The sequence below is a fragment of the Alnus glutinosa genome, chromosome 11 (genome assembly GCF_958979055.1).
Source record: "Alnus glutinosa chromosome 11, dhAlnGlut1.1, whole genome shotgun sequence".
Classification (NCBI taxonomy): Eukaryota; Viridiplantae; Streptophyta; class Magnoliopsida; order Fagales; family Betulaceae; genus Alnus; species Alnus glutinosa.
In genome coordinates this window covers 20,586,728-20,658,816 of record NC_084896.1, presented here as the reverse complement: position 1 = coordinate 20,658,816, position 72,089 = coordinate 20,586,728, and the positions used below count along the sequence as shown (strand labels likewise).

Genomic DNA, 72,089 nt, shown 5'->3' with positions numbered 1-72,089 from the left:
CTAGCGTCCGGAGGGTCTTCACTGTCATTCCTTTTCACATCCGTAAAGGAAACCCGGAATATTCTGGAACACTGGGTAGTGTCCGGATATGTTGCCACGTTGTCCGGACGTCTGGCAGAAACTTTTCAAATAGTGTCGACAAAAATCCAACTCCGTGTTGAACTCGGAGTAGCTTAACCTAGCGTCCAGACGGTGTTGCTTGGTCGTTCAGACGGCTGCAATGCTGAAGCTTCTAGACACTGAAGGGGCGACCGAACGCCTTCAATGGCCTGTCCGGTTGCACAAGAACCGATTGTTCTGATTTGGAAACTGTATGGAATCTTCATGGACATCTTCTAGAACCTTGTGACCAACCGTTTACATGAAATGAGATATTGTATAATCCTGTTAAAAAGCAACCATTTACATAAAGTGTTTTTGTCAACCAGAATGTTGCCAATATAAAATACTAACACTTATCAAGGACTGGCGCCCGGACGGTATTGCCCTGGAGTCCGGAAGGTTGCAAATTGTTTGCACGTGATTTCCTTATCAAGGACTGCGTCCGAATGGTGTTACCCTGTCGTCCGGAAGGATGCAAGCTATCTTCCCAATCCATGTCTGCAAAAGAAAACTGAAATCTTCTCGAACTCTGAAAAGCGTCCAGACATGTTGCCATGACGTCCGGACGAATGCAACCTTGAGCTGTTCAGAAGCTTCTCGACATTGATGGGCATCCAAACGCATGACTAGGCCGTCCGAACGGAAACTAAGGATCCAACTTTTGCTGAGTTGGAATTTGCACAGAATCTTCTTGGAACTCTAAAATAGCCTTCTTGAAACTTGTGACACTGAAACTTGTCATAATAATGCTTTTTCCATATTAGAGAGATAAATTCTAAATACATTGAAGATTTTGAAATATACGGCATCCTTGTTTAAAACAACAACATTACATAATAGTGATTTTGTCAATAGAATGAAGCCAATAAAACTAATAAGACACAATTAAATATACAAAATATTTTTCACATCACATATCTTTCCTTAATATTCTGCAAAAAAATTTCTACTCAGCTCTGTCCTTTCCTTGAAGAATATTCTGCAATATTCTTTCTTACTCGGCTCTTTTCTTTCTTAAATAAACCAATTAAGTTTTGACACGAAATTTGCCAATAATTAAAAACCAACAAACTCCAACTTTGGTAGTTCAGAGACACAACTAATTATAACAAAAGGCTCAAGTTAGGAACAAATAAAGCCCAACATAAACTGGCAATCTTTGAGTCTAATATGTTCTCTGAAACATGAACAAACAGTTAAACACATATAGATTTGAAGTAACAAACCTTAGATTGCCATAAAGATGGATTATTGAATACATTAGCATTCTGTGAATCAATCAAAGTAATTACTCCCCTAATCAGAGTAATTCACACACTCTCCCCCTTTTTGTCACAAAATGACAAAGGAAGACCAAATATAGTGGCTAATAATAAAAACAATGACCCATGCATGAAATGCAATACCATGAACATTAGAACGCATGATATGCAGCCTTGAATATTGCAAAACCAAGATCTAAGAAACTCTCCCTTTGGCCATTTTAGTACAAAAAGGATTACGATCCAGAAAGTAAATCACAGTTGTCCCAAAAAAAAAAAAAAAATAGTTCAAAGAGTCCCAAAAAAAAAAAAAAAGTTTATCAAATAAAATCAAGGAAGAAAAAGGGGCAGTTTAAATAAAAACTGACACACACAATAGCCGTAAAAAAAAAAAAAAAAAAAAAAAAAAAAAAAAAAAAAAACCTTTTTAAGGAAAAAATAGCAGAGGAAATTTTTTTCAATGTTGGCTTCGAAGCACGTATGTATGTAAAACTGATAATATAGTCAAATAGCAAATCAAAAATATGACAACATATAATTGAGAGTCAAGTAATCAACTAGCATAAATTTCCCTGCAGATAGAAATTTGAAACAATATACTCAACTGAATTTTCTAAACGAGAGAGAAAATCAATGTTAGATCAGTCAAAAGTCAAACTTTATCTTACTAGGGCCTAGCCACCCTCATCTGATACACTCGTCCTAAGATCCAGCACTTTTCCTTTACTTCCGTTAGTGGCCATCTATTTCCGTAGTGATTTGGTCACCGAATCTTTCTATACAGACAAGTTTAAGAACAGATTTTTCAGCACAATAAGCAGTGGATCTTTTTATTTATCCATATTTATTAAAATTTAAATGCATTTTGTCACTTGGTGCTGCAACCTACAAGGAATGCTAGAATTTATGGGTTTTAGGTTCAACTAGCAAGTTATTCAATTTGGCCATCTTTGCAAAAAAATTTCTCTCATCAAAATTTCTAGAAGCTAAAAATCAAAGAGTAAAAAAAAAAAAATGTACCTTACGAGAGCTTTGGATAGTGCATAATTTTTCATCGCATAAGAAAAGTAAGTGTCAAACACAAAGTTTCAATCATATATAAGCATATTATATCAAAGCACAATGAACTGAGATATCAGGTAAAAATACATGTGATATTGAAAAAGTTCACAAAGGAAAAAAAAAATTACTGCATCTTTCTCCGCAATTATTTTTTATTTTTATTTTTTTTTGTTGAAAAAAATAACATAAAAACAACAAGAAACATGCTATCAAAATATGTATACATAATTATAGCATGTGAGGTAAGTACAAACCCGTCCTCATAGAGAGAGGTTTGAAATTACCAAGATAGAAAAGCAGCCGTTAGACATGCTTTTTTTGTCATCCTTATAAAATACTTGTAAAATTTTTCTCAAGATAACAAAAGAAAATATGAGGATAAAACAACAGTTCCAATAATGAAAAGCACACACAAAAATATGATAGTGAATAATCAATGCAATGCATAGACCTTGACATGCTCTAGAATTAGGAACCACAATCCTAGGCATGCTCTGTACTCACCAACTAGGTGAGTCCACTACCCTTCAAGGGGTGAATGGTTCCATCCTTACCCATACCCTATTTACCTTTGGGTCATGGTCGGGAGCCATGTCCAATTCGTCCAACCTGACTAGGACACTCTTCATCATACTGACAAGCCCTTCAAAAATCTGATTTTCCTTGGACTTGTGAGGCTTCAACTTGAAACATTCGGCTTTGTTGTGGCTAGTCTTGCCACAATGATGACATGAGAGAGCAACCCTTTGGGGGTATTGCCACTTTTGCCGAATAAGCATGATCAGGCTTTGAAGATTTAGAGCCAGATTTACCTTTTGTTGGCTTTTGCTTCTTGATCCGTGGCTTCTGAGAGCGAATCTGAGGACATTGTGGCCTGATGTGTCTAATGATGCCACATTGATGGCAGGTAGGTAGGCTTCTTTTGTTTGAATGCTTGTTGACATGTTTTCCAGAAATTTTGTTAGCATTCTCACAAATAAGTATTCCCTTACCTTTTTGAGAAATATGTCTCTTATGCGAAGGGACATATTTAAACTTGGAAGGCTCTTCAATTTTACCTTTCCTGGGAGCATCCTGCTTATTCCAAGGTTTTTGGGATTTCAACAGATAACAATTTTATCTAATGTGACCAATAATCTCACAGTGATGATAAGTAGGAACAAACTTACCTTGAGTTTGTTTTTCTTGATGATCCTTGGATTCATGCTCCACACAGTTTTTTAAGCAAGAATTATCACAATTATCTAAACAAGTTGTATCTACTATCACAAGCTTAATAAACAGAGATTTTATTTCAAAATCAGAAGCATGTGAAGTAGAAGTACCCAAATCATCAACAATTATGTCAGGCTTGTTTGAAATATCTCTTTGAATACAAACATTCAAATTTTCACTAGAGAATTTTCTTAAAAGATCTTCAAATTCTTTTAATTTAATCTCAAGTGAATCAACAATGTTAAACAACATGGTATTATCAGATTTTAAAAAGTTAATCAAAGTATGTGATTCAAACAATTAAATGATTAAAAACTCTTTTTTCTTGTTTAACCTTTTTTAGGTCTTTATTGAAATTTTTAGAATTTTTACTCAATTTAAGAAAATCCTCAAAGAGCTCATTATCAGAATTCTCTTCAGATAGCTGAGAAGAATTCATGATAAAAGAAGTCAACAAAAATATGGATCACACTGATCAGGAAATCAATCCAAACACGAGTGTACCCGTTCTGATACCAATTGAAAATAAATAGACTCATAATTTAACGTGTGTGTGTGTGTGTGATCAATTGTGTAACAAAATATCTAAATGCGGAATTTAAAGAAAAGAGATATTTTGTTAACGAAGTGAAAACTTAATTAAGAGAAAAACCACTCTGGGGTAGCCAAACCCAAGATTTTGACTATTCAGAAGACAAGACTAGTAACAAAGCACGCGCACTCACATACCCGTTATGCAGTGGTCATACTGTGCACTTTGACGTGTACCTATATACGAACGTCTCCCAACCACGCCTCTTATCTGAAGGGGTCTTCAATGGAATCCTTTAGCTTAGGGCTCCTTCCTAAGCTAGATTTAGGTTGATCAAATCACACAAGAACCACCCTAAGAGAGCTAGCAAATATCACATTCTCTACCTAAATACCCTCTCTTATTACAATGGAGTTTATATGATACTCCTTACAAATACACAGCTTAGAAACCTCTATTTGTAGGCTTCAGATGTAATACCCCGTATTTTAAGATATTGAATAAAATATTGATGCAGGAGAAAATCAGACACAAGATTTGAAGATTATTTCATGAATAAGATAAGCCCGAGAATGGAAAGAATCGTACAAAATATTTGAATAATATATTTCATGGAAAGAATTGTACAAAATATTTGAAGAATATTTTTAGAATAATATATTTGATTTTCTGTATTTCGTTTTATTAGGGTTATTAGGGTTTTGCTATTTTTGGTAAAACCCTACTAAAGGTCGAATTTTTAGCTATAGTAACCCGGCTTGTGGGCGTTTTTCCGGGACGATTGATTATTGATATTTTTATTGAAATTCAGAGATTGTCTTTGTGCTTTGGGATAATTTCTTTGTTTTCTTCCTTGCAAATTGCCTATTGAATAGCCTACAGAATAATCACTATTCTGTCCATCTTCAATTAGAATCAAAGGTTTAGCACTTTCCTAAGATGAGTTCTTCATCTGTTTCGATGGCTGGTGGTCGTGGTGGTTGTTATGAGCGGCTTTCGAATGAGGAAGCTCCGCACCGTGATCGTAACGTTCAGGATGTGATGATTGAGGATTTACAAAGGCAAGTTACAGAGTTAACCTAGCGTCTAGTGGCGCAAAACATGGATATAAAATGCGATATTGACGATCGCAATTCAGATTCCAATTTCGAGAACTCGTATCACAATCTTGTTTTGGTTCGGGAACAGCGAGGTCGGGATGAAGAATTCCAAAAAGACGAGTTCGTTGATGATGAGTTCAAACATGGAGATGTTCATGATGATATTGAACATAAGGATGTTGAAGATCCTTCACAAGGATTTGTGGATTGGGATTCTCCACCAACTTATGATATCGATATTGAACATGAAAATCTTGTGAGAGATTCTTTGTCGTATGATCAAGAGAAAGAATCTGTAGTAGATTAGGTCTCTCCAATAATTTATGACGATATCTATCCTGACGAAGATGATTTATTGAATGAGGAAAGTTTTATGGTTGATGCAATAAAATTTATTGAAGAAAATAATGATTACCATGTGTTTGACGAAAGTCCACATAACGAAGGATTTCAGTTGAGTAATGAGGAAATTAGTTATGTTGATTTCATTGGGATTGAAAGACTTCTATCAAATTTACCTAGTAATAAGTTGGATGTTGGTTTCGGCGTGTTAGCTGACAATTTTAATTTTTGTGGTCAAGAAAGAATTATCAGAATTGATAATTCTTTGAAGACTTTTATGGAGCGTGAATTGGGGAAAACAAATAAAAGACGTGAGAAGATTGATTTATTTCAATTTAGTGTGAGGCTAGTCGCTATGATGGGTTGCAACTTGTTTCAAATTACTTTGGTATTGAGAAATACGGGATGGAATGAATTGGTCGGCCATCCAAAAGATCGAGGAAAAGAAGATTTGAATTCGATGACGAATTCTTTCCAACCCGGTGAGATTGATGCAGGAGAAAATCAGACACAAAATTTGAAGATTATTTCTTGAATAAGATCAGCTCGAGAATGGAAAGAATCGTACAAAATATTTGAAGAATATTTTTAGAATAATATATTTCATGGAAAGAATCGTACAAAGTATTTGAAGAATATTTTTAGAATAATATATTTTATTTTTTGTATTTTGTTTTATTAGGGTTAAGCTAATTTTGGTAAAACCCTACTAAAGGTCGAATTTTCAGCTATATTAACCAGGCTTGTGAGTGTTTTTCCGGGACAATTGATTATTGATATTTTTTTTGAAATTCAGAGATTGTCTCTACAGTGTAAAAATGCAATCGATCGACTTTCTGTAGAAATGCAGATGCTTGTCCGAATCAGCTGTCTCTTGATTTTTATCAAATTCTCATCATTTTTTTTGTGAGTCATGGCACACCTCGACATATTCTTGACCTTAGATGAGTTTTTGATCAATCTAAGTAGGGATGTAAATAAGCCAGTCCGTTCGACAGCCCGCTCGATACCCGCTCGGTTTAGCCCGATCCGAACTCGAGCTCGATACTGTAGAAACTTGATCGTTACTGTTGAAACCCGCTCGATTAGTAAGTGATACATACCCGACTCGCTCGACAAAACTCGATAGGGGCTCGCGAGCTCAACTCGTTTAAAGTTCGACCGGATCGCTCGCCCGACTCGTTAATTCAACTCGTTAGCTCGTTCATACTTACATATATATTAGTAAATAGTAAACATAGTATAATATATATAGTATTACATATTAATTATAATACTTTGATAACAATATTTAGTATGTTAAATTAACATATTAAGTTATTAATAGTTAGTATATAACAATATAACAATATTAAATAGTTAGCATATATATATAAACACATATATCACATCACACATGGTTAACAATAGTAATATATTATACTTATATTGTAGTTACTTAGTTATATAGAATATATTAGATTTACTATTTGTTCACATTATACATATACCATTGTTTATACTCTGTAGTTATATATAATAACATATTATTAATTTGTTACTTATAAACTATAGTTATATAATATATTTTATAATTTGCCTTATATACTTACATATTATATATTTATGTTATTAATAAATGCATAGAGGTTGTTCATAAACTTGGACTTGAATTCTGCTTTGATCACTCATTGAAAAATTTAATAGTTTACATCGAGCTCTAGTTGAGCCGAGCTTGTCCAATAACCCGGCTTGGCTCGAATGTCATTTTCAACGAACTCGAGCTTGAGCTCGAGCTCGCCCGAGTTTTAAACGAGCCAAGCTTGAACATGTAATTTATAGCTCGGCTCGAATTCGAGCTCGACTATTTAGGCTCGACTCATAAATGAGCCAGTCTTGAAATCTTGGAACTCGACTCGGCTCGGCTCGATTACATCCCTAAATCTAAGCCATTCATACCTCATCCTTCTAGAATATAATCATGAATATTCCTAAAAGATAAGAAATGTTATCTTTTGGAATATTTCCTTTACATTTGGCTTAAATCCGATCTTTGATGCTTGTTAGTATTGTCTTAATTCTCACCATTCATTTCTGTATAAAAAGAGTAGCTTTCCCACGTTCATGCATCTAGTTCTTGGGGAAACTCTCTCAAAATTCTCTCACAATTCTCAAATCCCTCTCTCGGCCATTCTCTCTTTCTTTTTTAGCTTTTCTTTCTCTGTTTTTGTAACAGAAAACAGAGCATGGAAGCTCTAATTCTTCCTCAATCTAGTAGCCTTTTTCCTTTATTTGTTGTGCATAAATAGAATCTAAAAGAAGAAATCAAAGAAGAAGAAGTTCTTCTTCTCTTTCGGGTCAATATCTTTGGTAAGTTTTCTCTTCTTCCTTTGATTTTCTATGTTTGCATCTTTTGCTTTCTTGGTTAAAGTCCTACAAGACAGAAGAGAAGTTCTTCTTCTCTCTTGTTCTGTGATTTTAGTAAAAGAAAGAGGAGCTCTTGTCATTTCATTCACTAACTCTCTCCCTTTGTATGCTCGGAGAAAGAAGAGAAGCAAGAAGGATCCTCCACATTTTGATTCTTTCTCTCCCTCAACATCCCTCCGGATTCTCTACAAGGAGAAGAGAAGAATCTCCTCTCTAATCTCTCGGATTGGCAGCCGTGGGTAAGCTCTCTCACTCTCTTTCGGTTGGTGTTAGAAAAGAAAAGAGAAGAATATGTGTTAAGATGAAGAAAAAGGAGATAAGTAGTAGAACGATGGAATAAGAAAAGAAAAGAATGTTTTAAGGATAAGAGAAGAAGAAGAAAAGATTAAGAGAAAAGGAATATTGTTTTTAGTAAGTTTTACAAAATCTCTCAAAAGATGTTTTGAGATATTTTACAAAATATCCCAGAAGATATTTAGAGATCTTTACAAAATATCCTAAAGATATTTTAGAAAGATTCCTGATTAGTTTTAAATCCTATATTGTTATAAGATTAATAGTTTTCTAACGTTTTAAAGTTATACTTTTAAATAGGACTTTTCATATGGCATAAAATATTTATAAATCATGCTGTGGTGATGCTCGCGGAAAAATGATATATTTTATAAAAAGCGTCGTTATGCCGCTCAAATGATTCTCAAAACTAGTAGGCATTTAATATACTAATTTTGCTATTTTGTTCAAGATTGTAAAAGTGTTTTTGAAACAATCTTTGTGTAAAAGAATAATTTTGGTGAAATGGTATTTTGGTAATTTTTATGAAAAATGGTATTTTTGTCATTATAATAAATATTGTTATAATGTCCGCATAAAATAGGTGGCATTATACTTTACTAATTTTATATGCCATTACTATGTCAAAATAGTAATAGGATTAAGAAATAAGAAATGAGAATAGGATTAAAACGTATTATTAGTGAATTATATTAATTCACTATTGTGTGCATTGAATTATATTGCAGTGTATTCTTGTGTGTTCGGTTTATGAAGTTAATGAAAGAGAAAAGAATGAAGAAGACAAAGAGAAGAAACGTTTTATTACTCTCACGAGTTGCATCTCTTTTAAAAGGGAAGCAAAAAAATTCTCTGTTTCGTGTGCTACAGCAAGGGTGAAGTTTTAGCCCTTTCTCTAGAAGTGTTTATCAACAATTGACTTTTGGAAGCAAAAGACAGTAATTATCTTTATACTTATTGATGGTGATGCTGGTGAACTTTTCTTTGATATGGTATTTACTGTTTTATTTATTTTGTTGTGCATGTGAACTTGCATATTTTACTGTTTTAATTAAACTGATTAATAAGCCACTGAAACCGTAGGATTTTAGTTACGCTAGAACTGTAGGATTCCAGTAAAAGAATAATAAACAAGCCACTGAAACAGTAGGATTTCAATTACGCTGGGACCGTAGGATTCCAGTAAAAAATTAATAAAACTTTATGAGATAACACTGGACCGTAGGCTCCAGGGGACCGTAGGATCCCAATCAACACGCTAATACGGACCATAAGATCCATCACGAGAGGAGTGTTTCAAAGATATATTTAAAACTCTGCATATAAAACTGTCATATCATCGCTTTATTATATATATATATATATTCAATACATGCCCGGAACATGAATTGCATATACATATAATCATAGAGTTATATTTCATTGTGTTGCATTTCATAAACAAATCAACATTCATTATATTATTGGAAACAACACTTAGGTATTTTTGTATTATTGTTTCTATCTGTATTATTTATTAATATAGGATTTGAAAATGAAAAGTATCAGGACTACTCGGATATTTAGATGGATTCGAGTGGTGGTTCTTGAGGCTAGCTTGCCTCTCCTGTTGTAGGATATTTATTATGGTATTACTAATACTTTATTACGTGTCGCTTGTGGTACGTATGTTATTATTTGAGATGTATTTATATTATCAGAACAAAGGTTATTATTTTATATATTGAGGTTATTCTGTTAGCTCTAATGTGTCATTTTAAAGAAAAATTATATTCTGCTGTCAATTTATACTCTAATGACGTCATTGTTGATATCATAACGATACGTGAAAATCGAAATTTTCAATTACGCCTTTTTATAAAAGGCAGGCCGTTACATTAGCAAAACCTAATACAATACAAAGGCGTAAAACACTAGGCGATGTCCGGACTAGACAGTGAACGTCCAGACTTGAAGCAGCAATCGACTTCTGAAATAGGGATTCTTTAGTAATCTTCAAAAAGTGCATCCGAACAGTGTAGCCCTAGCGTCCGGACGGTTGCTTGCGATCTTCATCGTTCGCAGCTACCACATTTGTAATGACCCACCCCAACGACACAATCTTGTTCGCTTTTGGCTCCCCCAAACCAGACTTCCCAAGAGGTCACCCATCCTGGTACTACTCCCGTAGAAGCATGCTTAACTGCGGAGTTCTGATAGGTTCATGGCCATCACGGCTTTAAAACGTGCTGTGTCAAGAAGGTGGGTTTATACATATAAGCGCATTCCCATTCCCAGGCGATGTGAGAGGTTGCTTCTTGGGACCCAGCGCCCCCACTGGCGACCCTCATGGGCTTGGCATGCTCCCCGCATCTCAGGCTGGGCAATGGCTCTCATACAATTTGTAACAACCCACCCCAACGACACAATATTGTCTACTTTTGGCTCCCCCAAACCAGACTTCTCAGGAGGTCACCCATCCTGGTACTACTCTCGTAGAAGCACGCTTAACTGTGGATTTCTGATAGGTTCATGGCCATCACGGTTTTAAAAAGCGTTGTGTCAAGAAGGGTGCATTTATATATATAAGCACATCCCCATTCCCAGGCGATGTGGGACGTCACAGTATTGCTTTTCGGACACTTTATCGAATAGGTGCTCTCGGGTCTAGATGTCCGCTGGGCTGTCCAGACACTGATGCAAACATGTACTTATTGACTTCTATGTCTGCTGAGCTGTTCGAACACTTCATCGAACACTGTAGGGCATCCAAATGCTTCCTCTAGCCGTCCGGACGATCACTAGGGAAAATCACTTTTGCTGAGCTGTAAAATCTTCCAAATGCTTTCCTTCTTCAGAAATTTCTTTTTCAGTGCCATACTGTGCAGATTACTTCCTTGTTGTGCCCTTTCCATCTTTGAATTAATTTTGCAATAATATCTAAAATCTTCTCAATTATAGTGTCCCTATTACGGAAATTCCTGATGGAATCTTTTTGTCAACAAAATAAGAACCATTTAGATACAATTAAATATGCAGAATATTTTCCACATCACATATCTTTCCTTAATATTTTGCAATATTTTCTCCACTCAGCTCTTTATTTTTGTTGAGGAATACTTTTCAATATTCTTTTTTACTTGGCTCTTTCCTTTCTTGAATAAACCAGTTAAGTTTTGACACCGAATTTGCCAACAATTAAAATCCAACACAGTCCATTAGCCTTTGACACATTCATTGAATCTAGACAACCTTAATGCTAGTCAACTACTAATAGAATACAGATAAGCTTCCATGCACCAGTCGTCTTCGAGCCTCACGTTAAGTCAAAGACTTCACTTCAGTCTCTTCAACTTCTGACCACACTTATCTGCTTCTTCCCAAAACGAGGCTTCATCGTTCCCAACGCTCATCTCTAAAACCTCCATAACATGGTGGATAGGAGGTATCAACCTATTCCACCTCTTTCTAACAAAAGGGTTAGAAGTGGGTGGAGTTTGCAAATTAAATGCGGTATCTATGATGGGTCGATCATGGAAGCTAACTCTCTTCCTTCCCCACTTCACAATTGCAACCTCCACCTCTACCCTTTCACAGAGTGGGTGATAGGGAGGATGTGTGGGATAGTGCCCTAGAACCTAAATGGTATTGTTGGACTATTTGATTATTAATGAATTTTTATTTTTATTTTATAAGATTAATAAGAACATTGGGCATTGCTTATTCATTTGTAATAGCAAACAACAATAGAATGATAAATCTTCTCAAACCAAGATTCTATCAAAGAATTGATCAAAATGGAGAGAAAAGATCAATGCTTCATATTGATAAATTAATCAAATTATATATTAGATTAAAAAAAAAAAAAAAAACCCATCTTATTAGGCTTATAGAGAGCCAAAATTCGAAACTGTAAATAATAATAATAATAATAAAAAGAAATAAAAACACTTTGCAATAAAAATAATACAAAATGATAACTTTCTCCTAGTAAATGCTAGAATTATGAAATTTTAATGAAATACAAAATTGTAGCCCTTTGAATAAGATTTCCAAAGTTACTAAGTTTGTCTCAATCTGATGTATGAATTAAAAGATATGATGTTTTAAGTAAAATAGGTCTTACCAAAAACGCGTAAAACTAGCATGCATCATTGATCGACCCCCGGTCCATTGTTGAACCACAATCGGACCATCTTTCCGCCATCGCCAAACCATCACCAGACGACATACAGGCCGCCACTAGACCACTGCCGGAACTCAAATTATTAGGTTAATTTTTAAATTTTTTATATTAATATTTTAATGTTGTGAATAAAAATTAATTTTTATAGGTTAATATGATTGAATGAAAATATAAAAATATTTGTGATTTTCCATACACACCAAACAACGAATAACATTTTACGCCGAAACAAACGAAGCCTTACATTCATTCCAAAGAAAGAGTTTGTAATTAAAGGAATTAAATAATTTTTCTATATATTGATATACCCAGTCGGGCAAAGAGATATACAAATATAAGAAATAGAGATCTCATAAATGTTTTTTGACGCAGTTTTCTGGTAGGTGACGTGTTATTTCGTAACTCGTCTAATTATTCGCTTTCTCTTCGTGATTTACGAAATAATAAATAACTATGTCAGGGGATGCCGACAATCACACTATGATGCCTAAGTTAGTAGGCAATTCTATGGAGTATTTAGTGTAATTTCAGAGAGACAAGAAGCTAAATGATACCTGGTGTTCTCTTGTATTTATAGAGGTTTTGATGCAGTTAGACTGCTATGAGGATCCTAGCTTTCTCGAGATTTGCAGTTGAGGGTGAGGTGATCTTGGGTGTACGGATCTTTCGGGATCCGTAACCCACTCGGGCGACTTCGGTCGTATAAGGCGAAGCGAGATATCTGTGATTCGTATCCCTTGTATCCCAGTCGGTTCTTGATAGTTTAATTTGCGTCTCTCAAGGGATTCCTTAAAATTTAATAAAATTAAAAAAAAAAAAAAATTGATGATCACAATTAATTCACAAAATATATACTTATAAATAAAAATTACTATATATATATATATATATATATATATATATATATATATATATATATATATATATATATACCGTGTTAGCTACAATTTCATGTCATTTTAGTATGAGAAGATAAACTTATTCTGCATCCCCTTCCTAGACCTAAGAAAAACATTTATCTTTTTTTGTTTTGTTTCTCGAACAAGTTGTCATTACTTATCGTGTCTTGCTTCAGTTTGTTGTCATTACATTTTAAGTTAACTCCTACAAAGCTCTCCTTTAATTTCTTGATAGTTTCTAAAAGAAGTTAAATTTTGTCACCATCATCTCGCATTAAAAGGTATGCTAGAGACAATCTGAAACGTATATTTTGCATAATATCACGAGAAAGGATGCTTATGTTTGTGTAGCTTAATCCTGATGTGGGTTCATGCTCTCAAAGTCTAAGTACTTTGATGTTTGCTGAGAGGGTTTCTGTGGTTCAGGTAGATGTCGAATGGAGCAGCAAAGAGGGTAAAGATGTTAGGGAATTAATGGAGCAGGTGCTTATCCAGCTATTGATTTATTTATTTAAATCATTTAGCGGCCCTTTATTAGAAGAAATTGTGATTGCAGTATTTTATATTTGTTTATTTTTAAGAAATTAAGTCCTATATGTTTCTTAATTCAATGTAGTATCTAATTGTTGATTATTACGTACGTTGGGAAGAGATGGCAATTCAACCCCAATATTTTTTTTTGTACATGGTTGCTGTTGGGGATAATCCCATTTGACCCTGCCCATCCCGGGAACTATGAGCCTCTGAGCCCACATCAACCTAATCGTGAATATGGGCCCGTAGCCCACTAGATACGAACACGCAAGAACAAATATCCAGGAGTCCCGAGAAGATATTGTCCCGGGACTAGAGTGACGGACCAGCGATCCATTATACGCGATCCCGGATATCTCGGAATCGCCCCCCATCCCTATAAATCTGGGATTGACACTAATCCCAAATTAATTTGTTGCTGTGAATCTCACTTAGAGATTATTAAGGAAAAAAACTCGGTTTTGAAGGTAGAGGGTTCCGAGTTAAGGCCTGACTCTCACGACGCTCCTAGGTCAAGGGAAAGAAAGAAGACGAACCCTAAAGCAACAAAGGTACTTATCACTCAGCCTATAAATAAGCATAGACCTTAGGTATGAAAACAAGACTGATACTATTGCAGTTAAGCATACTTTTCATAGACATACTGACTTAGGCATTAGAGGGAGAAACGCAGGCCAACCCCCGGCGTATTCTCTTGACTTTGTCTGTTTTGCAATGAACATGGGATGTGAAGAACATTGAAGGGGGAGCTGTCACATCATACAGGAAACTGTACCAACATCTCATTTTGTGGGAATGTTATTTAGAGAATGTTTGAATTGTGTTGGGAAATAGAGATTTTAAAATTAAAAAGGGTTTTTAGTAAAAACTTAATTTTGAAGGTTTTGCCAAAAATATATTTTGGCATTTTTTTAGAGTAATCATGTCAACTTTTTATTTATTAAAAGTATTTTTTAAGTTCTCTAAGGCAATCAATTAATATAATATATCATATTGTGTTATAAACGCTATTTGAAAAGCACCAGCGCTGCGGCGCATATGGCGGGGTATAGTCCTACAACTATGGAATAACGGTGATTTAGTGTTGTTTAGTCTAATGTCGCTTATACAAATAGTGTCATTTAGTATTCAAACGATACTAAATTTACGTTAGTGTCGTTTACTGTTCAAACAACACTAAACTTAAACTTATGTCCTTTAAACAGTGAATAACACTAAATTTAAGTTTAATGTCGTTTGAAAAAGCGAATGACACTAAATTTTTGTTTCATTTACTGTTAAAACGACACTAAATTTAAGTTTATCTTCGTTTGAAAAGGCAAACGACACTAAAATCCTTTGAAAAACTGAACCACACCCAAAATCCTCTCTTCTCTCCGCCCAACCTCACCTCCCATGCTCAAAAAGCTGCAGTATTTGGCTTTTGCAACTTGATTAGGTAAGGGAGGTCATATATTTCAATCTATTTTACATTATTTTTCTGGTGTAAGTTCTTGAAATCTTCTCATCTTGCTAATATTACAATACACGCAGCTTGTTATGGCGTAGTGATTCTGTAATTTAGGCCTGTCTTCTTTTGGTTCTTTTGGCGAATTGGGTGATGAAAATTTAGGCTGCAGTATGTTGCTCAAAGATCGATCAATATTTCCCCTACATTTTTCTTTTGGACCGGCCAGGCTTTTTAAGTTTTGAAATATTCTGTCGTCTAAAGTTTTGTAGAGGTGCCTTATTTGGTCTTTTTGTGTCCACTAGACTTTTATAGTTTTGAAATTTCCCTTTATTGAGATACACGTGTTAAATTTGTAAATAACAGAACACATGATCTTTTTGAGACATGACAGAAATTGCCTTCTGAATTTGGAAGATTCGAGGACCATTTTGCTGAGAAAATCGATCACGAAGATCATTCCACATTATTTCTGCTGAGTCAACAGAAATAACACTTGCTGTAATTTCTTTGGAAACAGAATTGATGATCCATGATAACACCATGTTGTTGCAACGAGTCCATGCAAAGAGGTCTGAATCAGAAAAATGAGGTTTCGGCAAAGTTCCATTGATGAATTGTAGCTTGTTCTTGGCAGTCAAAGCCATGAACATTGATCGGCTCCTAGTAATTGTCGCCAGTGAGTAATTGAGTGACTAAAATTGAGCCAGGGTTGTCCCCATGATAAAGATACAATGGATTGGAATCCATTGTAAAAGGAGTTGAATTGACAGAATTAGATTCCATGAATCAATATGAAATCAGATTATGAAAAAAAATGAAACAGAAGAATGAAATCAGAGATTTGGAAAACGGAAGAGAAGCTAGGGTTTATGTTTGCTCTGATACCATAACAGAAAAGAGAGCAGAGAGTATTTGGGATTGAAACTTTGTTAAATTTGCATTAAAAATATCAAGTGTTTTACAACTGTATATATACATTCTGCAGTAACAGAATAAGCTTGCAGAGAAAGCTAACTAACTATCACTAACTAGCTAAGGTAAACTAACTAGTTAAGTTAATTAACCAGCTAAGAAAAAAAAAGATCATGTGTTCTGTTATTTACAAATTTAACACGTGTATCTCAATACCCTTCATTATAGAAGAGAGGGATAATTACACTTAACCCCCATGATTTATCCACGGTGTGGCGATTTACCCCCCAATGTACCAAAATTGGTACATGACCCCCCCGAACTTGCCAACGTGTGGCAAAATCAACCTTCCGTCCAATCGACCGTTCGTTTGGACGGAAAATCAGTCACATGCAAGTCACGTGACCGTTTAAGACAGAGACCCTCCCCAGTCACGTGACTTGAACGTGACCGACTTTCCGTCCAAACGAACGGTCGATTGGACGGAAGGTTGATTTTGCCACACGTTGGCAAGTTCAGGGGGGTAATGTATCAATTTTGGTACATTGGGGGGTAAATCGCCACACCGTGGATAAATCAAGGGGGTTAAGTGTAATTATCCCTAGAAGAGAATTGCTACCTATAATGATTTGTGACAAGAGTAAATCAAGGAATCACATTTTTATCTAGTAATTATCCAATGATATTGACTTGACAATCTCAATCAACCCTTAGATTAGTCCTTAAAAAAAAATTGACATGTGTCATCTTTTTATTAACGTTGACGTGACACCTATCACAATCCGTCAAATATTTTAACAAAATTTAAGTGCATGAATAATGTTGTGAAATGGTCAGATATTGAAGAGTAAAGATAAGGACCTGCATATAAGAGTCGCCTTCAACAATAAAACAGCCAAGACTGTGAGAGAGAGAGAGAGAGATAGAGAGAAAGGAAGCTAAAGACCCTGCAAACCGAGCTGCGTGGGTGAAGACCCTGCAAGGGTAGGTGACTCAGTGACTTGACAATATGATCGATTATATGAAATACGTACTTTTGCGCAATTAAGCAAAGCTTGGCGTGCTCGTTGGTTTGGGAAACATGGAGAGTTGACTGCGAGTTGTCAAAATAAAAAGAAACTGACACAGATGAGTTGGTTACACCTATTCCTCCATCTTCCATTGAATTCGACCGTGGAAATTCACATCCAATTCATCAAAGGTATAGATATATATGTCTACCTACCTACGCAAATATTTATTTCTTTCAGCAGACAAAAATGTTTTGTTGTTTTCACACTACTCTCTTTTATATGGTAGGTAACATATATGAATATTATGTGACATAGGGTATCAAAAGTAACAATTGAAGATTTTTTTTTTCTTTGGATAGCTTTGAATTTGGCTTTAAGTGTTGTAAAAAAAACAAACTACAGAGCCTGTGTTGTAGTTGTTTTAAGGGTCTAGATTTAATTTTCAATGATTTCATAATTAAGAAAGAAAGAGAAAGTAAAATTAAATATGAACCCTTAAAATAATTATAGTATAAATAGTGTAGTTTTTTTGGAGCATGCACTTAAGCCAAATCAGCTAATGTTTACCATGTTAGTTTGAAGACGTATAATGGTTGGTTTTTCTCTTATGCTCCATTTGTTTCGATGTAAAATTTTTTCTGTCGTAAAATAATTTCAACGAAATAATTTTTCAAAAAAATTTATTTCCCTAAAAATATTTTTCGGCGTTTGGCTCATAAAAAAAATACTAATAGTGAAAAACCACCGGTGACAAGATTCCGTCACTAGCTAGATTCCGGCAACCGCCACCGGAATCCGGCCAGTGCCGGAATCTGCAAATTTCTGCAAGAATACGGAAAGTCCGGCCACCGTCGCCAGATTTCGGCAGACCAGATTATGGCCAAACTGGCCGAGATCGAACTAATATGTCCGGAATCCGGCCAATTTCGCCAGAATCTTGCTTAGTACGGCCGGATTCCGACAAAGGTGGCCAGAATCTAGCACAAATGGCCAGCTTCCAGTCAGTTTGACCGGAATTTGGCAAAGTACAGCCGTACTGGTTCAATTCCGGCCAGTTTGGCTGGAATTTGGTCTGCCGAAATCCCGCGACAATGGCCGGACGTCACCAGATTCCAGTTGAAATTTCCAGATTCCGGCACCGTCTGAATTCTAGCAGTGGTTGTCAAATTTGGGCGATGATCGCTGGAATCCAACCAATGCCGCCGGATTCCGGCAATCGGATACCAAAATTCGAGGACCTTTGGCAGTAGATTCGAGCTACCAACAAACTACAATGCCCGACATTGACAGATTCCCACAAACGTGTGTACAAGAATCAAATGTTTAAATCCAGAGAATGATTTACTGTTTTCAAAATCGTTAATCGTTTTCTAAAAATTAAAAAAGCGTTTACTGTTAAACTGAAAATGATTTTTTCTTGACCATCATTTTTTGTTGCACCAAATGCCAAAAAATATTTTATGCACAAACAAACGAAACATTAAATCCCCTTTGTTTTATAGAAGAGCATTAAACCCCATTTGTTTTAAACACAAACAAACTGAACTTATGTACACTTCTTGTTTTTTTTTTTTGACCTTCCCTTTTATGTCTAAATAAATGCATGATTAGCTGTTGAACTTTTCACAAATTAAATGGTAGCAATTTAATTCCTAGATAAAAATGGGTAAGAATTTCTGTTTAATTCCTTCAATTTTCTTTTTAATTGGTTATTTAGATCGACTAACATTGATTGTACAGTGAAACGATATTAAATTTAAGTTTAGTGTCGTTTGACCTCAAACACCTTAAATTAGAGTCATTTGAACAATAAACAACATTAATATGAAGTCCAAACCTATGATTAACGTTGTTTTCCAACGGACACAATTCAATCGAAACAAAATAAAGTGTCATTTTTTTACCCATAAACAACACTATTCAAGCTATATATACTATATAAACCTTTATTTTATTTTATTTGTTTTGCTTTGACTAATGTCATTTTTTTATGTTATAACAAAATGACGACACGATCGACTCTCTCTTGGTTAAATTTTTGGGTTAAACACCTTTTTAGTCCCTGAGTTTTAGAAACTTTATTTTTTAGTCCTTGAGTTTCAATTTGCATCACAGATGATACCTCAGTTTTGAGAAATGACCGAATAAGTACCTCGGTTAACTTCTCCGTCCAAAAACTAACAGACCGCCACGTGTCAACCTTAGAGGTTGACACGCGGCACTTTATAAAAAAAATTGAAAATTAAAAATCTTTAAAAATGAATTAAAAAAAATAATATTAAAAAAATTAAAAAAAATTTGAAAAAAAAAAAAAAAAAAAAAAGGGATGGCTGCAACCCCCCTTGGCAACCATGGGGGTGGCCGGCCACCCCCTTGGCTGGTCTGGGGTGGCCGGGGGGTGGTTCGACCACCTCTTGACAAATAAATAAAAAAATTCAAGATTGGTTTTGGCCCTTGAGGGTGGCCGAACCACCCCATACCGGCCAAGGAGGTGGCTCAGCCACCCCTTGTTTTTTTTTTGTTTTTCAATTTTTTTTTAAATATTATTATTTTTTAATTCATTTTTAATTTTTTTATATAGTGCCACGTGTCAACCTCTGAGGTTAACACGTGGCGGTCCGTTAGTTTTTGGACGGAGAAGTTAATCGAGGTACTTATTCGGTCATTTCTCAAAACTGAGGTATCATCTATGATGCAAATTGAAACTCAGGGACTAAAAAATAAAGTTTTTAAAATTCAGGGACTAGAGGAGTACTTAACCCTAAATTTTTTTCCCTGGGAGACACGTGCTGTAAAGACCAAGAAAATAAATAGGGCTTTTAGCAATTAATAAGTTATATTTATTAATTAGATGGGACCAATAGTACATTTTAAGTAACAATATTTATATTTTCAAAGTATAAATGAGTTAAGATAAAATAAGTGAATTAAAATAATAAAATATTTCTAATGGGTCTTTAGAAAATAATAATACATAATTAATCATATTAGTAGGATGTAGTTGGGTAAATAATTAACTACATTAATTAAAAATGTGGTTTAAAGATATGTGGGGTCAAATATTAATTATCAAAATATAAGACTTTTAAATTAGTGGGTCTTACCGTAATTTATATAAGCTAGAAGTTTTAAAAATAAAAGTACTCTCCCTTTGCCACATGTCACTTTATCTTTTATCTTTCTTTTCTTTTTTCTTTTTTCTTTCTTCCCTTTTTCCCTTTTGACCGAGTCTCCTCCCTCTCTCCTTTTTCTTTCCTTTTCTTTTTCTCCCTCTCCTCTCTGTCCCGCACAGCCCCCCCCCCCCCCCCCCCCCCCCCCCCCCTCCCCTGTTCAACGCACAGCCTCTTCTTTCTTCCACCTCTCTTCCTCTCGGCCGAATCCCTTTTCTTCCTCTCCCCGCGCACTGCCTTCCCTTCCCTTTCCTCTCAATTTCCTTTCCTCTCCTTCCCTTTCTCCCCGCACATACACCCATCCAGCCGAGAGATTGAGAGTGATGATGTCGTGTGAGAGAGATCGTGATGGTGAGGAAGAGCCGAAGGTCTAGGTCAGGAGAAACTCGAGGCTTGAGGGAGACCCAACGACCCATCGAACCTGAGAGAGAACTAAAGGAGGTTTGGACCGATTGGAGGCACGATCTCTGGCGAAATGAAGCGATTTCCGGCGAAAATCAGTGGGGATTTCTGGTGGTTTTCCGAGAAGCCTTTAAAGGTAATTTTCGTGAGATTTTGTAGTTCAATCCCCTGTTTTGTTGGCCGTGTGGTTTGATGGGATTTTGGTGGAAGGACCGAATGGGTTGTTAATGTTGGAAATTTATGGGTTGATTTTTGTGTAGTAACCGAATGGTTTATTGTTTGGATTTGTGAGTTTAGGGTTTTATGTGGCTAGACCGAATGATATTTTTCTTAGGGGTTTTGGTTTTTGGTGTTTATAGTTTGTGTTTAATGCTCTAAATAAGTTGTTAAATATTTGGTTAGATTTCTAGGAAGATATTCCTGTGATTGCCGAATTGGAGATGGATTTTGGGTCTTTGGTATTTGATTTATTTCCTCTGTTTTGGAAATTGAATGGTAGAATATATGAATGTGAATATTGATGTTTGGTGGATCCCAAATCTGGTTTTGGGAGTTTTAATTGAGTGATAAGGTTGGTTTGTGGTTAATTGCTAGAGAATGAGTGTAATGATTATAGATGTGAGTTGAGGCTTTGAAGGGTGTGTTGTGGTTGTTAAAATTCTGGTTGGGCTTGATGTTAACCGTGTGAATTTTTAGAGTATTTTTGATGGGCACATCGGGAGTGATTTATGATGTTGGTTATTTGGAGAGGAGTTTGAAATTAATGTATTTATACCCTTTGTGTAAATGACATATACAGTCGAAATAGTGAAGAGAATTTAAGTTGGAATTGTTTGTATAAATAGTCAAATGTGGATAAGTGCTTATGTTGGTGGTTGACAGAATGGTTTTGGAGGTCGTTTGGTGGATGTTTGATTGTGAGTTGAGATTGTTGGCTCTCTTATTGCCATATTGCCATAGCCGATTGGATGAGTATAGGATGTTGGTTTTGTAGAAGAATATTAGTAATGGGTAGCTAAGTTCGAGTAGGTATTTGGCTTACTTTGGATTTTGATGTTGTTTTGGTTGTCGACCAATATTAGAGATAGGGTGTGTATTATTATTAGAGAGATTAGGGGTTGGCTAACTATACTGGATTCTCCTTGATTAAAGTGTGGTTTATAGGGTGTCACATAGGGAGGACCGAAGGATGCTTAGATGATTAGTTGACTTAAGAATAAAGTACTTAATAAAATTATTTAAAATGATAATGTCATAGAAATATAATTTATGCAATGTAGCTTAAAGGCATTAGAAATCAATAGGTGGTATTTTTCAAAACACTTATTTAGGATATTAAGCTACTTGACAAAGTAATTTGATAATTAATGTGTTTATCTATGCATTGTTGAGTACCTAAGTGTACTAGGAAGTTGTGCTTAGCTTAATAGGCATTCTATACACGTATGTATATAGATTGAATACCCTTAGTTAACTTAGGGGGGATAAACAAGCTATAAGGTTAATCATAGTAGCTCATGGCTAATGCTTTGAGGTGAACTAAAGAAAGAGTCTAAAAGAATGAAAATGAAATAAGGATTATAGTATGGGCATCATAGTTCATGATAAAGGAGCTATTAAATTAGTCGGTTAAATAAGATGAGTTCCGTAATCTAAATTACCTAGATGGTTGGTAGCTAATATGAGTAAAGTGTTGAATATAATAGTACTTGTATTTAAATGATGAGAAACGAAATAAGTTTAAAACCTAAAGTCTGTGGTTAATATCAAGAGAGGACAACGATTTGAATAGAATGTTAAGAACTATAGGTTGCTCAGATAACCTTAAGTTTGTAAAAATAAGTTAGAAAATAATCAACAAACCATTTAAAGGATTATCGATGATAAAATGATGTAATAATTAATAGTAGGCAAATAAATAGTAAATGAATCTTAATGATAATAAGCAAAATAAAATATGGACCTAAGCCTAAATGATAACTTAATAATAGTTTAGGATACCTAACTAGTTTTAGAAGAGAATAAAGCGACGTATGAGCGCGGGTAGTTTAGGCGTCATAGAGTATGGAGTTCATAGCGTAGCCTAACGATACCAATGTTTGCAAGATAGTGTCCGGATTGGAGACTTCAATTGGTTCTCTAATATAGAGTTCGAGTCGGGAGTCCAATGCAGCCAAGGTGAGTATTCTACTCACTAAGAAAATATATTTTCGTATTTTATAGAAATGCAAATGATAGATGATTTTCTACTGAACCGACGATATGTTAACATGTATGCTTTGAATGTTTTAAATAGTTTCAATTATGTTGAAATATCAATGATGTTATGAAATGATGCATGAATGAAAGGTTTTGAATTGATTTAAAGTCTGAATATGTATTGCAGTTGGGATTTTAATTATGCAAAGAAAAATGATGAAAAATTTCATGTTGATTGGTTTAATGTATTTGAAGAAAGCGTGATTTGTAAAGAATAGGAGTATAGAGTTTGAATTGTAAAGCATAAAGCACGAACACATAATAAAGAAGAGAGCGTGAGGCTCATAATAAAGAAGAGAGCGTGAGGCTCATAATAATGAAGAGAGCGTGAGGCTCATAATAATGAAGAGAGCGTGAGGCTCATAATAAAGAAGAGAGCGTGAGGCTCATAATAAAGAAGAGAGCGTGAGGCTCATAATAACGAAGAGAGCGTGAGGCTCATAATGAACAAAAAGACTATCATGAGCATGTATAGCATTGTTTAAATTATGTGATGTTTTTATGAAAGTATATTGTAGTTTTGCTAGACGTATTAGTATGCATAAAAGTCTTGATAGAAAAAGAACTTATGTATATTGGTATCGGATTGTGTGATGTTTTTATGAAAGTATATTTATTGTAGTTTTGCTAGACGTATTAGTATGCATAAAAGTCTTGATAGAAAAAGAACTTAAGTATATTGGTATCGGATGGTTGCATGATTTAAATGCCATTGTGTTCTATAACGAATCTTTTACGTAGAATACTAGCTGCCCAGAGTATTTAAATGTTTTCTATTAGTCGGTGTTTGCTATATCAGCTATGAGGGTTTTTTCAAACAAAAGTTTATAAAATTGGTAGCTGTTATAGTGTACTAAAAATGAAAAGTTGGTTCTTTGCGAAAACTCAGTGAATAGTATACCTCTGAGGTCTTAGTGTATTTATTTATGCTAAGACGGTGGGCTCATAATTCCACCTATACGGATGTGGCAAACCCCCACAACCGTATAAATGATGTTTCTTTGGCTGCAGGCGTTCCGGTCGTAGTATATGGTGTTGTAGAATATACTGAGGATATTATGACTGAAGCTCAACGCGACGGTTGTAATGTGTTAGACCGCGGGATGTCTATTCCTTTAGGTATTTTGATTATGGCTTCAGGCGGGATGTCTATTCCTTTAGGTATTTTGATTATGGCTTCAGACGCTTGTGCCACATGATCTTTGTTAAGCCATTTATGTTATGTATTTAATTCGAGGAAAGATTTAATCATATAGTTATTTAATGGCTCTTTGTTGTAATTATTTATGATAGATGTATAAGATGTGATTTCCGCTATTAGATTATGTTTTCCGCTGCATAGTTGATAGACGTTATACTCTGATTTGCCAAGTACATATTATGGGGTATGTACATATGTTGGCTTTGCGACATATCGTCGTGCCACTGTGAAGATCCGTTTATATTTTAAGGGATTAATGATTATGTTGATGTTTTGTATAAAAAAAAAAAAAAAAAAAAAAAAAAAAAACGGGTCGTCACACGTGCTGATGCAGGTCTCCTCGTTATTTTATGTATGACTGATGGGAAAGGACTTATAAGGATGTTCCATAAATAATAAAATATATATATCAAAACGCTCGAAAGAAGTATTTTGGGAAACAAAATTCGAAACTGTAAATAATAATAATAATAATAATAATAATAATAATAATAATAATAATAAAAAGAAATAAAAACACTTTGCAATAAAAATAATACAAAATGATAACTTTCTCCTAGTAAACGCTAGAATTATGAAATTTTAATGAAATACAAAATTGTAGCCATTTGAATAAGATTTCCAAAGGTACTAAGTTTGTCTCAATCTGATGTATGGATTAGAAGATATGATGTTTTAAGTAAAATAGGTCTTACCAAATATGCGTAAACCTAGCATGCATCATTGATCGACCCCCAGACTACTGTTGAACCACGATCGGACCACCTTTCTGCCACCGCTAGACCATCACCAGACCACATACAGGCCGCCACTAGACTACTGCCGGAACTTAAATTATTAGGTTAATTTTTTAATTATTTTATATTAATACTTTAATGTTGTGAATAGAAATTGATTTTTATGGGTTAATATGTTTGAATGAAAATATAAAAAAAAAAAATTTTTGATTTTCCGTACTCACCAAACATTGGAAAATTTTTTCATTAAAAATTCTCTTTTCTGAAAACATTTTCTGATCTAAAACATTTTATGCCGAAACAAACGAAGCCTTGTATTCATTCCAAAGAAAGAGTTTGTAATTAAAGGAATTAAATAATTTTTCTATATATTGATATATCCAGTCAGGCAAAGAGATACACACATATAAGAAATAGAGATCGCATAAATGTTTTTTGATGCAGTTTTTCGGTAGGTGACGTGTTTTTTCATGATTCGTCTGATTATTCGCTTTCTCTTCGTGATTTGTGAAATAATAAATAATTGTGTTGGGGAATGTCGACAATCCCACTATGATGCCTAAGTTAGTAGGCAGTTCTAAGGAGTATTCTGTGTAATTTCAGAGAGACATGAAGCTAAATGATACCTGGTGTTCTCTTCTATTTATAGAGGTTTTGATATAGTTAGATTGCTCTTAAGATCCCAGCTTTCTCGGGATTTGCAGTTGAGGGTGAGGCGATATCGGGTGTACGGATTTTTCGAGATCCGTAACCCACTCGGGCGACTTCAGTCATATAAGGCGGAGGGAGATATCTGTGATTTGTATCCCTTGTATTTCGGTCGATTCCGCGATATCCGCGATCTTGAATATGGCTTCGTATCCAGGCAGGTTTGCCCAGTCGGGTGGGGCCGATGGCCCCAAAAAGATGTGACGGGCTTGTTCGACCAAAGGGAATGATAATTTCCTCAACAAATGTGATATGGATTCTAGGGCCAATGAATGGTGAACAATTGATAGGATAATGTGATAGATGTATAGTCATATGTATTAGAGTATATCAGGAGTTCAATAATCCAAATTACAGTTGAAGACTATCACCTAGTTACAGTTGAATATTGTAACCTAGCTATAGTTGAAATTTATCACTTAATCAGAATTGAAGACTATTAACTATCTCCTATAAATAGGAGTATGTTATATTCTAAACATTACTCAAAGAAATAAGAGTAAAATGTAGTCATTTGGGCCTTATCATGTGGACGTAGATCATAGACAGAACCACGTAATTCTTTGTGTCTAATTTTATATTTCTTTTTATATTCCGCATTATATTATCTTTCAATATGCCCTAACCGTCAAAACTTTTTCTGTGGAGATTTATGTCTTCTTCGAGATATCAAAGTTTAATTTGCGTCTCTTAAGGGATTCCATAAAATTTAATAATATATATATATATATATATATATATATATTTAGTAATTTTTATTTATAAGCATATATTTTGTGAATTAATTGTGATCATCAATTTTTTTATTTTATTAAATTTTATATATATATATATATATTTCGTGTTAGCTACAATTTCATGTCATTTTAGTATGACAAGATAAACTTATTCTCCATCCCCTTCCTTGACCTAAGAAAAACATTAATCTTTTTTAGTTTTGTTTCTCGGACAAGTTGTCATTACTTATCGTGTCTTGCTTCAGTTTGTTGTCATTACATTTTAAGTTAACTCCTACAAAGCTCTCCTTTAATTTCTTGATAGTTTCTAAAAGAAGTTAAATTTTGTCACCATCATCTCGCATTAAAAGGTATGCTAGAGACAATCTGAAACGTATATTTTGCATAATATCACGAGAAAGGATGCTTATGTTTGTGTAGCTTAATCCTGATGTGGGTTCATGCTCTCAAAGTCTAAGTACTTTGATGTTTGCTGAGAGGGTTTCTGTGGTTCAGGTAGATGTCGAATGGAGCAGCAAAGAGGGTAAAGATGTTAGGGAATTAATGGAGCAGGTGCTTATCCACCTATTGATTTATTTATTTAAATAATTTAGCGGCCCTTGATTAGAAGTAATTGTGATTGCGATATTTTATATTTGTTTATTTTTAAGAAATTAAGTCCTATATATTTCTTAATTCAATGTAGTATCTAATTGTAGATTATTACGTTGGGAAGAGATGGCAATTCAACCTTTTTTTTTTTTTTTTTTTTGTACATATATGTCGTTGGAGATAATCCCATTCGACCTGGCCCATTCCGGAAACTATGAGCCTCTGAGCTCACATTAGCCCAGTCATGAATACGGGCCCGTAGCCCACCAGATACGAACACGCAAGAACAAATATCTAGGAGTCCTGAGAAGATATTGTCCCGGGGCTAAGGCGACGAACCAGGGATCCATTATACGCGATCCCGGATATCTCGAAATCGCGCTCCATCCCTAGAAATTCGGGACTGACACTAATCCCAGATTAATTTGTTGCCGTGAATCTCACATAGAGATTATTAAGGAAAAACCTCGGTTTTGAAGGTAGAGGGTTCCGAGTTAAGGTCTAACTCTCATGGCGCTCCTAGGTCAAGGGAAAGAAAGAAGACGAACCCTAAAGCAACAAAAGTACTTATCACTCATCTAAATAACCTAGACCTCATGTATGAAAACAAGACTGATACTATTATAGTTAAGCATACTTTACATAGACATACTAACTTAGGCATCATAGAGAGGAATGCAGGCCAACCCCTGGCATGTTCTCTTGACTTTGTCTATTTTGCAATGAACGTGGGATGTGAAGAACATTAAAGGGCGAGTTGTCACATCATACCGAAAACTGTACCAACATCTCCTTTTGTGGGAATGTTATTTAGAGAATGTTTGAAATTGTGTTGGGAAATAGAGATTTTAAAGTTAAAAAGGGTTTTTAGTAAAAACTTAATTTTGTAGGTACGTTTTGCCAAAAATATATTTTGGCGTTTTTTTAGAGTAAAAAAGTAAAGAAATAAAAAATAAAAAAATAAAAACTTTTAGAGTTTTTTTATCAATTATGTTAGCCTTTTATTTGACACAACTTTTTATTTATTAAAAGTATTTTTTAAGTTCTCTAAGGCAATCAATTAATATAATATATCATATTATGTTATAGTGCTATTTGAAAAGCACCAGCGCTGCGGGGCATACGGCGGGGCATAGGCCTACAACTACAGAATAACAGTGATTTAGTGTCGTTTGGTCTAATGTCGATTGAACTAAATGTCATTTAGTCTTCAAACGACACCAAATTTACGTAAGTGTCGTTTACTGTTCAAACGACACTAAACTTAAAATTTATTGTCCTTTAAACAGTGAACAACACTAAATTTAAGTTTAATGTCATTTGAAAAAGTAAACGACACTAAATTTTTTGTTTCGTTTACTGTTCAAATGACACTAAATTTGAGTTTAGCTTCGTTTGAAAAAGCAAACGACACTAAAATTCTTTGCAAAACTGAACACACCCAAAATCCTCTCTTCTCTCAGCCCTGCCTCACCTCTCATGCTCAAAAGGCTGCAGTATTTGCTTTTGTAACTTGGTTAGCTAGGTAAGGGAGGTCATATATTTCAATCTATTTTACATTATTTTTCTAGTGTAAGTTCTTGAAATCTTCTCATCTTGCCAATATTACAATACACGCAGCTTGTTATGGAGTAGTGATTCTGTAATTTAGGCCTGTCTTTTTTTTGTTCTTTGGCGAATTGGGTGATGAAAATTTAGGCAGCAGTATGTTGCTCACAGATCGATCAATATTTCCCCTACATTTTTCTTTTGGACTGGCTAGGCTTTTTTAGTTTCGAAATATTCTCTCGTCGAAAGTTTAGTAGAGGTGCCTTATTTGGTCTTTTTGTGTCCAGTAGACTTTTTTAGTTCTGAAATTTCCCTTCGTTATAGAAGAGAATTGCTACCTATAATAATTTGTGACAAAGAGTAATGCAAAAAATCACAATTATATTAAACAATTATTTTATAATATTGACATGACAGTCTCAACTAACTTTTGAATTAATCCTTAAAAAAAATTGACACATGTCATCTTTTTAATGACGCTGATGTGACACTTAACACAATCCGTAAAATATTTTAATGAAATTTAATTACATGAATAATGCATGTTGTGAAATGGTCGGATATTGGAGAGTAAAGATAAGGACCTGCACATAAGAGTCGCCTTCAACAATTATACAGCCTAGACTGTGTGAGAGAGAGAGAGAGAGAGAGAGAGAGAGAGGAAGCTAATTAAAGACCCTGCAAACCGAGCTGCGGGGGTGAAGACCCTGCAAGGGTAGGTGACTCAGTGACTTGACAATATGATTATGATCTACCTACTTCGGTGCAAGCAAAGCTTGACATGCTCGTTGGTTTGGAAAAAATGGAGAGTTGACTGCGAGTTGTCAAATAAATGGAACTGACACAGATTAGTTGGTTACACCTATTCCTTCATCTTCCATTAAATTCGACCGTGGAAATTCACATCCAATTCATCAAAGGTATAGATATATATGTATACCTACCTACGCAAATATTTATTTCTTTTCAGCAGACAAAAATGTATTGTTGTTTTCACGCAATTCTCTTTTATATGGTAGGTAATATATATGAATATTATGTGACATAGAGTATCAAAAGTAACAATTTAAGAATATTTTTTTTCTTTAGATAGCCTTGAATTTGACTTAAGTGTTGTAGAAAAAAAAAAAACTGCAGTGCCTGTGTTGTAATTGTTTTAAGGGTTTAGATTTAATTTTCAATGATTTCATAATTAAGAAAGAAAGAGAAAGTACAATTAAATATGAACCCTTAAAATAATTATAGCATAAATGCTGTAGTTTTTTTTAGAGCATGCACCTAAGCCAAATCTACTAATGTTTGCCGTGTTAGTTTGAAGACGTATAATAGTTGGTTTTTCTTTTATGCTCTATTTGTTTCGATGTAAAATATTTTCCGTCATAAAATATTTTCAACGAAATAATTTTTCAAAAAGAATTATTTCTCTGAAAATATTTGTCGACGTTTGGCTCTTACAAAAAAATAACAACGGTGAAAAACCACCAGTGACAAGATTCCGTCACTAGCCGAATTCTGGCAACCGCCTTCGGAATCCAGCCAGTGCTGAAATCTAGAAATTTCTACAGGAATACGGCAACGTCCGGCCACCGTCACCAGATTTCAGCGAACCAGATTACGGCCAAACTGACCGGAATTGAACCAGTATGTCCGGAATCGGGCCAATTTCACTGGAATCTTACTTAATACGGCCAGATTCAGGCAAAGGTAGCCGGAATCCAGCACAAATTGCCAGCTTCTGGTTAGTTTGACTGGAATTTGGCACAATACAGTCGAATTCCGACCAATTTTGGTTAGAATTTGGTCTGCCGGAATTCCACGACAGTGGCCGAACGTCACCAGATTCCAGTTGAAATTTTCAGATTCTGGCACCAACCGAATTCTGGCAGTGGTTGTCAAATTTGGGCGATGGTCACTAGAATCCAACTAATGCCACCGAATTCCGGTAATCGGATATCAAAATTCGGGGACCTTCGGCAGTAGATTCAAACTACCAACAAACTACAATGCCTAACATTGACAGACTCCCACAAACGTGTGTGTAAGAATGAAATGTTTAAATCCAGAGAATGATTTACGGTTTTCAAAATCGTTAATCGTTTTCTATAAATTAAAAAGACATTTACAGTTAAATTGAAAATGATTTTCTCTTGACCATCATTTTTTATTTCACCAAATATCAAAAAATGTTTTACGCACAAACAAACGAAACATTAAACCCCCTTTATTTTATAGAAGAGCATTAAACCCTATTTGTTTTAAGCACAAACAAACTGAACTTATGTACACTTCCTGTTTTTTTTTTTACCTTTCCTTTTATGTCTAAATAAATGAATGATTAGCTGTTGAACTTTTCACAAATTAAATGGTAGCAATTTAATTCCTAGATAAAAATGGGTAAGAATTTCTGTTTAATTCCTTCAATTTTCTTTTTAATTGGTTATTTACATCGATTATTTATATCTTTTTTTTTGTGTGTACTCTTCACGAACAGGGACAACTGTTACCTTGCTTTGACTAATGTCATTTTTTTATGTTATAACAAGGTCATTTTTTTTTTGTGTACTAATTTTCACAAAAAATGCCGACACGATCGACTCTCCCTTAGTTAAATTATTTTTTCCCTGGAAGACACGTGCTGATGCATACTTGTGCCGACATTATGAGGATGTTCCATCAATAATAAAATATACATATCAAAACGCTCGAAAGAAGTATTTTGGGAGACAAAATCCAATGGTATCATGCATACTTGTGCCGACATTATTACACGGAAACATATAATCTAAAAGTCGAGACCAGAGCATGATTTTAACATACAACCATGAAAAAGAGACATCCGGCCAACTGATGAAATGAGTTTGCAGACTACTTTAACGGCCGATGTTAATGGATGACAAAGACATCGTGGCCGGCGCCGAATCCGTGCTTTCTAGACGGACGTCGACAGGTACATTGTAGTTGGCAACAGGCATATTCTTGGGAAGATTTGGTAATGGTGCATCAAAATTGAGAACCTGTATGGCTTGCCTTATGGATGGCCTCAGACTCTGATCCGGGTGGGCGCACCAAAGTCCAACAATCATCATACACTCCATCTCTCTCGTGTCAAACTCTAACAATTTACTGTCAACTGCTTCGTGAAGCCTTTCACTTCCATATGCCTCCCAAACCCAGCCAGCAATTGGAACGTGTGGCCCCTCGTATTCAGCTTCCGTTGATCTTCTTCCGCATGCTATTTCCAGCACCACTACACCGAAGCTGAACACATCTGATCCCTATTACAATATAAAATTAAGTTTAATTTTTTAAAATAAGTGATAATTAATTTAACATTAATGTATTAAAGCACAAATCTTGAGTATCAATTCTGTTTCCTTCATTCAATCACCTCTTATCTCAATTAATAAATCGTTTTGAAACTGCATTTTTAAAAATTACGATTTGAAAATTCAGAAAATCTGCTTTTTTAAATTGAAGGTAAGAGAGTTGTTTTTTGAAAACGCAGAATCTTAAAGGCTAATTTACAATTTTAAAGGCTAAACTGAGATTTTGCTAAACGCTTAACTATGTTCTTAAAAATTACTTTTTCAAATCGCACATTTTAAAACCGTTATTTTAAATTGTACTTTTTGAAATCACAAATTCAAACGGACCCTTTTACTTGTTAGGCTACACTTATGCCATGATCACAACTAATTTTTATTACTATGTCATCAAATTGTATATCAATTGTAAAAGAGTACAATCATCTATTCTCATAAGTTTAAGCTGTTAAAATAAGTGGTACGTACCTTGGTGGCCTTGCCGGTGCTTGCATATTCTGGTGCTATGTAACCCCATGTTCCAGCTAGCCCTGTTGTCTTCACGCCAGCCTCCTCATCCATCAACCTCGCTAGACCAAAGTCCCCAAGCTTGGCATTGAAATCTGAATCCAACATTATGTTGCTAGATTTGATATCCCTATGCACCACATATTGTCCAGATTCTTCGTGCAGATAAAGCAATGCAGAGGCAAGACCAAGGGCTATCTTATACCTAACTTCCCAATTAAGAAGCGTTCTACCTCCAAAAAGGTGAAAATCAAGGCTACCATTAGGCATAAACTCATAGACAAGAAGGAGAGCACCCTTTTCATGGCACCAACCAATGAGTTGTACCATGTTTTTATGTCTCAATACACTAATGATTTTTATCTCTGTTGTGTACGCCTTCTTTCCCTGATCGGACGGTCTAGAAACCTTTTTCACTGCGACAAACTGCTGCAGATCACTCAAGAAACCTTTGTAAACCCCTCCAAAACCTCCTTCACCAAGTTTGCCTTCTTCTCCAAAGTCGTTTGTGGCACGAACAAGCTCATCATAAGAGAACCTCTTAGGTCCTGTATGTTCAATCTCTCGTTCCATGGGATCAACATTCTTTACACCCTCTTTTCCCTTTCCTCTAGTCCTTTTTCTCCAAACGAACACCAACACCAACACTATTCCACAGGCTAAAAACAACCCACCAATTACACAAGCGACAATTAATCCAGCACTAAAAGAAGTACTACTAGGACTGTCCGGAGTCTCTGGAGCTGGACTGTCCGGAGTCTCTGGAACTGGTAATAACTCCGTTGTAAATTCCCATGTAAGGATTTCATGCGTCTCAAAGTAATAGGCTGATCCCGCCGCAAAGCCAATGGATACCCATTCCGGCAAAAATGCTGTCAGGTTAACATGATGTGAAAGGCTGGCAAATGGGTCGTCAGGGAAAGACCAGTATACGCTTAAATCATTGGCTTTAGAATTGTAACGGATTATTGCATCTACTCTTATTCCATTTTTCATACTTCGGTTCAAATTTCGTGTCGATTCTGATTTGATGGAATTGATGTTGATACCGACATGTTGATCGCTTTCATCCCATTCATTCTTAAAGGTGTCGAACTCGACAGCAACTAATTCTTTTCTTAGTGTGCTATTTTCACACTGGCTAAAAAGTGCAAGGCATCCTCCAGAAGCATAATCCGGGAGGAGAGAACCATTGGGTGCAAGGAAAAAGGCGAGCCCATCTTGACCTGGTGAAGTAATAGTTGATATTTTAAATGAAAATTGAGTGGTGAAGTCCGTGGAATTACCTGTAATCGGGTCATAAAGATGAAGCTGTTCAAAATATACAGCACGGCCGGCTGCGGTATTGTTATGGCGGTCACTGGTGAGGGATAGAGCTCCATTTTGGATGGCGGCAGTGCCATTGATTATCAGCATGCTGCTGTTGGCAAAATTAGGGTACTTGAATGATAGAGCATGATGCAAAGGAAGATGGAAGAGTAAGCAACAAGGAACCAGTGAGAGAAACCAAAGAGTTGTAAGGTTGCTGAGATCCATATTGGGAATGGGAAGGGAACGCATGCAATGGCAGTTTTGGAGGTTTAAAGGGACGCTAAAAAAATTGATGTGAAGAAATGTGAGTCAAACACGACATATATAAAGTAGTTGCTGCTTAATTGCTAGGAAAGTTCGTCTGGTTTAGGAAACATATGAACTTTTCAAAGGCATGCTAAATTTTTTCTAGTTTCAAAGGCCTTGGATATTATATTAATGATCGATGGCCTAACATTGGGACCACCTCTTTTGTAATTTTTGGAATCTTCAAAGGGTGTGTGCCGAAGTTCGTTTTATTTACTGTTGAAGTGCAGCTTGGATGTTTGTTTTGTCAACAGTCACATGTTCTAGCTATCTGCCCTCACAATATGAGAAAAGTAGGATCATACCAATTTGTAAAGGTTTGTTCTTAAGATACAAAACGTTCTCCACTAATGACTTACACCTTGAATCAAACTTAAAAGCTCCTATAAATTTATTCAATTGAAGTTCATTTTGCTACTCAACAAGTTTCCTGCACTTCTAGTTTGCCTACCACTTTCAATGAAAGATAAATGTAAGGGAATGCTCCCCATTTTTGAGTTCTCCCCCACCCCCATCTCCCCCCCCCCCCCCCCTTTCTCAATACCCAAAAAATAAATTAAAGTAAAAAAAAATAAAAGAATTTAAATTTGTTACAAAGAATAATTTTCAGTATGATTACAAGGTTCAAATTAAATTTTATCGCATCTAATAATGTATATTTTAACTACAATATTGTCACGTTATCTAAAATTTTTAAAAAATATAGCACTTTTAAAATCTAATATGAACCATAAATAATTCTTCAGAGGACTTATTCCATATTATTAAGGGTCGCATGCTTGCATTCATTTGCCATATATGTTGAAACCGTGTCAAATACCCATAGCATTTAAACTTTCCTTTACAATAAAATAAAGTAAAAAATTAAGAGAAGAAAATCAAAAATTAATGTGAAAGTTTACTTGACTTGCCCCAATAAACAAGAGCAATTCCTCTATGCCCTATTGCTAGCTACATCATAGGCAAATACTTTCCACCACATTTCAAATTATTCAGATCCTACAATTTTTTGTTTCTTTTTTTTTAAAAAAAAAAATACAAAATGAACCCCATTATGAAGGTGAACTAATTTCACTTGCAAAGTAAGTTTACTTGAACTATTTTAGTTACTGTTCTTCCTTAGATAATTAACCGTGCGTACAGTATTTCAAACTTGGTGCACCGTACCAATTCAAATTTCAGAATACATAGTTCGTGAGTCTCCAAAAACAAAATATTCTACCAAATTGTTTTTCATGTGAACAACTTAGACCAGGGGATATGGGAGGATAGCTACACCTCAGAATGTCAAGTCAATTATAATTATAGCCATTATATGAGGTTGTGATCGATCATAAAAGCTGTGAGGAATTTCCGTGCACATATCCGACCAAGAAAAGTCGACTTTGAGAAATAAAGGAGTTGTGACATTTGTTATAAATCCAAGAAAGATTTGGAAGTTTATCCCAATGCAAAGAATCCATGCTTCAACTCTTTTTCAGTTAAGCAAATTGCGTGTACGTTAAGTTCCACGTGAACCTAATTATACGCTATTTAGAAAAAAAACATGTAAATTGCGTGTTAATTATATATACTTTAGAAATTAAGCAATACGACTCTTTCTCTCTCATAGAAAGAAATACTTTCATGTAAATCTTGATCCACGAAGTATGATATTTTTACGTATTAATCTACACACACATATATATATATATATATATAGATGATCTTTCGTCACTATAAAACATAATTCCTAATCACTTTACACATATTACAAGGTGGTTTTCTAACTAGCTTTAGGATTTTTGTTTTTTTTAAGAAAAAAAAAAAAAAAAATTTGAAATTGTCACATAAACAAAAATGGTCAGAAATTTTATCTTGGGGTGACAATGTATTATATCTCATTAATCTAATGGCGGTCATGATTCTCCATTAATCACAACTCCACTTCATATAATTGCGGACTTACCCGATCCCTAAGACTATTTCTAAAGGAACACTTACTAGATCCAAATGTATAGTTGTAGTGCTTGTTGTGTTAGGCTTTATAAATGCTGCTAACTATACTTTTTCTTTTTCTCATGTGAGACTATCTTCATTTAATACTCTTTAATACTTTTTTTTTAAAACATTCTAAAAACACAAAATAAAATATATATACATATTAATTTTAAAAATACTTTAACAATCCCCACCATTTTCAAAAACAAAACACATTTTGACTATTATAGAGAAAATCATGCATAAATGAAGGTGTCTTGAACCTTTACTTGGTAATAATATGCCAGAGCTAATTAGAATACCATGGTAGACAAGCTTTGAACCAGCTATTCTGTTTGACTAGCCGGACACATCTCATACATGCTTTTTCTTCTCTTTAGGTACGTAGTTCTAGAAGCCGACACGTGGATTGGCTTTGTGTCAATATCGTAGTTTCATTAGCGTTCTAGAGACAAAAACTTACTCTCATAGAAGGCAGCACCACCTCCGACACTCATATAGGTAGACTTATCAGAAGTGCTCTATAACTGATACACTTGAACAAAAATATGTTATAAGCCTATTAAGTGCAAAAAAACACAACCCCCACTGTTATATGCACCATAACCTTGAGAAGGTTTATTAGTTTAAAAATTAATACAATATAAGGTGCTTGCGATCATAATATATAGTGTATTTTAGCTCATTAAACTCAAGATCTTGATAATTCAAGTGTTGAGTTGAGTTTGCATTATTGGTGATCTAAAAGCTTTAATCCAATCTCCTTTGATGTTTTCCACACCAAATCCCTTCAAGGTCTTTAGTCAATGAATTTGTCAAATTTTGAAAAGACCTCACAAAAAATAAATTGTAATTACTCCATCAGTGAGTAATTGCCTTACATAACTATGCCTTAAACCAATATGCCTTGATTTGCCATTATAAATATGATTATAAGCCCGTGACAGTGTTGCCTGACTATCACAATGTAAAGAAACAGGAGGTATAGGTTTTGGCCACAAAGGAATTTTCATTAATAAATTTCTTAACCATTCCGCTTCTTTGCTACAAGAAACCAATTCCACAAACTCTGCCGCCATGGTAGAATCTATAATAAGGGTCTGTTTCTTAGAACCCAATGAGATAGCTCATCCACCAAGGGTGAATATCCACCCACTGGTTGATTTGTGATCATTGTTATCTGTGATCCAACTAGCGATCGTATATCCTTCTAATACTATAGGATATCTGTTGTACCATATTCCATAATTAATAGTTTTCTTTAAATATTTAAAAATCATTTGTACAACAATCCAATGAATATGACTAGGGTTACTAGTATATCTACTTATTTTACCAACTGCATATGCAATATCAGGTCTAATACATGTCATTGCATAAATCAAGCAACAAATAACTCTAGCAAATTCTAATTAGTCTATAGCTCTACCAATATTAGAATATAGTTCATGTTAGCATCAAAAGGTATAGTCATAGATTTACAATCAAACTGATTAAACTTTTTAAAAACTTTTTCAATATAATGTGACTAAGTAAGAATCAAACCTCCATTATTTCTAATAATTTTAATACCAAGAATCACATTAGCAACACCCAAATCTTTCATGTCAAAATTAGAAGACAAAAAACTCTTAGTATTAATAATGCTATTAACAAAATACCAAAACAACCTCACTTATCTGGGATTCCTACCACAGCTGGGAACCCCTTGTAAGTACTTGCTAATTGACATAATGCATGAGATTAATACAAAAATATAAATTTATATTAAATGTCTTCAACTTATTGATATGGCTTTAAAGTTGAAACGATATCATATTTGCCAAAATCAAAGCATAGGTATTTGCTGCCCATATTGTCAGTAGTGGCAGAATGAGAAATTCATCTTTAGAGGAGGTAAAACTAAAAGAATGATAAATATAAATCAAAATAAAAATGAATTTAATCTCAATATTTCAAGAATTCTTGACAAGTATACTGAAAATTTTAAGAAATCTCAAGATATAAATCTAGATTTCAAGAATGTTTGGTTTATTGAGTATGCAATATCAACCCTCGTGAGAGTAACATACTGGAGGGCTCCAAAGATGTGTCTGTATTTAGTACGATTAAACAGAATTTCACCATCAAATTCTTATAGGTTTCACCATCTTATCATTAGTACATAGAATTGATGTGAACTTATTTTCATAAAATTCTGCACCTCTAGATTCTATAACAGTATTTACATCAACAAAAAGATTAGGTTCAACAACTAAGAACCTGTAACCTTTACTATGTTGTGTAAAACCCAAGAAAATGCACTCAATAGGTTTTTGTCCCAATTTCCTGATTTTTGGCTCAGGTAATTAATCTGACAATAGCCCTACGCCCCACACCTTAAAATAACTAAGGTTGGGTTTTCTTTTCTTCCATAATTCGTATGGAGTAATCTTGGATTTCTTTTGAGGTACTCTGTTAAATATATAATACACAAAAAGTATAGCTTATCCCCAAAAACTTTTATTTAGTCCAGAATTACAAAGCAAGGCATTTATCATTTGAACTAAAGTTCTGTTTTTTCTTTCTACAACTCCATTTTGTTGTAGAGTATATGCAATGGGTGTTTCATGAATAATGCCTACAGATTCACAATATAAAGGAAAATAATATTCTCTTTCTCTATCGGATTAAAGGCATTTAATTCTAACATCACACTCATTTTCCACTTATGTTTTGTAAACTTTAAAATTTTTTAAAATTTCATCTTCTGAAAACATAAGATAAACATAACAATATTTTGAAAAATCATCAATGAAAGTTACAAAATACGTTTTGTTTCCTCTTCTAGGATTATTATGCATATTACAAATATCATTATGTACAAGTTGTAAAAAAATAAAAGATCTCTCATTTTGTGGAAAAGGTTTTCTGGTAATCTTTGTTTGCATGCAAATTCTAGATTTATCAAACATATCATTTATAGATTTAGGAATCAAAATTAAAACAATCATATTATGCATTCTTCTAGTATTAACATGGCCTAATATATTATGCCATAAAGAAATTGACTCAACCAAGTAAGCAGAATTATTAACTTTATTAATAAGGTTCAACTTAAACATCCCTTAAAACATATAACTCTTCCCGAAAAAAGTACCTCCTTTGGCCCACAAATTGACATGACTCAAAGACTGGCTTAAATTCAAATTTATTATGAAGACCTCGAGACACAAGGTTCTTCCTAATTTCTAGTACAAAATACACATTAGTTAAAAGCAGAATTTTTCCAAAAGTGAATTTAAGATTCAGTGTTCCTTTTCCTTTGACAACATCAGTGGAAGAATTCTCTATAAAGAGAACACATTCATCCTCCACTGTTTCAAAGGTATTAAAGAGACTCATATCCTTGCATATGTGCTTTGTTGTACATGAGTCAATCCACCATGAACCATCTTCCTCGAGCATAAAGACCTCGGAAATCACTGCCACAAACTCTTTCGAGTCAGAAGCTTGCTGTTTCTTTTTTCAGAAAACGACAATCTTTCTTAAAGTGGCCTCGCTTGCCACAATGGTAGTAACCACCCTTATTTTTCTTCTCATGATTCTAGTTTAGCTTTTAGTTCTTAAAGTTCTTCCTCTACTTCTGATTAGGCTTTTTTGGATTGGAAGGGCTGCTTTGAAGAAGTCCCTTCTTCCACCATATGCACTTTCGAGGACAAAATTCCTTGCTTTTCATTTTCTTTGATTTTCAATTCTTTCTCAATCTAAAAGTGTTGGCTTAACTGATCAACGTTTATCTCATCCTTTTTGTGTTTCAAAATCTTTCTCTATTATTTCTAGGAGGGAGGAAGTTTGTCAATGATAGATGAGATAGCAATTTTCTCATCCCTTTTCATGTTATGCTGCCCAAATTGACTCAAAATATGCATAATTTCATTAAATTGTTCAACAATAAGTCTAGCATCAACCATTCTGTAATTCATAAATTTAGAGGCCAAGAACTTTTTATTTGTAGCATCTTTTAAAAGATACTTATCCTCGAGTGCAACTCAGACATCTTTGGCCGTTGATTTGCTTTGGTAGATGTCAAACAGAGAATCCACCATAGCATTGTAAATGCATGTAGTCATCCTCATTTCATCCATGCTCAAGTATTAGCAATCGTCTTATTCTCATGTGCTACAGGTTTGGGAGTTGTAAGCACATAAGCCACCCTTAGTCCAGCAATGAGGAAATTCATCTTGTTCTGCCATCTTTTGAACGAGGATCCATCAAACCTTTCGAGTTTGATGGATTTAGCAGCAAATTCTTTCAAAAATTGTGGTGCCATTGAAGTAAAATATAATTTCTTAAGATTATTAGATAAAAGTAAAAGAAAGCAATAAAACGAAATGTTCCTAAGGTGCATTACATTGTAGCGTTCCTTAAGAAATTATTTGCCCCACCAAAAATGGTATGCAAAAGGTTACAGCAAATATTTCTCCAGGATATAAAGGAGCCTAGAATCCTTTGTTTGTTTAATTGCATTTTGCATAAATGAAAAATAATTCAGAATACTCTCAGATTTTCTATTATAGTACGAGACAAAGACTTGAAATTTAAATACCTAAGGTATCAGAAAAAAGAACAGAAGGTGATAGAAAAATTGTTATCTTTTTAATAATTGGACAATAGTTACTTCTGTATTGTGTTGAATAGCAATTATTTATTAACTGGTAATCCAATCGTCCGTAACTTCTAAAGTAACAGTCATAAACTGCTATTTTAACATACACTTAATTCTAACCATCAGATCAAATAACAATCAATGATTATTCAATGATTATTTAATAATAATCATTAGATAGTTATTATTTAATTTCAATCATTAGATCAAATGTGATTTGACCTTACAATTTACTTTAGTGATGGTCTAATAAATTCAACCACTGGATCTACTTAAGAAGTATCCTATAGTTTAGATCAAACCACTAAATCAAATGATCATGACCGTCCAAAATTGAATGGTCATGAGTAGATCGTTCTAAGCTTCGATGCTTTGTGCCAAATGCGTCATCAAGGCGCCACTAGCGCTGTTATGCCCACTGCCACACGCGCACGCGTGTGCGTCTAGTGCTTCGCACCGTACTAAAGTATATACATAAGTGCATACGTACACCCAAACATTACTTTAAATTCTTAAATTGTATTTGACCTTATAAATGCCAACTACATTTTCTCTTTTTCTCATGTGTGACTATCTTAATTTAATGCTCTTTAATACATTCATTTTAAAACATTTTCAAAACACAAAATAAATAAATAAATAAATTATGGTATATATTATGGTATAAATAAACATTTTCAAAACATTCAGTATATATACATATATATTGAAAATGCTTTAACATGGTAAAGTGCCATGGATGTACGTTTGTTTTATCATTAGACTCAACACAGTCACATGTTCTACGTACGTATCTGCCTTCATAATATGAGAAAAGTAGGATCATACCAATTTGTATAGGTTTGTTCTTAAGATCGATGCATACTTTCTCGACTAATTACATCTTCAATCAAAGTTAATTAAATTCATTCAAGAAGTTCATTTTCCTGCTCAATGACTTTCCTCGATCTAATACTAGTCTGTCTACCACTTTTAATAAAAGATAAATGCAAGGGACTGGTCCCCATTTTTAAGTTCTCCCCAACCTCTCTCCAATTTATGTATTGATTTATTTTGATGACAAAGTGGTTGTTGTATTTTAATAATTAATAATTAACGATTTTCATAAATTTATTTGTTACAAAATTTATTAAGGAAATGTTAAAGCCATACCTCACCCCACTAAGCTAAAGTGGTAGTTCACAAGATCAATCCTTCGATTTTTATTTTTTTTAGCATTGGTTATTATTATTTGTGATCTAGTTTTATGGCTATATGTCGATGTTGTCAATATATATACAAGTATTGAGAATTAGTGGTAACTTTGCGGGTTATTTAGATAATAAATAATGCTCTGTTTGTTTCGACGTAAAATATTTTTCGGCGTTTGGCTTGTACGAAAAAATCACCAACGGCGAAAAATCACCGATGATGAGATTTCGTCACTGGCCAGCAAGATTCGATCCACTTTCACCGGATTCTGGTGATGAAGGCCGGAATCCGGCAACAATGACGAAATTCTGACCATTTTCATCGAATTCTGGGTTGGCCAGATTCCTACCACCTTCTCCGGAATCTGGCCATTTGTGTCGGATTCCAGCCAAACTGGCAAGAATCTAGCATAGTACAGTCAAATTCCGGCAAATTGGCCAGATCCCGACCCTACTAGCTGGATTCCGGCTATATTGGCCAGATTCCGGCAAAGGTGGCCAAAATCTAGGTTGGCCAAATTCCCACGAAGGTAGATAGAATCTGCCATTTGTGTCAGGTTTCAGCCAAATCCGCTCGAATCTGGATTGGCCAAACTGGCCAAAATCTGACACTATATTGCGGGATTTCGGCAAACTGGTCATATTCCGGCCGTACTGGCCAGATTCCAGCCAATTTTGTCGGAATCTAGTCACCGAAATCCGACGACGGTGTCGGACGTCGCCAGATTCCAGCGAACCAATGCCAAATTTCTGCACCGGCCGAATTTCGACCTGTTTTATAAGAATCCGGTTGTAGTTGCTGGCATTGGAATTTGGCGATCGGATACCAAATTTATGGACCTCGGCGGTAGATTCGGACTACCAACAAAGTCTAATGCCCAGCTGTAATAGATTCTCACAAACGTGCTTGCAAGAATGAAGAGTTTAAATCTAAAAAATAATTTACAGTTTTTAAAACCATAAATCGTTTTTTAAAAATAAAGGAGGCTTTTACGGTCAAATTGAAAATGATTTCAGTTTATCATCATTTTTTATTGCACCAAATACAAAAAAATAAATAAAATATTTTACACCCAAATAAATAGCTCTAACATAAGTTCGGGAACGTTACCGTAATACATTACATGTTATTACCATTAATAAACCCCTGGGTGTAAGTTCTCCAGTTCTTAAGGTTGACCATCATTGATTTATAATTGCAAGAATTACATTCGAAGTCTTCTTCTTGATTATTGATATAATTAATAAAAGTTTAGAACATAAAATAATTTATTCTTATGGACAAAATCAAGTATGTGTTGGAAATAAAAGAATGTTTACAAATCAACTCCTAGAAAGTGTAAATGATGAATCATCGTGTCGGACTGTGGTTATGGATGTGAAAACTTAAGTCTCCTTTGAGTTGGGAAAAAAAAAAAAAAAAATAGAAGGCAGAAAAAGTAAATGATCTTATGAGGCTGTGATAATGAAAGCAGTGAGGAATTTCCATGCACATGTCCACTTTCTAGAGTAGTGCATGACCAAGAATTAATAAATCCAAGAAATGTCGCGATCGACTTAATTGGAGAAATAAGGGAGATGTAACATTTGCAATAAATCCAAGAAAGAAGTCCAGTTCATCATACACTTTTGTCAAACTTGAATAATTACGGACTTATTCCCTAAGACTAATTCTAAAGGATCGGACGACGTACCCGAGTTGATTTGCTAGGTCATAAGCCAACATTATACATAATTGAGAATTTTCTTATCAAAATATTTAATACAATTCTCATAGTATGACAGGTGGCAATGTTAGACTTTGCCAAATGATATGATGGGGGTATTAGATGGTTGTTAATGTAGCTTTAGGGTTCACCGTAAATAATCATTTATGGAGAAATGATATTCATTGAATAGTAATAAAAAATGATTTATATAAAATAAAGTAAAAGGAAGTTTAAAATTTTTGTATGAAAAAGTAAAAAAGTTTTATTTTGTAGTTAGATTTTTTTTATTTGAATGGTAATAAAAAAAAATTATTAATGCAATATAAAAAGTGAAAAAAATTAAAATATTTTGATGTTGATTTTTTTTTTTTTTTTAATGAGAAGTGAAATGAAAAAAAAAGAAAAGAAAGGGAAAATGGTTACCAAATAGGCCGGCAGGGTTTGCAAATCCTTTTGAGTTTTGAATAACAAACAGCTTTTCTCAAAAAAAAAAATAAAATATATATATATATATATTCTTGAAAAGGTTTATCAAACAAACACTACTCTAGATCTTTTCTAGTTTGACCGGGTTATTACATGTGTCGATCTCTGTCTACAACTTTTTGAAAACTGTGTTCTTAAGACATCAATTCCCTAATTTTGATGCAAAATTTAGAAGTGGAGTTAATATAAAGTAATAATTTGGATTGTACCTCCTTTTGGTTGGTTTGTTTAGATAATTATATGTCACAATAGTCTATTCTCTTTCATATTCTCTATATTTGAATATAGTGCATCTCTAAATAGATAGTGGATAAGAGTTTTTGGTTGTTTGGATTTTGCCGTTTTGTTTGTGTTGTTTAGATTCCTTGTTGATGATTCATGTTCGATTATTGGTAATACTTTCCTTGCACCAATTATCACTTAACTGTGATTGTTGCTTTTACTGCTTGGAGCTGCCTAATGACCTTTAGAGAGGTCTTGGTACATCCTTTTTAGATTTATTGCCTACTGTTCGTGTTCTTATTTATATTGCCCTTTTCGGTTTGAGTTTTATATTGTCGCCGTTTTGTTTTTCTTTTTCTCTTGTTTCAATTTTGAATTAAAATAAAAATAAAAATTATGATCTACCCCAAGTCATATGGAAGTGCGCATGTACATTATTCATTATTTAAGTCAATATCAAAGTCCTTGCATTGTTCATCCCCAACTCCCAAAAGTGCCTGATCAGCTTCACAGCCCACTATATATGATGCTTCTAAAGTAGTTATCGATCATGGCGCTATCAAACCATCTGTCCATCACGCTGATTTAATCTCATCCCCTCATTTCAACATCTTGTATGTATTTTTCATCTACAATTAAGGGTCCAGGCGCACGTGGTAATGCCATATATATTAGGATACTGTTCGCTAATTACCAGATTCACCATGCTATCTAATGTGCCCTAGTCTGAGGGTCCCAACCTCGATCTTATCCCAAACAGCCTTTGTAACTTTCAGCAGCGGACTTGCACCTTATCCCCACAGTATTCTTTGCCCGATGCCATATATGCCATTGCCTTTGGATTTTATACGTTCTATCATTAATGTGAAAGAACACCAGTGCTCGCTCCAGTACGTGCCACGTACCCCAGTTGCAGTTCGGTCGAATCTGGTCAAAATGCACATCATCCATCACCAGTTAGTCAGGGCCCATAGCGTACCCATTAAAGGGATAAAATATCATCAACCATATATATATTCATTCAATTTCGGAAACAGAAAAGACAAATTAATGTCGAATTAAAATATCATGATTCTTAAAACACCCACTAGTCGTCTCTTTTGTTACTTTGTGAAAATTAAAACAATATTGTATGTTTGCAGCATTTCATAATATGAACCTAAGATACGCTAATTAAATTAAAACAATATCGTCAACAAGTCTGAGATCGAGTATAACGTGCATCTTGGATAAGATACGTTTAACATTTATATGCTAATAATATTAAATAAAGCAAATATTAAATTCACACCATAAACTGTCAGCGGACTGTCAACACATTCAATGAAAATTGTGCTCAAATCCAGGACCTAGCTGTTCAAGGCATTTTACAGATTTGCTGTTTCTTTGTTCTTTTGTGCGCGCAGTCATTATTCGTTGAAGTTTCTGAGATGATTTGCCGTAAGCCCTTTATCAAATGGTTTAATCAAGGCATTTTGCAGATTTGCTGCACATCTTGCATGAGCCACACATCTCTTTCATTCTCTACAGATATAACTAGAAGAGGTTAAAAAACAAAAAAGGAACACCGTATTGACAAGGTATTGAAGGCATAGCCGTAGATTTCTTATCTGGAAAATTTCACTTATCATTTTTTATTTTTTATTATTTTTGTAGTTATATCCATAAACTTTAAAAAATGTCAATATAGTGTATCTATTTTTTAATTTTTCTTTAATTTCATTCATCTGTTAGAATTTTTCATTAAATCCTAACGGATGGCTGTCAAAATTCCTAAAATACCCATCCCTTTGTTTAGGAGAAAAAAAAGGAAAAAATTACAATGATTTAAGTATTTGTTAGGATTTAATAGAATTTACAAAAATACCCATGCCTAAATCTTTGAAAAAAATAAAAAAAATATATACATATTTTCCGCTGCGAGATTTATTGTCTCTGATATAGTAGTAATGTCACGTGGTTGAATAGAAATACCACTTACACGTTTTGTAAAAGACAGCGCGTTACACAGTACAACTGGCCGGATTCCGGCCATACTGGCCAGATTCCGGCAAGTTTGAGTACAATCTGAGTTGGCCAGATTCCGGCAAAGGTGGCGGAAATCTGGCCATTTGTGCCAGATTTCGGCCAATCTGGCCAGAATTTGGCACAATACAGCTGGATTAAAACAAACTGACTGAATTCCGACCAGTTTCACCAGAATCTAGTAATCGGAATGCGGCGATGGTGATAGACGTCGTCGGATTCCGGCGGACTAGTGCCAAATTTAAGCACCGGCCGGATTCTGGCAATCGGATACCAAAATTCGTGGACTTTCGACAGTAGATTCAGGCTACCAACAAACTCCAATGCTCAGCGGTGGCGGATTCCCACAAATGTGCTTGCAAGAATGAAGAGTTTAAATGCAGAAAACGATTTACGGTTTTTAAAATTGTAAATCGTTTTTCCAAAATTAAATAGGCTTTTACAGTCAAACTAATAATAATTTCTGTTGACCATCATTTTTCGATTGCACAAAGTATCAAAAAATACATAAAATATTTTCGAAAAAATATTTTACACCCAAACCAATGGAGCATAAGTTCGGGGACGTTATGGTGATACGTACCTTACAGGTATTTTTTTTTCTTCTAAATAATACCTTAAATGTTATTACCATAAATAAACCCCTGGGTGTAAGTTCTTCATTTCTCAAAATCCTACAAGCGTACACCAAATGGTCGTTCATTAAATCTCTCTTTAACCATCCGTTCGCTCTTGTCTCAAATCTCTCCCACTCGATCTCTTGCTCTTAGGTATGGTTTGATGTACATCCAAGAGACATATTCTTAATCGAGACATTTACTTAATCTAGAATTTATTTATAATTGCAAGAATTGCATTTCAAGTCTTCTTCTTGATTATTGATATAATTAATAAAAGTTTAGAACATAAATTATTTATTCTTATGGACAAGAAGTACTATGTGTTGGAAAGAATGTTTACAAATCAACTCCTAGAAAGTGCAAAGGATTAATCATCATATATATCGGACTGTGGTTAATTAAGGATGTGAAAACAAAGTCTCCTTTGTGTTGAAAATAAAATAAAATAAAAAATTAGAAAGTAGAAAAATGAAATGCTATTATATATGACGCGTTATATTTTATATGAGGCTGTGAGCCTGTGATAATGAAAGCAGTAAGAAATTTCCATGCATATGTCCACTTTCTAGAGTACTGCATGACAAAGAATTAATTAAATCCAAGAAAAGCCGTTTCTAAGAAATAAAGGAGATGTAACTTTTGCTATAAACCCAAGAAAGGTTTGGAAGATTATCTCAATGGAAAGAATCTACGCTTCATGTTCAATTCCTTATGAACCTAATTATAAGCTATTTGAAAAAAAAAATGAAAATTGGGTGTTAATTATATATACCTTAGAAAGGAATATTTAATTTTCATGTATATCTTGATTGACTAAGCATGATTGTAACGTATTAATCTAATGGCGGTCATGATGCTCCATTAATCACACGTCCACATCAAAACTCACTTTTGTCAAACTTGAATAATTGCGGACTTACTCAGAAACTTGCTCGATCCAAATGTATATCTAATATTGTTAGCTTACCCGAGTCGACTTTGAAAGGTCATAAGTCAATACTATATATTGTTGAGAATTTTCTCATCAAAATATTAATTGGGGATAATTGTACCATTCATCTTTGAAGTTGACGTAAATTACAAATCACCTTTTGTGGTTCAAAAAGTTCATGGAGGGTCCTTGTAGTAAACTATAATTACAAATCAGTACTTGAACATGTTTTCCATCCGCCAAGTTAACTGATTCCGTTAGTCAGCCACGTCATATCCAAATGAAAACCGACACGTCTCTATTACAATAAAAAAATATAAAATCTAATTAAAATATAAATAAATAAAACAAAAATATTTGTTTTTAAAAAAAAATTAAAAAAAGAAAAAAGAAAATACTGAAGGGTGGGCAGCCACTCTGATGCAAGGGGATCTGAGTCAGACGATGCTGAGCTGTCAGATTGCACATTAATGGCGCTGAATTACCTGGAGCAAGCAAATCAGGGCAAAATTGGCAAGAAATCATAATCTGACCTAATTGAGGCAATTTTCGGGTGCGCTGCAGTATTTTGGTCATAACTTTGGCTACGAGTATCCGATTCCCGCATATGATCCCAATTCAGAAAGCTCTCTTCGGGGCGCACGTCGTGGCCACCGAGCTACTCTCGGTGCGCCTTGTTTCGAGCCCAAAATCCGCTGTTTTCCTTTCCAAAACCCTAATTTTAGATATTTTTTACCATTTATGGTAATTTTTTGTTTATTGCATGTTTATGAGGTGATTCTGAGCCCGATTTGGGCCAGATTTTTGGCAGACTACTTATTTTATTCCGTATTTCGTTTTATTAGGGTTTTCGGGATTTTGCTATTTTTGGTAAAATTCTGCTAAAGACCGAATTTTCAGCTATATAAGCATGGCTTGTGGGCGCTTTCCAACAGTTGTTAATTATTGATAATTTTATCAAATTCAGAGTTTCTCTGTTTTCTTTGGGGTAATTTTCCTGTTTTCTTCCTTACAAATTGCTTGTTGATTAGCCTACAGAATAATCTCTATTCTGTCTGGCGTCACACTCCTTTGGGGGTGGTGCGCCGACCACCTCTGGGGTATTATAGATTTCTAAATTTAATTTTTAAATTATTTGAAATTTTATTATTTTTTTAATTGAAAATATGACACGTGTCAATGGTATTATAAAAATATTTCGACAAATGGGGTCTTTTTGACACTTTTTGGTAGTTTGGGGGCCATAGTGCTAGGGTTGGTAGTTTAAAGGGCTACGTAACAAACGACTGGCAGTTTGGGGCCGAGGCTTAAATGTAGTTTTTCCATTAAAATTGATATTTTTTAAAATTTGAGGTCATGATTACAAAAGTGATATAAGATCAAAAGTTGTAAGTAAAGTTTTTCCAAATTAAATATAATAAAGGCACACGACTACTTGTACTTATTTGCTAGTGAGAGTCTTGCTCCCATCCTTTAATTTGCTTCCACGTTTGGTATGTAACACATTCTTGATCTGTACGTATTTGAATATAGTGCATCTTTGAATATAGGATAGCTACTACTGGACAACATACTTTGTGTACTTTACACGCTTAACCAGATTAATTATTTAAGTCAATATCAAAGTCCTTGGATTATTCATCATGGGGTCTTTAACACTCCCTCTCATCCCCAACTCCCAAAAGTCTCTCACAATTCACACGTACCTAAAAGGTTTTTTTTTTTTTTTTTGTTATTATTATTATTTACGGATTGTAATTTAGAAAAAAAAAACAAAAAAAATTTACTTCATATCCAACCTTTTCTAAATTGTAAAACAAATTAGAATATGATAAATTATTTGCATATAATAAATTTACAATAACCGCATGGTGTTACTCTGATCCCCCAAACAACCCCTGGATATTATCTTGTGTTTATGGTCCCTCTTAATTTCAATAAGAACAATTGAATTATTTAGCTTCAATTGGTTCTGATTATTCTAGGCCTTGGTTATGTATTGGAGACTTTAATAGAATTCTGGACCAATCTGAAAAATTTGGGGGTTGGCCTTATGCTTGTTCTTCAAATGATCCGTTTCGTGATTTTCTGAATTCACATGGGTTGGTTGATCTTGGTTTCTCTGGTTCTCCTTTCACTTGGTCAAATCACGGACATGGTCGCCATCTTATTAGAGAAAGACTGATCGTGGTGTTGCTTCCACTCAATGGATTCACCTATTCCCTTCATTCTCAGTTCGGCATCTCCCAGCTCAAGCTTTAGATCATAATTCCCTGCTTCTTAATACTACCACTATCAACTCCCATCTTCCTAAACCTTTTCGGTTTGAGGAATTTTAGACTAAAAATCCATCTTGTACTGAGGTTATAGCATCTGCTTGGAACCCGAATATAGTGGGAAGCTCTTCATTTATTCTTGCACAGAAACTGAAATCTACTAAAGTTGCACTTGAGGTCTAGAATTCTATTTATTTTGGGAATATTCAACAACGGATCCATACCTTGTTATGTCAACTTGATGTTATTCAGAGATCCCAGGCCCCTCTTAATAACTCCACTGAGGAATGGACTATCAAAAAAACTCTGGATGATCTTTATCTCCTGGAAGATATTCTTTGGAAGAATAAATATAGAGAAACTTGGCTCACCTATAAGGATCTTAACACTAGATTTTTCCATGTCTCTACTATTATCAAAAGAAGAAGAACTTCCATTGATTTTCTCAAATTGCCCTCGGGAGCATGGATTACTGACTGGACTGATGTTGGGAACTGCTTCTCCTCTCATTTTACCTCCCTCTTTACCACCTCAAATCCACCCTGTATTGATGAATTTTTATCCCTATTTGAGAACTCCATTTCCTCTTATGAAAATGTTATTTTTTGTACCATTCCTTCTGAATTGGAAATCTTTAATGTCCTTTCCAGTATTGGATCTACAAAATCTCTTGGCCCATATGGATTTACAGCTTTGTTTTACAAGAAATATTGGAGTATTATTAAAGATGTTGTTCTTTGCAGTGTTTGGGATTTCTTCTCGAAAAATCTTCTCCTTAAGGAACAAAACCATACTTTCATAGCTTTGGTTCCCAAACAATTAGGACCCTCTTCTGTTAACCACTTTAGACCTATTAGCCTCTGCAACATTATCTATAAAATCATTTCTAAAATTATGGCTAATAGATATAAACTTCTCTTACATCATTTCATCTCCCCTCTCCAATCTGCTTTTGTCCCTTCTAGAAATATCCAAGACAACTCCATTCTTACTCATGAACTTCTCCACACTTTGAAGAAAAAAAAGGGAAAAGGTGGCCTTATGGCTATCAAAATAGACATGGAAAAAGCTTTTGACCGTATGGAATGGAACTTTCTATTTGCCATCTTAGCTAAGTTGGGTTTCCACCCCACATGGATCAACTGGATCCGTATCTGCATCACTTCACCATCATTCTCCATCCTCATCAATGGTAGTCCCTATGGTCACTTCACTTCGGCCCGTAGTCTTCGGCAAGGTGATCCCTTATCTCCATTCCTATTTTTTTTTATGAACTAAAGTGTTCTCCAGGCTTCTTCAAAGGCAATTCTCTCTTGGTCTTCTCAAAGGTATAAAAATGGCTCGGACTTGTCTCCCCATTACTCATCTTTTGTTTGCAAATAACCTTCTCATATTTGGCAAAGCTACCTCTTCTGAAGCATCTATTATCAAAGATTTCCTTGATTCTTATTGTAAATGGTCTGGACAAGCTATAAATATTGACAAATCTTCGATACTGTTCAGTAAAAATACTACAACTTCGCCCATCAACAGTATCAAAAGCATTCTTCCTTTTAAAGCTACTTTAGCAAAAGCTAAATATCTGGGACTTCCATTTTTCATTGGGAAATCAGAAAAAAAAAAAAAAAAAAAAAAAAAAAAAAAAAAAGGCTTTCCAAGATATCTTGACAAGAATGCTCGAAAAAATTGAAGGTTGGTGAGCCAAAACTTTATCTCAAGCTGGTAGGACTGTACTCATCAAAGCTATTGCTTCTTCTATTCCTTCATATACAATGAGTATCTTCCTTCTCCCTAAATCTCTTTGTACAGCTTTGGATAAATCTTTCAAAGATTTTTGGTGGGGATTTCCTAAAGAAAAATCTCAAAATCTTTCACTCAAATCTTGGCGCTCTATTTGCATTCCTCGTCATCTTGGAGGCTTGGGTATTCGCAATATGTATGATGTCAATCTAGCTCTGGTTACAAAACTTGGATGGAAGGTTTTTTCCAATCTTGATTGTCTCTGGGTTAATCAGCTTCGGGAGAAATATATTTATTATGGAACCTTCTTATCTTCACCAGTGGTGTCAAATGCTTCTTGGTTATGGAAAGATATTCTTCATTGCAAATCACACCTCACAGAGCCCTTGCAAACTTAATTTCCAATGCACAATAAAAAAATAAATAAATAAAAATAAATAAATAAAATAAAAAAGGAGGAAAAAAGGATTTCATCAAAGTTTACGGGAGAGAGTAAAAAGCAAATTCTATAGTAGTATTACAAACAAAGAAGTTCTAACAATGACAAAAAGTTTGCTCATGTTGCTTTGAGCACCATTCTCCGGTGATGTAACATTGCAAAGCCGCAAACCATTTACTTCTCCACATAAATATTTGTTGATCGAGAACTCGTCAAAGTAAGGCATGAGAGAGCGAGAGATATTTGAAAGAAGTGAACTGATCGGTTCTCTTAAATAACGACTATTAGTGGATAGGCACATTGGAGAGTCTTTTTAGTGAGCTCATTATAAAACATGTTGAGACACCACACAACCCAAAAGCTTAAACCTAAAGGTTTGGGCCCAACAATGCTATATAAACCACTCAATCTTCTTACATCTCAATAATGAAGGAACACCTCACAAGTGCACTCAACAACGACCGTGTTTGAGTGTCCATGAAAGTGTGAAATAGGGGTCCCTTAAATGTAAATATGAAAATCAAGTTTGACTGTTCGAGGTTTAGTCTCAAACTAACGTCTCAAACAGTCAAACGTGATTATTAGCCCCATCTTATTTAATAAATATAATTTATTAATGTTAAACTCCTTATTTACTTTTTTTTATAGTTACACTTCTAGTGGGAAATAAGGAGTGGGAAACAACATCTAGTGGTCGTCCAGCATGGGCATAATTTTTATTTTTTTAAATTTTTTCCAGCTTCTCTGCCTGCTGTGTCACAACGTGTGCGCTCGAGCTCAATGTGCACTCGCTCGCCTTTGTTTCTACGCTTGAGCTCAATGTGCTCGTCCTGTGCGCATGATGTGCGCTGATGCGCTAGAGCCTTCTTGTTGTGCGCTCGAGCCCTTTGAGATGCGCTCAAGCGTTTTGCCTTGCAAATTGCTAGATTTGCTTTTGCTCGATTTGAAGCTTTAAACCAAAGGATTTAATCATGTTTTTCTTTAGATACCTAAGAATGCTAAAATTAAAAAAAAAAAACACAAAACACAAAACATTATATCACAATGAAACTAAGAAGCTAACTTATGCGAGTTAAGGGGCTTGAATGTGCAACATCCAACGATTATCACAACATCTTTTTGTAACGTCCCGCTTTTACAAAAAGCGTAAGTGAAATTTTTTGATTTTTCACATGACATTACTAACTCATCAGAGTTAAATATTGGCAGCGGAATATATATAAATATAATACAGAAGTAACACTTCAGAGCTTCTACTGAAATACCTCAAGATAGATATAAGTAAGTAAGTCATCATAGTCATACAAAGCTAGTAGTCATGCCTCACAAGGCCCATATAGTAATACACACCAAGATAACTGGAGCACAAATAACAGCATAAATATAAATATTGTCTATAGGACTAAGTTAGCGAACTACATCATGGTAGTTCCCAAAAAGGGAGGTGGTCTCGCCTCAAAAACTAATATCAGGAACCATCTAAGAGTCTGGATAGTCCTGATATTCTTCTTCTTCATATCCTGTATTATCACACAATACGGAGAGGAAAACAACAACACAAAATACTAAAGTGAGTCCGTTGTTTTCAATATTGATATGATTACTGATTTATTTAAGTAAATGCAACACAATGCAATAATATAAAGTAATGACAGTTTTATATGCACAGTTTTATTATAAAATGAATCATGAGCTTCTTGCATTCGATGTTATAGAGACGTAACTCTAACGCATAGATTTAAGGAAACGTAATTCCATTTAATAGAGTCTAAGAGACGTAACTCCTGACTAACGTGTTATAGGAGACGTAAGTCCCGCTTATCGAGTTATAGGAGACGTAACTCCCGTTTAGCGAGTTCTAAGGAGACGTCACTCCTCTAACAATTTATTATCTTTTTGGCACAGGAAGACGTCACTCCCTGTTCCGTAGCCAGACGTAACTCCCTACTTTGTTGTTTATTAATATTTTTGGCTCAGGCAGACGTCACTCCCTGATCCGTTGGCAGACGTCACTCCCAACTTTGTTATAATTAATTCATTAATTAAAATAACAAAATATGCAAAATCTACATGCACAAACAATTAAATAAAACAGAAACCACAACATTATAGAAATTCAGCTTCACCCTCAGTAAGTAATAAATACTTACAGTTCTTTCTTTGCTTCAGAAAAATGTTCACATAAATATTAGCTGCAGTATAATTTAATACCAATAATAGTGAATTAGTACAATTCACTTATAAACTCATATTAACACTATTTTTATTTTTAACCTTTTAAACTTTAACATAATTGCTAAAATCATTTAAACATAATAACAACATATAAAAAAATGGTTTAATTATAATGCCACATATTCCATATGGGCAATATAACAACATTTATAAATAATGACCAAAATACCCTTTTGCATTTTTAAAATACTTATGAACACAAGAATCGTTTTACCAACACTTTTAATCATAAAAGCTATATATTTATATAACATAACCAATTCCAATTGAGCTGAGTAACAACATTAGTATTAGTAATGTCTAAAAATACTTTTAGAATATTGGGCGGCATAACGGCATAATTATGAATAATTCCCTTTATAAAATTTGGCAGAACAACGACGCTTTTATAACTAATGCTTAAAAAAACATTTTAAAACTTTTGACAGCATAACGACACATTTAAGGAATACCCAATTGAATTTGGGCATCATAATGGCATATTTAGTAAATAAGTGATCAACTTTGAACATAAACACATAATAAACATAATCAAGCTTAAACTAATGAAATTAAAACTTAAAGCATAAAATCAATGAAATTAATGATTGGAAGCTTACCAAAAGACTTCCTAGAACACACTCCAAGCCTTGTACTACACAAAAGCACACAAAAGCACACTTTTCTCTCTCTTTGCCATGAGTATGTGTGTGTGAAGCTTGATGGGTTTTTGAATCCTTCTTTAGTTCTATTTATAAGGGAATGAATGGCTAGGATCAAGTAGACACTTTTTGATCTAATGGATGGGAGTTAGCCTTATCCTCCAAGGCACATGGGTGTCATCATTACTTAGATAAATATCTACATGCATTTGCATTTCATATGAATTTGCATTTCATGTGAATTTTGGCACATGGGTTTCATCAATACTTAAATCAAATAAAATCAAATAATATCTAATCTAATAAATTCTATTCTAACTAAATTTGACACCCCACAAAATATCCTAAAATCTCAATCATCACAAAATCAAATAATATCAAATAATATCAAATCCAATCATAGCAAATATTTCCATCCTAACTAGATTTGGTACATGGGTTTACTAAGAAATGAAACTAAGTTACAAATAGGACTAATTGGTCACAAAATATCACAAAATCAATAGGGTGACGTGGCGATGACGTGGCAGAATCTACACATGCATCCTGCCCAGTCCAGGGGCAGTAGAGTGACGGACACTTTCGGCAAATCTAGAAAGCTCTGATTTTTATGAAATTTTATATATAGATAGAGGACTCCGAGACGAGCGTTCTGACTTTTGAATCGACCAAAACGGAGTTCGTTTGACCCTATTTCCGTTATTCCAAAGTTTAAGGTCTGTTTGAGTTTTTATCAAACTAAAACTATAAATGCTTCTAAATGAATATTTATTTTCATAAATATTCATATTTATTTTCATAAATATTCATATTTATTCTTTTACCTTATCATTAGGTCATAAATCATATTTTAAGATATTTTATTTAATATCTTAAAATATGGGGTGTTACACTTTTTTTCTACATTAAATTAGTAGTGCGTGCCGGCAGATTATGCCTCACTTGTTCTTCAAAATAAACTACATTTTTACTTGGCATAATAGCGGGGCAACACACCAAACTTTGTGAAAAATAACGTTTATAATTTCATAAATGTTAATTCTTCCTGAGTCTAATTTTATGACTGGTCTTGTAATTATTTATTTACTAAGTCATGGACTTATGCAATTATTTCTCTTCCGTGGTGAAATACTTCGATATTTTGCAGGTTAGTAGGTTTTGTGATGATAGGGTGAGAAATTCTTTGGGATGAAGACGCCAAGAGAATGGGGTTTGGGTAAATAGAATTTAATGGAGTTAGTAATGTCTGTTTGGAAACTTTTAGCCTATAATTGATGATATATGAATATGCTTTGTGCATTTAGGCATACAAGTCTCAACTCATGATTTTTGTTTCCGCATGCCTTTTACTCTAATAAGTGTAAGGATAATTCCCCCAGTCAATTACTAGTTAATTGTATTGAGGGCATCACCGGTAACTCTTAAAGTTAAGTAAATATAATTACCTAGTTTTTGGAGCGTTACAAAATCGAATACTGGCATTAGCCTATAACTCTTATACCATAAAAGAAAATATAATATAGAGAAAATTAAAGCGAAATAAGAAAATAGAAACAATGATTTTGCATGTTTCAGTATATGACTTAGGTCCACAGGATAAAGCTCGACGGCTACTTTTTTCTCTTATTTAATTGATGATGTTATAATAGATGAGACTCCTACTTGTAGAAGAATTTGAGGTAGATAAGTATGGTAATCAAATTAATTTTATTTGATTACCATCTAACCTCATTACAATTAAGGCTGGCAAAACGGGTCACCCGACACGACCCGTTTAGAAAGAATTTGTTGTTCTTGTCGTTAGGATATACAGAACAGGAGGTAGCCCTTTCATCAAAAGGGTACCTCTTGAAAACCTGTATTAAAACTAGATATATATTGAAAACCAGGAAAGGAAATATTAGACGCACCAAAATCAGTGAGATCCAAAAAAAAAAAAAAAAAAAAAAACGGGGATGCTTGAATCAAGCTTGATCATGAAGACATGAGCATTTACAAGAGAGATTAATATTTACAAATAACCAATAATCAAATCATTTCATGTCAAAATGCTATAAAAAATTAAAAATAGAAATCAAGTTAATCAACTATTTACTATTAACATACCAAATGCGACATGGCAATTCGGCGGAAGAGGGAGACTGGGAGAGATAGAGAGAGAGAGAGAGAGAGAGAGAGCGGCAGAGAGACGGGGAGAGGCTGGAGAGTGGAGAGCGTTGGCAGTCGGAGACTCTGCGGAAAGCAGAGACTAGAGAGAGAGCGTCGACTCGCGGACTCGGTCACTCGAGTGGGTCCAGGCGTCCAGCCGACTCCAGAGGGACTGCGGGAGGAGAAGAAGGGACGGCCGACGGCGGCGGCGCTGAGCTGAAGAAGAAGGGAAATTTTGGGAAAAAGACTAAAAAGTTAGGGTTTTCACTTTTCAATTTTGATTCTTTTGATTTTTGAAGTTTGAACTATTGTGTTTTCGAATTTCAGCTAAACAGTGTTAATTTGGTAATTTCGTAATTTTCTATTAAAAAAAAAAGTAAGAGACTTAATCGTGTTTGGCGGGTCACCCACGGGTGACCCGCCACCCGACTGATTTAAACGGGTTGACCTATTTATGACCCAAACCCGTTTAAGGTAGACCCAAATCCGCTAATTTCGTGTGGATTATTGGGTCGTGCCAAAATTGCCAGCCCTAATTACAATCAATCCTATAAAAGATAAATAACGTACAATATCATATATTCTCCTACCATATACAATCATAATTATATGGAGAAAAATTTTAATATTGTTCATTTCAATATAGAAAAATATATTCTCTAAGATCTCCCTGAAGGTGAAAGATTATAAAATCTTGAGTTCAATTTTTTTTTTCCTAGAGATGACAGGCAGCGACGAAGTCCGAAAACTCAATGGAGTTGGAGGAGGCCGACGACGGTCGACGCAAGTATTCAAATATGAGCCTTCAATAACAACAAACCAAAATACTTTGGCCAACTATGGGCTAAAAAAAAGTTGGCCAACAAATTGTTGAAATGAAGTGTGTTTTCGGTTTTTTTGAGTAAAAAGGTCAAAGAATGCTTTTGGAATCTTTTACCAAACATGTGAGCTTTTTGTTTGGCCCAAATTTTTAGGTATTAAAATATCTGTTAAGCTCTCTGACCCAATCACTTAATATAATATATAATATTGCGCTTTAAGCTATTTGAAAGCCACCCGGGCATAAGGCAGGTATAACTGGGGCATTTGAATTGAACCGGAGGGGATCCGGTTAGTGTATTTTAAGGAGTAAATTACCTCTCTAAATGTATTAACTGAATTTCCTCTGGTTCATTTGAACCGGAGACATCGTTGTCCATAGCTGGGCCAAGCTAGTTCGACGTGCTTGATAGTCTAACAAGTGGCAACAAGAGTGCTGGCTGGTAGTACGTCATGCCATTAACTTTAAAGCCAGAACTTAGGGATATGTCGTTGAAAAATGAGGAATTGGGCTTGTTTGGCAAGTTACATTACAGAACAGAATAGTGGGTTGTTAATTTTTGAAATTAGTAAAAAGTGATGATGTGATATAAATTAAAAAGAATTTGTATAAAAAAGTGAAAAAAAAATTTGTATTGTAGTGAATTTTTTTATTTGAATAGCAATAAAAAATTATTGATGTGATATAAAAAAGTGAAAAAAGTGAGAATATTTTAATGTTGATTAGTAGTGAAAAATATTAAAAAATGCAAAAAAAAAAAGAAAAAAAAGTACATGAACAGTACTGTAATGTATTGTTCCTTGACAAATTGTAACAATCGACCCCTTCAAATTACTAGGAATTTTCACTTTGCCCCTCCGTCATTATTTTCTATTAACTTGGATGAAAAATATATCAGGTGATCCACACTTGACTCAAAATATATGTCTAGTATACTCTTGCATCACCTGTACGTGCGTAAGAGAGCCACGATTCTCTCTATAGCTCCATGTGATAAAGAATCTCAGACAAATCGAGCTTCATCAATCATGGGAGAAGATATGCCTTTGGTTTAGGAAAATATAAAATATGGAATATTATAAAATCTATAAACGTTCTAGATTACAATTCTTCCTAAATCAAAGCCACAACAGTAACAATAAACAAGGCCTCTTCAAAAAAAAAAAAAAAAACAATAAACAAGGCGCCCCCAACAGCTATATTCTAGGAATATTCTGGATTTAATTTCTTCCTAAAACAAAGTCACAACGGTAAGAAGATAATGTTGATAATGTTCCTGATTTTATAATATTTCATATTTAATTTTATATTTTCCTAAACCAAAGGCATATCTTCTTCCATGATTGATGAAGCTCGATTTGTCTGAGATTCTTTATCCCCATGCATGGTTGTGGGTCTTGTGGAAGGAGAGACACAAAGCCTGGACATGAGTGAAAATACATGCTATTTTGAGAGAGTCGATTGTTACTTTTTTTTAAATTTAGGTGGTTTAGTTGCGGTGGACCGGCCGGTGGGTGTCAATTGAGGAAGTTAAAGTATAGTTTCTCATGTAAAAAGTCAAACATTATTATATTAATGCAACTCAGGATCATCCAAAGCAATTGCAAAAGAAAAAAAAGAAATTAGATCCTACCTTCATTGTATAGATCAAAACACTCGAAAGAAGTTATATGCTCTACTAGTATTTTAGGAAAATAAATCAAATGGTATCATCATTTGTCCCGACATTATTACAGGGAAACATATACTTTAAAAAATCGAGACTAGAGCATGATTTTAACATACAACCTGCTTGAAAGACAGACATCCGTGATAAAATGAGTTTCCAGACTACTTTAACGTCCGATGTTAATGGATCTCAAAGACATCGTGGATGCCGAATCCGTGCTTTCTAGAGGGACGTCGACAGGTATGTTATAGTTGGCAACAGGCATCTTCCCTGGAAGATTTGGCAATGGTGCATCAAAATTGAGAACCTGTATGGCTTGCCTTATGGATGGTCTCAAACTCAGATCGGGGTGGGTGCACCAGAGTCCAACAATCATCAGACACTCCATCTGTTTCATGTCAAACTCCAACAATGTCTTGTCAACTGCTTCACGAAGCTTTTCATTTCCATATGCCTCCCAAACCCAATCAACAATTGGAACGTGAGGCCCCTCGTACTCGGCTTCCGTTGATCTTCTTCCACAAGCTATCTCAAGTGCCACTACACCGAAGCTGAAGACATCTGATCCCTGTATTAAAATATAAATGAAATAATTAAATTCATTACTTTTTATAAGTTTAAGTTTTCCAGAAAAGCAGTAATTTAACATATTACCATAACAAAAATTATCAGTTTTGAACATTTAAGCTTTCGGGATGAGTGAAACGACACCTTAGTTGCCTTGCCGGTGCTTGCATATTCTGGTGCTATGTAACCCCAAGTTCCTGCTAGCCCCGTCGTCTTCACGCCTGCCTTTTCATCCATGAGCCTTGCTAGACCAAAGTCCCCAAGTTTGGCATTGAAATCTGAATCCAACATTATGTTGCTGGATTTGATATCCCTATGCACCACATATTGTCCAGATTCTTCGTGCAGATAAAGCAAAGCAGAGGCAAGACCAAGGCCTATCTTATACCTAACTTCCCAATTAAGAAGCGTTCTACCTCCAAAAAGGTGAAAATCAAGGCTACCATTATGCATGAACTCATAGACAAGAAGGAGAGCACCCTTTTCATGGCACCAACCAATGAGTTGTACCATGTTTTTATGTCTCAATATGCTAATGATTTTTATCTCTGTTGTGTACGCCTTCTTTCCCTGATCGGACGGTCTAGAAACCTTTTTCACTGCGACAAACTGCTGCAGATCACTCAAGAAACCTTTGTAAACCCCTCCAAAACCTCCTTCACCAAGTTTGCCTTCTTCTGCAAAGTCGTTTGTGGCACGAACAAGCTCATCATAAGAGAACCTCTTAGGTCCTGTATGTTCAATCTCTCGTTCCATGGGATCAACATTCTTTACACCCTCTTTTCCCTTTCCTTTAGTCCTTTTTCTCCAAACGGACACCAACACCAAAACTATTCCACAGGCTAAAAGTAACCCACCAATTACACAAGCGACAATTAATCTAGCACTAAAAGAAGTACTAGGACTATCCGGAGTCTCTGGAACTGGTAATAACTCCGTTGTAAATTCCCATGAAAGGATTTCATGCGTCTCAAAGTAATAGGCTGATCCCGCCTCAAAGCCAATGGATACCCATTCAGGCAAAACTGTTGTCAGGTTAATATGATATGAAAGGCTGACAAATGGGTCGTCAGGGAAAGACCAGTATACGCTTAAATCATTGGCTTTAGAATTGTAACGGATTATTGCATCCACTCTTGTTCCATTTTTCATACTTCGGCTCAAAACTCGTGCCATTTCTGATTTGATGGAATTGATGTTGATACCGACATGTTCATTGGTTTCATCCCATGTATTCTTAAAGGTGTCGAACTCGACAGCAACTAATTCTTTTCTTGGGATGGTGAAATTCTCACACTTTCTAAAAAGGGCAAGGCATCCTCCTGATGCATCATCCGGGAGAAGAGAGCCGTTGGGTGCAAGGAAAGAGGCAAGCCCATCTTGACCTGGTGGAACAACAGTTGATATTTTAAATGCAAACTGAGTAGTGAAGTCGGTGGAATTACCTGTAATCGGGTCATAAAGATGAAGCTGTTCAAAATATACAGCTCGGCCGGCTGCGGTATTGTTACTGATGTTACTGGTAAGGGATAGAGATCCATTTTGGATGGCCGAAGTGCCGTTTAATATCAGCCTGCTATCGGAAAAATTAGGGTACTTGAATGACACAGCACGATGTAAAGGAAGATGGAACAGTAAGCAACAAAGCAGTGAGAGAAACCAAAGAGTTCTAAGGTTAATGCTGAGATCCATATTGGGAAAGGGTACGTGGCAAAAGCAGGTACTAGCTCTGCGATAGTTTAGAATTCCTTTTGGTTTTTGTTCGCGTTTAACTGATTTTGGCGCGTGAGGGCGCGTGGTGATGTGATTGCCAGTGCTGGTTGCCGGAAAGTTTTCTGGAATCCCGGTGGTTGTGATTCTGTAAGTCTTTTTCTGGGTTATGGCGAAAAGAAGGGGAGCGAAAAGAGCGGCAAAACCTTGTGCGTTGGAGGTGCCTGATGCGTCCGTTGAGGTTGGTTTGGATGCTTTGCCGGAGATTCTTGCTAATGTTAAGGAAGAGGAGGCTTTTGAAGGAAGAGAGAATCTCTCTCAGGAGGAATATGCTTCTCCACCGATTCATGGCACTGATGCTGTGAAGTCGCGTTCCTCTGTTTGTATGCAGGGGGATTTGGATAGGGGAGCTTCAGTGCCCATTCCGATGGAAGAACCTGTTACGGTTCCTCCCCCTGTTAGGATTGGGGAATTGGGGACGTCTGAGTCTGGAAGAGTTCAAGACTGGAGGCAACTTTTTCAATCTGAGAAAACATTGGGATCTCTACAATATTTTGAACCTAAACGCCAGGATGGGAAGATTATTGTTCAACCACCTAAGGAAGCTATAGAGGAAGGGATATCGAAATGGTCTTCTTCCTTGATTGGCCAGTTTTTAGATAAACCCCTCCCTTTCTATGTGGTTAAGCGCACTGTTGAAAGCATTTGGGCTTCTTATGGAAGTGTATAGGTCTTTTTGTTGGATAATGGTTTGTTCCTTTTTCGGTTTGCGAATGAGAGTATCAGGGAGGCTGTTCCTGAGGAAAAGCTATGGCACATAGCTAATAAGCCTCTTATTCTTCGTCGTTGGGCTCCAGGTATGCAATTACTCAAACTTTCTTTAGCTTCTGTTCCTATTTGGATTAAGCTACACAATCTCCCTATGGAATTTTGGAATTCCACTTGTTTGAGTCATGTTGCTAGTGGAATAGGTAAGCCTATTTGTGCTGATTCGGCGACTATGGAGCAATGTAGGCTTGGTTTTGCCCGGGTCCTGGTGGAAGTGGATGTTAATGCTGATTTCCCGAAAGAGATAGAACTTCTAGGACTTAATGGTGAAGTGAATAAGGTTGGAATAGAGTATCCTTGGTTGCCCATTAAATGTAAGAAATGTCACAATTTTGGACATGCCACTCATACATGTACTAAAATTGAGAAGGCTGTCTGGGTTCCTAAAAAAGAGCCTGCCCTTGCTCAACCTGCTCCCCAAGTTGATAAGGTTGCTAGCCCGGGGACTGTGAAGGGTGATACGTGGAATGTTGTTAGTCGGGATAAGAAAACTTTGAATACTCGTGCTCATATCGCTGATAATAGTAAGCATTGGACTAATTCCTTCCAGTTCCTGGCTAGAGTAGATGGTCGAACATTTGATAATACTGAAATTAGGAAGTCTAATGACGCTCTTAAACAGTTGCTGGATGCAGAAATGGAACCTGGCCCTTTAGTTGATAAGGGTAAAGGGAAGTTGGAAGAGGATGAGGAGATGTTAATGAGGGGTTTTTCACCTCATTCATGAATATGCTAATCTGGAATGTGAGGGGCTTGAACCACCCTTCTAAACAACAAGAGGTTCAACGTATTGTTCGGGCTAAGCGTATTAGTATTGTTTGTTTGATTGAGACTAAGGTGAAAGAATCAAATGCTGGGAATATTAGTTCTTCTATGTTGCCTGGTTGGGACTTTTATTTTAATTATGAGAAGCATTATTTGGGCCGTATTTGGGTCTGCTGGAAGAGGGAGGATTTTGTGGTTTCTGTTGAGGACAAAAGTGATCAGAGTATTACTTGCCTTTTTTTTTTTCTGTTCAGGAGAAATTTTATTGGTATCAAACCTTTGTGTATGGTGCTAATAATCCTCTTGATAGGAGATATCTTTGGCAGCATCTCCACTATATGAAGTTGAGGGTGTCTCATATTCCTTGGCTTCTTTGTGGTGATTTTAATGTGGTTCGATATTTGGAGGAAAAATGGGGTTCGGATTATTTGTCTGCCTATGAGCTGGAATTTGGGGACTGTTTAAATAGTCTAGAGGTTATAGAGTTAAACTTTAGTGGTTGTTTCTTCACTTGGAACAATAAGAGTGAAGGCTCTGGATTTATTGCTCGCAAGTTGGATAGAGTGTTGGTGAATGAAGAATGGTTATGTAGATTTGGTAAGACCTGTGTGGATTTTCCTTCATGTGGCATTTCTGATCATTCCCCGGCTATTATTACTGTGAGTTCTTTGGCTAGTTTTGGACCTAAGCCGTTCAAGTTTTTCACTTATTGGCTTGAAAATAAGGAGTACAAGGACTGGCTTTCTACTAGTTGGAATCAGGAAGTTCGAGGAGTCCCTATGTATAAGCTTTGCAAAAAACTCAAAGCTTTTAAAGCTGTTTTAAAGAGTAAGAATACTAGTTGTTACGGGGATATTCGTACTAAAGTTTTGAAAGCTCGGGAGTGTCTTGAAATAGCTCAAAGGGCTGTTCTGAACTCTCATGGTAGTGCAAAATCCTTGATCAAAGAAGGAGAGTGCTTGCATGAGTACACTTCCATTTCTAGAGCTGAGGAGGCTTTTCTCAAACAAAAAGCTAGGAATCAATGGCTCCAATTGGGAGATCAGAATTCAGGTTTTTTCCATAGGGTGATTAAGGCTAGACAAGCCCGTAACACTATCAATTACATTTGTGATGATAATGGAAACCGAATAGAAGATATTGCTGGCATTAAAAATATTGTAGAGAATTTTTATAAAAGACTGCTGGGGTCTTCTACTATGGTATTTTCTGGTGATGGTGTTGCTAGGATTAAGCATCTTATATCTCCAATTGTTTCGGCTGAGCAGGCTGTTTTGTTGGAGAATTCTGTATCAGCTGAGGAGATTAAATCTATTTTTTTCAGCATGAAGGCTAATAAGTCTCCTGGTCCAGATGGATATACGGCTGAGTTTTTTAAGTCCTCTTGGGAAGTTGTAGGGGAGGATGTGGTGGTTGCAATTCAGAGTTTTTTTGATTCTGGAATGCTCCTTAAAGAAGTGAATGCCACAATTCTCTCCTTGGTGCCTAAAAGGCCAAATGTTTCTGTTATGGGAGATTTCAGACCTATAGCTTGTTGTAATGTCATTTATAAATGCATTACTAAAATTCTTTCCAACAGAATGCTCCCTCTTTTGGATTCTATGATTAGTAGAAACCAATATGCTTTCATACCTGGCCGTAATATTGCTGAAAATGTGTTGTTGGCTCAGGAAATGGTTAGGAACTATCATCGGAAAGATGGTCAACCTCGGTGCACCATGAAAATTGATTTGATGAAGGCTTACGATTCAGTTAATTGGAATTTCCTCATTCATTGTCTATCTTGTTTTGGTTTTCCTCCTAAGTTTGTCAATTGGATTAAAGAGTGTATCACCTCTCCTCGTTTTTCTATTTCCTTGAATGGAACCTTAGTCGGTTATTTTAAGGGGGCAAAAGGGTTGAGGCAAGGAGATCCTCTCTCTCCCTACTTATTTGTCATTGCCATGGAAGTGTTTTCTAGAATCATGTGTGAATTTACTGGTTCTAACTCAGGTTTCAAGTTTCATCCTAGATGCTCTAAATTGCAGCTTACTCACTTATGTTTTGCTAATGACATGCTGCTGTTTTCTGAGGCTAGTTTATCTTCTATTAAAGCTGTGAAGGCTGTTTTATTAGAGTTTGAACAACTCTCTGGTTTGCAAGCTAATCCTTCAAAAAGTTCATTTTTTTGTGCTGGTATCTCCTCTAGGATGAAGGCTGTTTTACTGGATGAATTGCAAATGGAGGAAGGGCATTTTCCGGTTAGATACCTTGGGGTTCCTTTAATATCTTCCAAGTTATCTGCTGCTGATTGTAGAGTGCTGATTGAAAGGATCACCAAACGTATTGATTCTTGGACTTCTAAACAGTTATCCTTTGCTGGGAGGTTGCAACTGATTGTTTCAATTCTTCATGGTTTGCAAGTCTATTGGACCAACATTTTTATTTTGCCTAAAAGTGTTCTTAAAGACATTTCCAAAAAATTTAATCGGTTTTTGTGGAATGGTAAAGATGGAGATTTTGCAAAAGCCAAAGTTGCTTGGGGGGATGTTTGTATTCCTAAGTCAGAAGGTGGGTTGGGGCTGAAGTGTGTTGAGGTTGGGAATGTTTCTTCTATGTTGAGACATATTTGGTCTTTATTTGCTCGGTCTGGATCTCTTTGGGTAGCATGGGTTCAAACATACCTTTTGAAGGGGAGGAGCTTCTGGAATATTCGTCTTCCCCAAGATTGCTCGTGGACTTGGAGGAAACTTCTCAGACTTCGGAATCTTGCCCGTGGTTTTATCAAATTTGAAGTGGGGGATGGAATTGGTATTCATTTATGGCATGATCACTGGCATCCTTGTGGTCCTCTTCTGGCTAATTTCGGATACAGAGTCATTTATGATTCTCAAAGCAAGTTAGATGCCCGAGTTGCTTCTGTTCTTAGGAATGGTAATTGGATATGGAAACCAGCTCGTTCTGATGAACTCGTTACCATTCAGAGTAGGCTCTCGGAAATCCGATTTGGAGATTCTGATCGTCCGGTTGGACAGTGGCTAAGAAAGGAATTTATGTTAGTTCTGATACTTGGAATCATTTGAGAAAGAAGAAAGCCGAAGTTGATTGGTGGCCTCTCATTTGGTTTCCCTATGCAATCCCAAAACAAGTTTTCTTATTGTGGTTAGCTGTGAAGAATAGGCTTACTACAGGTGATAGACTTTTGGCCTGGGGATATAATGGTGATACTCAGTGTGTATTTTGTAGACATGGTACAGAGAGTAGGGATCATTTGTTTTTTCAATGCAGTTTCAGTTCCCGAGTTTGGCAGAATTGCATGCACCGCTGTAACATTGTTGCTCCTGATTTTGACTGGACTAGTGTGATTAATACTGGATGTGTTCAATGGAAAACGAAGAGGTTAAGGGGGGTGTTATGCAGGCTTGTTTTGAGTTCTGTTGTGTATCACTTATGGAGAGCTAGAAATGAGATTAGACACCAAGGGAGGCCAAAGACGGAGGAACAGTTGCTGAGATCGATTTATTGAGAAATCCGTTCCCGTATCTCCGGAAAAGGCAGATTCCCGAAGACTAAGGAAAATTTTGATCTTTGCTTAAATTGGAATATCCCTTTTGCTGTTCTGGTTTAGGTGTTCTGGTTTTGTTGGGTTTTGTCTGGTTTTTTCTACAGAATCAGCTTGGCTGGGTTTTCTGCAGTTTTAGAACAAGGGCTTTATTGCTTGTTTGGGTGGGTTTTGTTTGAGTAGTTGTTTGGTGTTCTGATTCTGTCTGTAGTTTTTTTTGTAGTTCAGTTGTTATGCTGATTTGTGTGTAATTGGTTTAGTTGCAATGAAAAGCTTATTCATCAAAAAAAAAAAAAAAAAAAAATGTGAAGAAAAGTGAGACAAACACGTACGCGCGAGCATATATAAAGTAGTTGCTGCTTGCTAGGAAAGTTCGTCTGGATTAATGATGGCCTAACCATGAGAGTGAAAAACAAGAACACGTGTCTAGACCACCTCTTGACTTGTCACCTCTTTTGAAAAATATGAAATCTTCAAAGGGAGTGTGCCGAAGTTTGTTTTATTAATTGCTGTAATTTAAGTTTTGACCAAAATCTGCTGAAGTGCCTTGGATGTCACATGTTCTACGTATCTGCCCTTACAATATGAGAAAACTAGGTTGTGATCTTAAGATGCAAAACATTCTACACTAATGAGATTGCACCTTCAATCAAAGTAAAAAGTTCCCACTAAATTCATTTAAGAAGTTCATTTTGCTGCTCAATGAGTTTCCTCTACTTCTGGTAACTATAAGATAAATTTAAGGGAATGGTCCTCATTTGACTTCTCCCCCACTTCTCCCCCACTTCTCAATATTCAAGAAATGAGGAAGATACTATACAACCTGTTGATTACGAGATATTACTAAATGCTTTATTTTATCGTAATAGACTAATGGAATTCGGTTACAATCAAGTGCCGTCATCGGAATAAGCATCTAGTCCCAATAAAAAGAAAAAAAAACAAGAAGGTGCCATCATGGTCATCAATGGCAATTATATTGACAAATCAATCTTTAAGAGCTGTGCATTTAATAATAGCATCTGACGCTCAAAATCGGTGACCAGGTTAGAAACCGGTTTTGGACCGGACCGCAACACGTGAATTTGACGCGCAGAGTCGAGCGTGAAGGACACGCGCTGAGGAAGTAAGAGGCCCGTTGGAGGTACTGCCTACAAGTCCGGTGCGTGATGAGATCTTCCCTGCATGTGGAGTGCGTGAATGCACGTAGGAATTCTAGCAGATGTCTTGGAGACACGTGGTGGTGTGTGCATGGCTAGAAGATGCTCAAAATGCACAGATCCACTGATCTTGGGTTGAGACACCACTTTTGGTTGTTGTTTGGCCGAAAGGAGTTCTGGTAGCGGCACGTGGGGCTCATGGAGACACTATCGATTGCGCATGGTGGCCCGGGTGGTTGGGGGCAATAAGGCTTCCACAGATCGGTAGATCTACACCTTAAAGACTTGATTATGGTATTATGTTTCCAAATGTAGCTGTGATCAAGGAGTTGAAGAGACTGACAACAATTTTAGAAGCGTGAGGTGGCATTTGAGTGATTGAAATTATAAGACAGTCGTAGAGCATGAGAAAGACGCCTGGAAACGGCATCAAAGACGTTTATTAAAGGCCACGAGAAAGTGGCTCTGATACCATATTAAATATATTAGAGAATATATGAAAGAAAAAGAGCGCAAGAGAGAGAGAGAACAAAAATATATAATGGACTACATTTTATTAAAGTAGTGTGTGTAACAATATTACATAGGTCTTTATTTATATAGAGACAATGAGTAGTGACTGGGCGCTTACAATTGCCTGTTTCAGTCATCTTACCTAAAGGTGTTATTCGTATGATTGAAGAGAAACTTAATCGGTTTATTTGGAATAGTAAGAATAAGGGAAATGCTCGAGCTCGTGTGGCTTGGAAAATGTCAACTTTTCCAAAGAAAGACAGTGGTTTGGGAATTAAAAAACTAGACGAGTGGAATCGTGCTGCAATTATGAGACACATTTTGATTCTTTTTGCTCAAGCTGGTTCCTTGTAGGTTGCTTGGATGAATGTTAACTTATTAAAGGGCTATAGATTTTGGCATATCAAGACTCCTCACTCCTGTTCTTGGAGCTGGAGAAAATTGTTGAAGTTTAGAGTGGAGGCCAGAAATGTTTTGATGTTTCCTTTGGGGATTGGCAACAACATTCACCTTTGGACTGATTGGTGGCATCCTAATGGTGTTTTGTTGGTTAAGTATGTGTTTCAAGCTATTTATGATGCTAATAGCCATTTGATATCTAAACTTTCTAAACTTTCATCTATAATCAAGGATGGTCAGTGGTGTTGGAAACCTACCAGATGTGACGACCCATTTTTTTTTTTTTTTTTTTTTTAATAAAAACATACAAACGGATCTTTACAGTGGCACGACTACATGTCGCTCAGCCAACATATGGCACATGCCCCATAACATGCACCTGATAATCAGAGTTATATCTAACAGCGGAATATAATAATTAATGTGCAGCGAAACATACATCATAAGCGGAAATACATCTAATACATAACAGTTAATTACAACACGAGCCATTTATAAGTCTATCTATTTAAGGCTTATAAAACATATTACACTAATTACATACCAAATATAGGTTTAACAAATACATGTGTCACGTAGAACACGAGCCATAAATAAAATTCTCAAAATACAGACTACCCATGAGTCCGTGACTTATGACTGTTGGGATATGCTCCAATCATAGCATCACATACACTAGGTGGACGAGTCAATAACTATATCTGCAAAACCTGCAACCAAAGCATAAACGTCTGCACGGTTGCGGGGGTTGCCGCATCCGTACAGGTGGAATTATGAGCCCACCATCTTAGCATAAATAAATACACTAAGACCTCAGATGTATACTATTCACTGAGTTTTCACAAAGAACCAACTTTTCTTTTCTTTTTTAGTCATGCGTACACTATAACAGCCACCAATTTTATAAACTTTTGTTTGAAAACCCCCATAGCTGATATAGCACACACCGGCTAATAGAAAACATTTGAACATACTTGGCAGCTAAGATTATACGCAGAAGTTCTGTTGTAGAAACAACTACGTACGATCTCACCTACGATAATACTTTAAGGTTTATTTGCTTAGGTTTACAAAATCCTTACGTTAGAAATCAATGGTATTTAAATCATGCAACTATCCGATAGAAATATACATAAGCTCTTTTCCATTAAAACTCTTATGCATACCAATATGTATAGCAAAACTACTCATAGTATAAAAACATCACACTCATCAAAACCATGTTATAAATGATTATGCAATGCACATCATGGAAATTAATCCAAGAATCATGGAAATTAATCCAAGCATCATGGGTTTTACCCCAAGCATCATGGAAATTAATCCAAGCATCATGGGTGTTACCCCAAGCATAGTTTCCCGTGAGTTATAAACCTCACTTCGATGCACGTTTAGCGTTCATATGCATATGCCTCATGCTTTAAAATGTAAACGATTTAACATGTCATTTCTTAAACAATTTGCATAACTTAAATCTCCAACTTATACTCACTCTAAACTCACATATCATATTCATACTTCAAAACATCATCATAATTTCAATATACTCAAAAGTACTCAAATCATTCAAAACAGATCATAATCAAGATACAGTTGGTTCAGGTTTGTAAAACAATATATATTTTGCAATTCATCATTTAAGAAAATAATACTTCTCAGTGAGTAGAATACTCACCTTAGCTGCGCGGATTTAAGTACTAGGTCTCCTGGACACCACCTTGCAATGCGTCACTGTGCAAATATACATTGCACATTATTTAACATTTCTAATATTAGACCGACATTTAGCTCTTAAATTGCTCAAGAGCTAACAATTGGAAAACCTCTAATATTTTAAGGGTCCTAATTACACACCCATAAATGTAGACACTAATTAAACTTAAACAAAACTAACCCGAAGTATTTACTAAGGTTTAGATATTAAAATCAATATTTAACTATTTACTCATAATATTAATTATTAACCCGCAATTAATTTCACTAACACTTTTATACTAACATTAATTCTAAAATTACATTCACTACTCTTTTTTACAATAATTACTAACTTATCAACTTAAATCATTAACGCATTTAAAATAACCTTAACCCATAAGAAAATCTTAGGGTTAACTTCACAAATACAATTTAAACTAAATACCCATAATTATTTATTTTTACTAACACTAGAACCTAACCCATAAATACTTATTTTTACAAAACCTATAGCTAATTTGATATTAATCATCATTATAACTACAATTAATCCACAAATTAACAATTTACGTTTTAAACACTTAAAAACCCTCCAGTTAATTTAACCCATCAAATTAAGGTTTCTAATCTTAACCCGTAATTTATAAATCACTACCCTAAACGCAATATTATTAACCCATAGCATTTACTAAAGGTTAATCACATAAAAATACAACTAAAGTTAAATACCCAAAAGTTAGGGCTCGAGGAAAACTTACCCAAAATTTGCCCAAATGAAATCTAACACTGGAAAAGTGTTTAAGAAGCTCCAAACGTGTAAATCCTAAAGATAAACAAAGATTAAACTCCACATTTCAAGATTTCATCTAAAATCTCAAATGACAAGAGTTTATGAAAATACCTCAAACCAATCGGTAGAAACGTAGATCGAACTTCGTAGATTACGTTTCCGAAATCAAATTTGAGTTTGGACGGTCGAATCTTTGTAGATCTTAAGTTTTGTATGAAAAATCAAAAAGGACAAGAGAGAGAGGCATTCTGCCT

The 72,089-nt window shown here is 35.2% G+C and overlaps 3 protein-coding genes and 1 long non-coding RNA gene across 4 annotated transcripts; 1 reads left to right on the top strand and 3 right to left on the bottom strand.

Moving 5' to 3' along the window:
- The first annotated feature begins 20,612 nt into the window (after positions 1-20,612).
- LOC133882788 (uncharacterized) lies at positions 20,613-24,458 on the top strand. The gene is made up of 3 exons (XM_062322009.1): positions 20,613-20,996; positions 24,131-24,238; positions 24,281-24,458. Exons 1-3 carry the CDS (start codon positions 20,807-20,809, stop codon positions 24,316-24,318), a joined length of 336 nt encoding a protein of 111 aa, XP_062177993.1. The 5' UTR covers positions 20,613-20,806; the 3' UTR covers positions 24,319-24,458.
- Positions 24,459-31,314: 6,856 nt separating this feature from the next.
- On the bottom strand, positions 31,315-34,056 carry LOC133882367 (L-type lectin-domain containing receptor kinase IX.1-like). Its single transcript, XM_062321518.1, has 2 exons — positions 32,433-34,056; positions 31,315-31,916 (listed from the first exon to the last, which is right to left on the bottom strand). The coding sequence occupies exons 1-2, from the start codon at positions 34,029-34,031 to the stop codon at positions 31,512-31,514; spliced, it is 2,004 nt and encodes a 667-aa protein (XP_062177502.1). The 5' UTR covers positions 34,032-34,056; the 3' UTR covers positions 31,315-31,511.
- A 19,568-nt stretch (positions 34,057-53,624) lies between these two features.
- On the bottom strand, positions 53,625-55,281 carry LOC133881550 (uncharacterized). Its single transcript, XR_009902546.1, has 3 exons — positions 55,189-55,281; positions 54,505-54,546; positions 53,625-53,874 (listed from the first exon to the last, which is right to left on the bottom strand). It is a non-coding gene; the product is annotated as an uncharacterized LOC133881550 (long non-coding RNA).
- Positions 55,282-59,936: 4,655 nt separating this feature from the next.
- Positions 59,937-62,126, bottom strand: LOC133881210 (L-type lectin-domain containing receptor kinase IX.1-like). The gene is made up of 2 exons (XM_062320150.1): positions 60,579-62,126; positions 59,937-60,435 (listed from the first exon to the last, which is right to left on the bottom strand). The coding sequence occupies exons 1-2, from the start codon at positions 62,124-62,126 to the stop codon at positions 60,034-60,036; spliced, it is 1,950 nt and encodes a 649-aa protein (XP_062176134.1). The 3' UTR covers positions 59,937-60,033.
- Positions 62,127-72,089: the final 9,963 nt, after the last annotated feature.

What these genes read in the sequence shown, in the direction of transcription:
- LOC133882367 (XM_062321518.1), bottom strand. Translation starts at nt 34,031, where the DNA reads ATGCGTTCCCTTCCCATTCCCAATATGGATCTCAGCAACCTTACAACT. An exon ending in GCACCGGCAAGGCCACCAAG is followed by an intron (nt 31,917 to 32,432) that starts GTACGTACCACT and finishes ATATTGTAATAG; the next exon opens with GGATCAGATGTGTTCAGCTT.
- LOC133882788 (XM_062322009.1), top strand. Translation starts at nt 20,807, where the DNA reads ATGGTGAGGAAGAGCCGAAGGTCTAGGTCAGGAGAAACTCGAGGCTTG. An exon ending in TTTCCGAGAAGCCTTTAAAG is followed by an intron (nt 20,997 to 24,130) that starts GTAATTTTCGTG and finishes CTTTGGCTGCAG; the next exon opens with GCGTTCCGGTCGTAGTATAT. An exon ending in CGGGATGTCTATTCCTTTAG is followed by an intron (nt 24,239 to 24,280) that starts GTATTTTGATTA and finishes CTATTCCTTTAG; the next exon opens with GTATTTTGATTATGGCTTCA.
- LOC133881210 (XM_062320150.1), bottom strand. Translation starts at nt 62,126, where the DNA reads ATGGATCTCAGCATTAACCTTAGAACTCTTTGGTTTCTCTCACTGCTT. An exon ending in GCACCGGCAAGGCAACTAAG is followed by an intron (nt 60,436 to 60,578) that starts GTGTCGTTTCAC and finishes ATTTTAATACAG; the next exon opens with GGATCAGATGTCTTCAGCTT.